The sequence below is a fragment of the Perissodus microlepis genome, chromosome 16, assembly GCF_051167445.1.
Source record: "Perissodus microlepis isolate ML-2025 ecotype Zambia chromosome 16, ASM5116744v1, whole genome shotgun sequence".
NCBI classification, from domain to species: domain Eukaryota; kingdom Metazoa; phylum Chordata; class Actinopteri; order Cichliformes; family Cichlidae; genus Perissodus; species Perissodus microlepis.
The window spans coordinates 31,504,040-31,576,128 of NC_140476.1; the positions used below are offsets into that span (position 1 = coordinate 31,504,040).

General features: G+C 40.2%; 1 long non-coding RNA gene across 3 annotated transcripts; it reads right to left on the reverse strand.

Annotated features, from left to right (window-relative positions):
- Positions 1–11,569: 11,569 nt before the first annotated feature.
- On the reverse strand, positions 11,570–44,961 carry LOC146371227 (uncharacterized). 3 transcript variants are annotated; one of them, XR_014797211.1, is made up of 3 exons: positions 44,436–44,960; positions 16,587–42,862; positions 11,570–16,484 (listed from the first exon to the last, which is right to left on the reverse strand). It is a non-coding gene; the product is annotated as an uncharacterized LOC146371227 (long non-coding RNA). The 3 variants fall into 3 exon arrangements; XR_014797210.1 differs by having other exon boundaries at positions 11,570–13,320; positions 13,423–42,862; XR_014797209.1 differs by having other exon boundaries at positions 11,570–42,862; positions 44,436–44,961.
- Between the last annotated feature and the right edge of the window lie 27,128 nt (positions 44,962–72,089).

A 72,089-nucleotide genomic window follows, 5' to 3' on the forward strand; every position in this document is an offset into this window, starting at 1 on the left:
TGTTGGAAAGACTCTTTCTTGTACTGAGGTCTGCTTATTGTAAATATCTTGTACTTGTTTTTACACCTTTTAATGTCAAAGTTGGCCTTTGTGCTTTTTCAGTGTTGGAAAGACTCTTTCTTGCACTTAGGTCTTAAGCACAGAGGCAGAGGCGGAGCCAGACATTTGAAACACCCGGGGCTTAGCCCTAAAGGGTAGTATGCATGTGGGATTTTTTTTATTTTTTATCTTTGGAGGGGGGGGGGGGGGTTAGAAATGACTGAAAGATTGTTTTGAGTTTTGTTCAAAAAAGAACTTCATATATGGAAAAATATATATCACATGTGCAGGACACCTTAAACTAGTTTTTTAATTAAGCAGCAAGGCAGAACAAAGTCGGGGCTGTATCAAGACACGAGGACTAAACCCCAATTCAACCAGACCCAGAACTGATCCGGAATTAAAACAGGACTACAACAGTTCAAAATCAGGACTACTTAGGATTTAACCAAGACAGAACCAGAATCAGAACTAGATGATAGTAGCACTAAAAATCATCATATACCTGCACTACACTTATTTTTTTAATTCTGCCAAAGTACACTATTTAGATTGAGAAAAGTTTATATAATTATTTAGCCTTCTTGTGCAAACAAGCCTGCATAACTTAATAAATGTAGAATTTGAAAAATAGTAAACCTAAAAAGAAACACTAGGTACGAGATACATGAGTACCTGTGATACGGTGATACTTTTGGTAAACAACCATTTGACTAACATGTGTGTCTCACCTGCTCTTGTTCCATCTCTGTTCTGTCCTCATTCGCCATCTCCCTCTCTGTTCCTCTCTCTCCCTCTTTGTGCTGACAATCATCAAATATACAGTTGAAACCAGATATTTACACACTCTTCAGATCAAAACACAAACACTTTTTTAATTGTAACATCAAATCAGACTAAATGTTTATTTTTTTTTAGATTGATAAATATATTATTTATCAATAACATATTTGTTAACTTTAAGAGTAAAGAGAGAAACTATCTGTATTTCTTAATTGTAAATGGCACCAAATTGTATTCATACTTGAGCCACACATATGGAGCTCCACAGTTCTTTTTCTGGTGTTTTGGTTGATATCTCTTAATTTTCCCATTTCAAAGAAACAGACTCTGTGTTTTGCCTTATATGCATCCACAGGTGTGCCACCAATTTACTCACATGGACTCTACTAACCTATCAGAAGCTTCTTCAGCTCAGAATGGAATCGTCTGGAGTTTCTTATTAATTAACAATAAACTTAGTGTATATGTACTCCTAAATTTGATCAAAGTGATAAAAAATAGACAGCTCTGTCTCTCTTTATTCTGACATTTAACTAATTCAAAAGATATTTCAATATTTATTTATCCAAAACAAAACAAGTTTACTCTAAATTGATGTTGTACAGTAAAAAAATGTTCTTGTGTTTTCCATAAAGTGTATGTAAATATCTGGTTTCAACTGTGAATATACTGCTGTGTATTGAAGTTCCTCTTGTTTTGCATAGAAATATACTGAACAACATACAAAGCATAATATATAAAATACTACCAGAGTTTTTTCTTTGAAAGAAGCTCCTTATGTCCATTCTTGTATATCAGTGCATTACTGAAACCGATTTATTTAGCCGTGGAGGGAAACAACTGAAAATATGAAATAAACACACATGTAAGCTAAGACTCTCTAAAGAAACAGCATTGTTGTTGTTCGGCTTTTCATTTCGCCATTTGTTGATTCACTTGAAGAGCAAGTAACGTAATATTGGTCAAGTGATCAGTTTGATATCAATCTTTCGTGATACACCGTCATATTTACATTATTTGTACGGTACGAATGATTTGCTTTGGTACCTGGTCAAACTTAAGCTCTCCTTAGTATGGCTGGCTCCGTTTCTCCAACAGCGCACTCATAGGCAGCAGCTGCCCCGCCCTCTCGCTCAGTCGCTTAGTGCCTGAGCTCGGATCATACCAATATCAGGGGGGATTCACGCACAGTCGTAAATTCCCACAGTGTGCACTATGTGCTTCGAATATTGTGTGTACTTTTTGTTTTATACAGTTGTCAGCCAGGCATCTAACTATGAAAAAATTACGCTCCAAAAGACCCCGGGCTTCTGACAAAACAACCCGGGCTTAAGCCCAGTAAGCCACCCCCACGCTCCGCCCCTGCACAGAGGCCAACGTTGACATGAAAAGGTGTAAAAACAAGTACAAGATATTTACAATAAGCAGACCTCAGTGCAAGAAAGAGTCTTTACAACACTGAAGAAGCACAGAGGCCAACTTTGACATTAAAAGAAGTACAAGATATTTACAATAAGCAGACCTCAGTGCAAGAAAGACTCTTTACAACACCGAAAAAGCACAGAGGCCAACTTTGACAGGAAAAGGTGTAAAAACAAGTACAAGATATTTACAATAAGCAGACCTCAGTGCAAGAAAGAGACTTTCCAACACTGAAAAAGTACAGAGGCCAACTTTGACATTAAAAGGTGTGAAAACAAGTACAAGATATTTACAATAAGCAGACCTCAGTGCAAGAAAGAGTCTTTCCAACACTGAAAAAGCACAGAGGCCAACTTTGACATGAAAAGGTGTGAAAACAAGTACAAGATATTTACAATAAGCAGACCTCAGTGCAAGAAAGAGTCTTTCCAACACTGAAAAAGCACAGAGGCCAACTTTGACATGAAAAGGTGTGAAAACAAGTACAAGATATTTACAATAAGCAGACCTCAGTGCAAGAAAGAGACTTTCCAACACTGAAAAAGCACAGAGGCCAACTTTGACATTAAAACAAGTACAAGATATTTACAATAAGCAGACCTCAGTGCAAGAAAGAGACTTTCCAACACTGAAAAAGCACAGAGGCCAACTTTGACATTAAAAGGTGTGAAAACAAGTACAAGATATTTACAATAAGCAGACCTCGGTGCAAGAAAGAGTCTTTCCAACACTGAAAAAGCACAGAGGCCAACTTTGACATGAAAAGGTGTAAAAACAAGTACAAGATATTTACAATAAGCAGACCTCAGTGCAAGAAAGAGTCTTTACAACACTGAAAAAGGACAGAGGCCAACTTTGACATGAAAAGGTGTAAAAACAAGTACAAGATATTTACAATAAGCAGACCTCAGTGCAAGAAAGAGTCTTTCCAACACTGAAAAAGCACAGAGGCCAACTTTGACATGAAAAGGTGTAAAAACAAGTACAAGATATTTACAATAAGCAGACCTCAGTGCAAGAAAGAGTCTTTCCAACACTGAAAAAGCACAGAGGCCAACTTTGACATGAAAAGGTGTTTAAACAAGTACAAGATATTTACAATAAGCAGACCTCAGTGCAAGAAAGAGTCTTTCCACCACTGAAAAAGCACAGAGGCCAACTTTGACATTAAAACAGGTACAAGATATTTACAATAAGCAGACCTCAGTGCAAGAAAGAGTCTTTCCACCACTGAAAAAGCACAGAGGCCAACTTTGACATTAAAAGGTGTGAAAACAAGTACAAGATATTTACAATAAGCAGACCTCAGTGCAAGAAAGAGTCTTTCCACCACTGAAAAAGCACAGAGGCCAACTTTGACATTAAAAGGTGTTTAAACAAGTACAAGATATTTACAATAAGCAGACCTCAGTGCAAGAAAGAGTCTTTCCACCACTGAAAAAGCACAGAGGCCAACTTTGACATTAAAACAGGTACAAGATATTTACAATAAGCAGACCTCAGTGCAAGAAAGAGTCTTTCCACCACTGAAAAAGCACAGAGGCCAACTTTGACATTAAAAGGTGTAAAAACAAGTACAAGATATTTACAATAAGCAGACCTCAGTGCAAGAAAGAGACTTTCCACCACTGAAAAAGCACAGAGGCCAACTTTGACATTAAAACAAGTACAAGATATTTACAATAAGCAGACCTCAGTGCAAGAAAGAGTCTTTCCAACACTGAAGAAGCACAGAGGCCAACTTTGACATTAAAACAAGTACAAGATATTTAAAATAAGCAGACCTCAGTGCAAGAAAGAGACTTTACAACACTGAAAAAGCACAGAGGCCAACTTTGACATTAAAACAAGTACAAGATATTTACAATAAGCAGACCTCAGTGCAAGAAAGAGTCTTTCCAACACTGAAAAAGTACAAAGGCCAACTTTGACATTAAAACAAGTACAAGATATTTACAATAAGCAGACCTCAGTGCAAGAAAGAGTCTTTCCAACACTGAAGAAGCACAGAGGCCAACTTTGACATTAAAACAGGTACAAGATATTTACAATAAGCAGACCTCAGTGCAAGAAAGAGTCTTTCCACCACTGAAAAAGCACAGAGGCCAACTTTGACATTAAAAGGTGTAAAAACAAGTACAAGATATTTACAATAAGCAGACCTCAGTGCAAGAAAGAGACTTTCCACCACTGAAAAAGCACAGAGGCCAACTTTGACATTAAAACAAGTACAAGATATTTACAATAAGCAGACCTCAGTGCAAGAAAGAGTCTTTCCAACACTGAAGAAGCACAGAGGCCAACTTTGACATTAAAACAAGTACAAGATATTTAAAATAAGCAGACCTCAGTGCAAGAAAGAGACTTTACAACACTGAAAAAGCACAGAGGCCAACTTTGACATTAAAACAAGTACAAGATATTTACAATAAGCAGACCTCAGTGCAAGAAAGAGTCTTTCCAACACTGAAGAAGCACAGAGGCCAACTTTGACATTAAAACAAGTACAAGATATTTAAAATAAGCAGACCTCAGTGCAAGAAAGAGACTTTACAACACTGAAAAAGCACAGAGGCCAACTTTGACATTAAAACAAGTACAAGATATTTACAATAAGCAGACCTCAGTGCAAGAAAGAGTCTTTCCAACACTGAAAAAGCACAGAGGCCAACTTTGACATGAAAAGGTGTTCAAACAAGTACAAGATATTTACAATAAGCAGACCTCAGTGCAAGAAAGTGTCTTTACAACACTGAAAAAGTACAGAGGCCAACTTTGACATTAAAAGGTGTGAAAACAAGTACAAGATATTTACAATAAGCAGACCTCAGTGCAAGAAAGAGTCTTTCCAACACTGAAAAAGCACAGAGGCCAACTTTGACATTAAAACAAGTACAAGATATTTACAATAAGCAGACCTCAGTGCAAGAAAGAGACTTTCCACCACTGAAAAAGCACAGAGGCCAACTTTGACATGAAAACGTGTAAAAACAAGTACAAGATATTTACAATAAGCAGACCTCAGTGCAAGAAAGAGACTTTCCAACACTGAAAAAGCACAGAGGCCAACTTTGACATTAAAAGGTGTGAAAACAAGTACAAGATATTTACAATAAGCAGACCTCAGTGCAAGAAAGTGTCTTTCCACCACTGAAAAAGCACAGAGGCCAACTTTGACATTAAAACAAGTACAAGATATTTACAATAAGCAGACCTCAGTGCAAGAAAGAGACTTTCCACCACTGAAAAAGCACAGAGGCCAACTTTGACATTAAAACAAGTACAAGATATTTACAATAAGCAGACCTCAGTGCAAGAAAGAGACTTTCCACCACTGAAAAAGCACAGAGGCCAACTTTGACATTAAAACAAGTACAAGATATTTACAATAAGCAGACCTCAGTGCAAGAAAGAGTCTTTCCACCACTGAAAAAGTACAGAGGCCAACTTTGACATGAAAAGGTGTAAAAACAAGTACAAGATATTTACAATAAGCAGACCTCAGTGCAAGAAAGAGACTTTCCAACACTGAAGAAGCACAGAGGCCAACTTTGACATTAAAACAAGTACAAGATATTTACAATAAGCAGACCTCAGTGCAAGAAAGAGTCTTTCCACCACTGAAAAAGCACAGAGGCCAACTTTGACATTAAAACAAGTACAAGATATTTACAATAAGCAGACCTCAGTGCAAGAAAGAGACTTTCCACCACTGAAAAAGCACAGAGGCCAACTTTGACATTAAAACAAGTACAAGATATTTACAATAAGCAGACCTCAGTGCAAGAAAGAGTCTTTCCACCACTGAAAAAGTACAGAGGCCAACTTTGACATGAAAAGGTGTAAAAACAAGTACAAGATATTTACAATAAGCAGACCTCAGTGCAAGAAAGAGACTTTCCAACACTGAAGAAGCACAGAGGCCAACTTTGACATTAAAACAAGTACAAGATATTTACAATAAGCAGACCTCAGTGCAAGAAAGTGTCTTTACAACACTGAAAAAGTACAGAGGCCAACTTTGACATGAAAAGGTGTGAAAACAAGTACAAGATATTTACAATAAGCAGACCTCAGTGCAAGAAAGAGTCTTTCCAACACTGAAGAAGCACAGAGGCCAACTTTGACATGAAAAGGTGTTCAAACAAGTACAAGATATTTACAATAAGCAGACCTCAGTGCAAGAAAGAGTCTTTCCAACACTGAAGAAGCACAGAGGCCAACTTTGACATGAAAAGGTGTGAAAACAAGTACAAGATATTTACAATAAGCAGACCTCAGTGCAAGAAAGAGACTTTCCAACACTGAAGAAGCACAGAGGCCAACTTTGACATGAAAAGGTGTGAAAACAAGTACAAGATATTTACAATAAGCAGACCTCAGTGCAAGAAAGAGTCTTTCCAACACTGAAGAAGCACAGAGGCCAACTTTGACATGAAAAGGTGTGAAAACAAGTACAAGATATTTACAATAAGCAGACCTCAGTGCAAGAAAGAGTCTTTCCAACACTGAAAAAGTACAGAGGCCAACTTTGACATTAAAACAAGTACAAGATATTTACAATAAGCAGACCTCAGTGCAAGAAAGAGACTTTCCAACACTGAAGAAGCACAGAGGCCAACTTTGACATGAAAAGGTGTTCAAACAAGTACAAGATATTTACAATAAGCAGACCTCAGTGCAAGAAAGAGACTTTCCAACACTGAAAAAGCAAAGAGGCCAACTTTGACATTAAAAGGTGTTCAAACAAGTACAAGATATTTACAATAAGCAGACCTCAGTGCAAGAAAGTGTCTTTACAACACTGAAAAAGCACAGAGGCCAACTTTGACATTAAAAGGTGTGAAAACAAGTACAAGATATTTACAATAAGCAGACCTCAGTGCAAGAAAGAGACTTTCCAACACTGAAAAAGCAAAGAGGCCAACTTTGACATTAAAAGGTGTTCAAACAAGTACAAGATATTTACAATAAGCAGACCTCAGTGCAAGAAAGTGTCTTTACAACACTGAAAAAGCACAGAGGCCAACTTTGACATTAAAAGGTGTGAAAACAAGTACAAGATATTTACAATAAGCAGACCTCAGTGCAAGAAAGAGTCTTTCCAACACTGAAGAAGCACAGAGGCCAACTTTGACATTAAAAGGTGTGAAAACAAGTACAAGATATTTAAAATAAGCAGACCTCAGTGCAAGAAAGAGACTTTCCACCACTGAAAAAGCACAAAGGCCAACTTTGACATTAAAACAAGTACAAGATATTTACAATAAGCAGACCTCAGTGCAAGAAAGAGACTTTCCAACACTGAAGAAGCACAGAGGCCAACTTTGACATTAAAACAAGTACAAGATATTTACAATAAGCAGACCTCGGTGCAAGAAAGAGTCTTTCCAACACTGAAGAAGCACAGAGGCCAACTTTGACATGAAAAGGTGTTCAAACAAGTACAAGATATTTACAATAAGCAGACCTCAGTGCAAGAAAGAGACTTTCCAACACTGAAGAAGCACAGAGGCCAACTTTGACATGAAAAGGTGTTCAAACAAGTACAAGATATTTACAATAAGCAGACCTCAGTGCAAGAAAGAGACTTTCCAACACTGAAGAAGCACAGAGGCCAACTTTGACATGAAAAGGTGTTCAAACAAGTACAAGATATTTACAATAAGCAGACCTCAGTGCAAGAAAGAGACTTTCCAACACTGAAAAAGCAAAGAGGCCAACTTTGACATTAAAAGGTGTGAAAACAAGTACAAGATATTTACAATAAGCAGACCTCAGTGCAAGAAAGAGTCTTTCCACCACTGAAAAAGCACAGAGGCCAACTTTGACATTAAAACAAGTACAAGATATTTACAATAAGCAGACCTCAGTGCAAGAAAGAGTCTTTCCACCACTGAAAAAGCACAGAGGCCAACTTTGACATTAAAACAAGTACAAGATATTTACAATAAGCAGACCTCAGTGCAAGAAAGAGTCTTTCCACCACTGAAAAAGCACAGAGGCCAACTTTGACATTAAAACAAGTACAAGATATTTACAATAAGCAGACCTCAGTGCAAGAAAGAGTCTTTCCACCACTGAAAAAGCACAGAGGCCAACTTTGACATTAAAACAAGTACAAGATATTTACAATAAGCAGACCTCAGTGCAAGAAAGAGTCTTTCCACCACTGAAAAAGCACAGAGGCCAACTTTGACATTAAAACAAGTACAAGATATTTACAATAAGCAGACCTCAGTGCAAGAAAGAGACTTTCCAACACTGAAGAAGCACAGAGGCCAACTTTGACATGAAAAGGTGTTCAAACAAGTACAAGATATTTACAATAAGCAGACCTCAGTGCAAGAAAGAGACTTTCCAACACTGAAAAAGCAAAGAGGCCAACTTTGACATGAAAAGGTGTAAAAACAAGTACAAGATATTTACAATAAGCAGACCTCAGTGCAAGAAAGAGTCTTTCCACCACTGAAAAAGCACAGAGGCCAACTTTGACATTAAAACAAGTACAAGATATTTACAATAAACAGACCTCAGTGCAAGAAAGAGTCTTTCCACCACTGAAAAAGTACAGAGGCCAACTTTGACATTAAAACAAGTACAAGATATTTACAATAAGCAGACCTCAGTGCAAGAAAGAGTCTTTCCACCACTGAAAAAGTACAGAGGCCAACTTTGACATTAAAACAAGTACAAGATATTTACAATAAACAGACCTCAGTGCAAGAAAGAGTCTTTCCACCACTGAAAAAGCACAGAGGCCAACTTTGACATTAAAACAAGTACAAGATATTTACAATAAGCAGACCTCAGTGCAAGAAAGAGTCTTTCCACCACTGAAAAAGCACAGAGGCCAACTTTGACATGAAAAGGTGTAAAAACAAGTACAAGATATTTACAATAAGCAGACCTCAGTGCAAGAAAGAGTCTTTCCACCACTGAAAAAGCACAGAGGCCAACTTTGACATTAAAACAAGTACAAGATATTTACAATAAACAGACCTCAGTGCAAGAAAGAGTCTTTCCACCACTGAAAAAGCACAGAGGCCAACTTTGACATGAAAAGGTGTAAAAACAAGTACAAGATATTTACAATAAGCAGACCTCAGTGCAAGAAAGAGTCTTTCCACCACTGAAAAAGCACAGAGGCCAACTTTGACATTAAAACAAGTACAAGATATTTACAATAAGCAGACCTCAGTGCAAGAAAGAGTCTTTCCACCACTGAAAAAGCACAGAGGCCAACTTTGACATTAAAACAAGTACAAGATATTTACAATAAGCAGACCTCAGTGCAAGAAAGAGACTTTCCACCACTGAAAAAGCACAGAGGCCAACTTTGACATTAAAAGGTGTGAAAACAAGTACAAGATATTTACAATAAGCAGACCTCAGTGCAAGAAAGAGACTTTCCACCACTGAAAAAGCACAGAGGCCAACTTTGACATTAAAACAAGTACAAGATATTTACAATAAACAGACCTCAGTGCAAGAAAGAGTCTTTACAACACTGAAAAAGCACAGAGGCCAACTTTGACATTAAAACAAGTACAAGATATTTACAATAAACAGACCTCAGTGCAAGAAAGAGTCTTTACAACACTGAAAAAGCACAGAGGCCAACTTTGACATTAAAACAAGTACAAGATATTTACAATAAACAGACCTCAGTGCAAGAAAGAGTCTTTACAACACTGAAAAAGCACAGAGGCCAACTTTGACATTAAAACGTGTGAAAACAAGTACAAGATATTTACAATAAGCAGACCTCAGTGCAAGAAAGACTCTTTCCACCACTGAAAAAGCACAGAGGCCAACTTTGACATTAAAAGGTGTTCAAACAAGTACAAGATATTTACAATAAGCAGACCTCAGTGCAAGAAAGAGACTTTCCACCACTGAAAAAGCACAGAGGCCAACTTTGACATTAAAACAAGTACAAGATATTTACAATAAGCAGACCTCAGTGCAAGAAAGAGACTTTCCACCACTGAAAAAGCACAGAGGCCAACTTTGACATTAAAAGGTGTGAAAACAAGTACAAGATATTTACAATAAGCAGACCTCAGTGCAAGAAAGAATCTTTCCACCACTGAAAAAGCACAGAGGCCAACTTTGACATTAAAACAAGTACAAGATATTTACAATAAGCAGACCTCAGTGCAAGAAAGAGACTTTCCACCACTGAAAAAGCACAGAGGCCAACTTTGACATGAAAAGGTGTAAAAACAAGTACAAGATATTTACAATAAGCAGACCTCAGTGCAAGAAAGAGACTTTCCACCACTGAAAAAGCACAGAGGCCAACTTTGACATGAAAAGGTGTAAAAACAAGTACAAGATATTTACAATAAGCAGACCTCAGTGCAAGAAGGAGACTTTCCACCACTGAAAAAGCACAGAGGCCAACTTTGACATTAAAACAAGTACAAGATATTTACAATAAACAGACCTCAGTGCAAGAAAGAGTCTTTACAACACTGAAAAAGCACAGAGGCCAACTTTGACATTAAAACAAGTACAAGATATTTACAATAAACAGACCTCAGTGCAAGAAAGAGTCTTTACAACACTGAAAAAGCACAGAGGCCAACTTTGACATTAAAACAAGTACAAGATATTTACAATAAACAGACCTCAGTGCAAGAAAGAGTCTTTACAACACTGAAAAAGCACAGAGGCCAACTTTGACATTAAAAGGTGTGAAAACAAGTACAAGATATTTACAATAAGCAGACCTCAGTGCAAGAAAGAGTCTTTACAACACTGAAAAAGCACAGAGGCCAACTTTGACATTAAAAGGTGTGAAAACAAGTACAAGATATTTACAATAAGCAGACCTCAGTGCAAGAAAGAGTCTTTCCACCACTGAAAAAGCACAGAGGCCAACTTTGACATTAAAAGGTGTGTAAACAAGTACAAGATATTTACAATAAGCAGACCTCAGTGCAAGAAAGAGACTTTCCACCACTGAAAAAGCACAGAGGCCAACTTTGACATTAAAAGGTGTGAAAACAAGTACAAGATATTTACAATAAGCAGACCTCAGTGCAAGAAAGAGACTTTCCACCACTGAAAAAGCACAGAGGCCAACTTTGACATGAAAAGGTGTTCAAACAAGTACAAGATATTTACAATAAGCAGACCTCAGTGCAAGAAAGAGTCTTTACAACACTGAAAAAGCACAGAGGCCAAATTTGACATTAAAACAAGTACAAGATATTTACAATAAGCAGACCTCAGTGCAAGAAAGAGTCTTTCCAACACTGAAAAAGCACAGAGGCCAACTTTGACATTAAAACAAGTACAAGATGTTTACAATAAGCAGACCTCAGTGCAAGAAAGAGTCTTTCCAACACTGAAAAAGCACAGAGGCCAAATTTGACATTAAAACAAGTACAAGATATTTACAATAAGCAGACCTCAGTGCAAGAAAGAGTCTTTCCAACACTGAAAAAGCACAGAGGCCAACTTTGACATTAAAACAAGTACAAGATATTTACAATAAGCAGACCTCAGTGCAAGAAAGAGTCTTTCCAACACTGAAAAAGCACAGAGGCCAACTTTGACATTAAAACAAGTACAAGATGTTTACAATAAGCAGACCTCAGTGCAAGAAAGAGACTTTCCACCACTGAAAAAGCACAGAGGCCAACTTTGACATGAAAAGGTGTAAAAACAAGTACAAGATATTTACAATAAGCAGACCTCAGTGCAAGAAGGAGACTTTCCACCACTGAAAAAGCACAGAGGCCAACTTTGACATTAAAACAAGTACAAGATATTTACAATAAACAGACCTCAGTGCAAGAAAGAGTCTTTACAACACTGAAAAAGCACAGAGGCCAACTTTGACATTAAAACAAGTACAAGATATTTACAATAAACAGACCTCAGTGCAAGAAAGAGTCTTTACAACACTGAAAAAGCACAGAGGCCAACTTTGACATGAAAAGGTGTAAAAACAAGTACAAGATATTTACAATAAGCAGACCTCAGTGCAAGAAAGAGACTTTCCACCACTGAAAAAGCACAGAGGCCAACTTTGACATGAAAAGGTGTAAAAACAAGTACAAGATATTTACAATAAGCAGACCTCAGTGCAAGAAAGAGACTTTCCACCACTGAAAAAGCACAGAGGCCAACTTTGACATTAAAACAAGTACAAGATATTTACAATAAACAGACCTCAGTGCAAGAAAGAGTCTTTACAACACTGAAAAAGCACAGAGGCCAACTTTGACATTAAAACAAGTACAAGATATTTACAATAAACAGACCTCAGTGCAAGAAAGAGTCTTTACAACACTGAAAAAGCACAGAGGCCAACTTTGACATTAAAAGGTGTGAAAACAAGTACAAGATATTTACAATAAGCAGACCTCAGTGCAAGAAAGAGTCTTTACAACACTGAAAAAGCACAGAGGCCAACTTTGACATTAAAAGGTGTGAAAACAAGTACAAGATATTTACAATAAGCAGACCTCAGTGCAAGAAAGACTCTTTCCACCACTGAAAAAGCACAGAGGCCAACTTTGACATTAAAAGGTGTTAAAACAAGTACAAGATATTTACAATAAGCAGACCTCAGTGCAAGAAAGAGACTTTCCACCACTGAAAAAGCACAGAGGCCAACTTTGACATTAAAACAAGTACAAGATATTTACAATAAGCAGACCTCAGTGCAAGAAAGAGACTTTCCACCACTGAAAAAGCACAGAGGCCAACTTTGACATTAAAAGGTGTGAAAACAAGTACAAGATATTTACAATAAGCAGACCTCAGTGCAAGAAAGAGTCTTTCCACCACTGAAAAAGCACAGAGGCCAACTTTGACATTAAAAGGTGTGTAAACAAGTACAAGATATTTACAATAAGCAGACCTCAGTGCAAGAAAGAGACTTTCCACCACTGAAAAAGCACAGAGGCCAACTTTGACATTAAAACAAGTACAAGATATTTACAATAAGCAGACCTCAGTGCAAGAAAGAGACTTTCCACCACTGAAAAAGCACAGAGGCCAACTTTGACATTAAAAGGTGTGAAAACAAGTACAAGATATTTACAATAAGCAGACCTCAGTGCAAGAAAGAGACTTTCCACCACTGAAAAAGCACAGAGGCCAACTTTGACATGAAAAGGTGTTCAAACAAGTACAAGATATTTACAATAAGCAGACCTCAGTGCAAGAAAGAGTCTTTACAACACTGAAAAAGCACAGAGGCCAACTTTGACATTAAAACAAGTACAAGATATTTACAATAAGCAGACCTCAGTGCAAGAAAGAGTCTTTCCAACACTGAAGAAGCACAGAGGCCAACTTTGACATTAAAAGGTGTTCAAACAAGTACAAGATATTTACAATAAGCAGACCTCAGTGCAAGAAAGACTCTTTCCACCACTGAAAAAGCACAGAGGCCAACTTTGACATTAAAAGGTGTTCAAACAAGTACAAGATATTTACAATAAGCAGACCTCAGTGCAAGAAAGAGTCTTTCCAACACTGAAAAAGCACAGAGGCCAACTTTGACATGAAAAGGTGTGAAAACAAGTACAAGATATTTACAATAAGCAGACCTCAGTGCAAGAAAGAGTCTTTCCAACACTGAAAAAGCACAGAGGCCAACTTTGACATTAAAACAAGTACAAGATGTTTACAATAAGCAGACCTCAGTGCAAGAAAGAATCTTTCCAACACCGAAAAAGCACAAAGGCCAACTTTGACATTAAAAGGTGTTCAAACAAGTACAAGATATTTACAATAAGCAGACCTCAGTGCAAGAAAGAGACTTTCCAACACTGAAAAAGCACAGAGGCCAACTTTGACATGAAAAGGTGTGAAAACAAGTACAAGATATTTACAATAAGCAGACCTCAGTGCAAGAAAGAGTCTTTCCAACACTGAAAAAGCACAGAGGCCAACTTTGACATTAAAACAAGTACAAGATATTTACAATAAGCAGACCTCAGTGCAAGAAAGAGTCTTTCCAACACTGAAAAAGCACAGAGGCCAACTTTGACATTAAAACAAGTACAAGATGTTTACAATAAGCAGACCTCAGTGCAAGAAAGAATCTTTCCAACACCGAAAAAGCACAAAGGCCAACTTTGACATTAAAAGGTGTTCAAACAAGTACAAGATATTTACAATAAGCAGACCTCAGTGCAAGAAAGAGACTTTCCAACACTGAAAAAGCACAGAGGCCAACTTTGACATGAAAAGGTGTGAAAACAAGTACAAGATATTTACAATAAGCAGACCTCAGTGCAAGAAAGAATCTTTCCAACACCGAAAAAGCACAGAGGCCAACTTTGACATTAAAACAAGTACAAGATATTTACAATAAGCAGACCTCAGTGCAAGAAAGAGTCTTTCCACCACTGAAAAAGCACAGAGGCCAACTTTGACATTAAAACAAGTACAAGATATTTACAATAAGCAGACCTCAGTGCAAGAAAGAGACTTTCCACCACTGAAAAAGCACAGAGGCCAACTTTGACATTAAAAGGTGTGAAAACAAGTACAAGATATTTACAATAAACAGACCTCAGTGCAAGAAAGAGTCTTTACAACACTGAAAAAGCACAGAGGCCAACTTTGACATTAAAACGTGTGAAAACAAGTACAAGATATTTACAATAAGCAGACCTCAGTGCAAGAAAGACTCTTTCCACCACTGAAAAAGCACAGAGGCCAACTTTGACATTAAAAGGTGTTCAAACAAGTACAAGATATTTACAATAAGCAGACCTCAGTGCAAGAAAGAGACTTTCCACCACTGAAAAAGCACAGAGGCCAACTTTGACATTAAAACAAGTACAAGATATTTACAATAAGCAGACCTCAGTGCAAGAAAGAGTCTTTCCAACACTGAAAAAGCACAGAGGCCAACTTTGACATTAAAACAAGTACAAGATATTTACAATAAGCAGACCTCAGTGCAAGAAAGAGACTTTCCACCACTGAAAAAGCACAGACGCCAACTTTGACATTAAAAGGTGTGAAAACAAGTACAAGATATTTACAATAAGCAGACCTCAGTGCAAGAAAGAGTCTTTACAACACTGAAAAAGCACAGAGGCCAACTTTGACATTAAAAGGTGTGAAAACAAGTACAAGATATTTACAATAAGCAGACCTCAGTGCAAGAAAGAGTCTTTCCACCACTGAAAAAGCACAGAGGCCAACTTTGACATTAAAACAAGTACAAGATATTTACAATAAGCAGACCTCAGTGCAAGAAAGAGACTTTCCACCACTGAAAAAGCACAGAGGCCAACTTTGACATTAAAAGGTGTGAAAACAAGTACAAGATATTTACAATAAGCAGACCTCAGTGCAAGAAAGAGTCTTTACAACACTGAAAAAGCACAGAGGCCAACTTTGACATTAAAAGGTGTGAAAACAAGTACAAGATATTTACAATAAGCAGACCTCAGTGCAAGAAAGAGTCTTTACAACACTGAAAAAGCACAGAGGCCAACTTTGACATTAAAAGGTGTGTAAACAAGTACAAGATATTTACAATAAGCAGACCTCAGTGCAAGAAAGAGACTTTCCACCACTGAAAAAGCACAGAGGCCAACTTTGACATTAAAAGGTGTGTAAACAAGTACAAGATATTTACAATAAGCAGACCTCAGTGCAAGAAAGAGACTTTCCACCACTGAAAAAGCACAGAGGCCAACTTTGACATTAAAAGGTGTTAAAACAAGTACAAGATATTTACAATAAGCAGACCTCAGTGCAAGAAAGAGACTTTCCACCACTGAAAAAGCACAGAGGCCAACTTTGACATTAAAAGGTGTAAAAACAAGTACAAGATATTTACAATAAGCAGACCTCAGTGCAAGAAAGTGTCTTTACAACACTGAAAAAGCACAGAGGCCAACTTTGACATTAAAAGGTGTGTAAACAAGTACAAGATATTTACAATAAGCAGACCTCAGTGCAAGAAAGAGACTTTCCACCACTGAAAAAGCACAGAGGCCAACTTTGACATTAAAAGGTGTTAAAACAAGTACAAGATATTTACAATAAGCAGACCTCAGTGCAAGAAAGAGACTTTCCACCACTGAAAAAGCACAGAGGCCAACTTTGACATTAAAACAAGTACAAGATATTTACAATAAGCAGACCTCAGTGCAAGAAAGAGACTTTCCACCACTGAAAAAGCACAGAGGCCAACTTTGACATTAAAAGGTGTGAAAACAAGTACAAGATATTTACAATAAGCAGACCTCAGTGCAAGAAAGAGACTTTCCACCACTGAAAAAGCACAGAGGCCAACTTTGACATGAAAAGGTGTTCAAACAAGTACAAGATATTTACAATAAGCAGACCTCAGTGCAAGAAAGAGTCTTTACAACACTGAAAAAGCACAGAGGCCAACTTTGACATTAAAACAAGTACAAGATATTTACAATAAGCAGACCTCAGTGCAAGAAAGAGTCTTTCCAACACTGAAGAAGCACAGAGGCCAACTTTGACATGAAAAGGTGTTCAAACAAGTACAAGATATTTACAATAAGCAGACCTCAGTGCAAGAAAGACTCTTTCCACCACTGAAAAAGCACAGAGGCCAACTTTGACATTAAAAGGTGTTCAAACAAGTACAAGATATTTACAATAAGCAGACCTCAGTGCAAGAAAGACTCTTTCCACCACTGAAAAAGCACAGAGGCCAACTTTGACATTAAAAGGTGTTCAAACAAGTACAAGATATTTACAATAAGCAGACCTCAGTGCAAGAAAGAGTCTTTCCAACACTGAAAAAGCACAGAGGCCAACTTTGACATTAAAAGGTGTTCAAACAAGTACAAGATATTTACAATAAGCAGACCTCAGTGCAAGAAAGAGTCTTTCCAACACTGAAAAAGCACAGAGGCCAACTTTGACATGAAAAGGTGTGAAAACAAGTACAAGATATTTACAATAAGCAGACCTCAGTGCAAGAAAGAGTCTTTCCAACACTGAAAAAGCACAGAGGCCAACTTTGACATTAAAAGGTGTTCAAACAAGTACAAGATATTTACAATAAACAGACCTCAGTGCAAGAAAGAGTCTTTCCAACACTGAAGAAGCACAGAGGCCAACTTTGACATGAAAAGGTGTTCAAACAAGTACAAGATATTTACAATAAGCAGACCTCAGTGCAAGAAAGACTCTTTCCACCACTGAAAAAGCACAGAGGCCAACTTTGACATTAAAAGGTGTTCAAACAAGTACAAGATATTTACAATAAGCAGACCTCAGTGCAAGAAAGAGTCTTTCCAACACTGAAAAAGCACAAAGGCCAACTTTGACATGAAAAGGTGTGAAAACAAGTACAAGATATTTACAATAAGCAGACCTCAGTGCAAGAAAGAGTCTTTCCAACACTGAAAAAGCACAGAGGCCAACTTTGACATGAAAAGGTGTGAAAACAAGTACAAGATATTTACAATAAGCAGACCTCAGTGCAAGAAAGAGTCTTTCCAACACTGAAAAAGCACAGAGGCCAACTTTGACATTAAAACAAGTACAAGATGTTTACAATAAGCAGACCTCAGTGCAAGAAAGAATCTTTCCAACACCGAAAAAGCACAAAGGCCAACTTTGACATTAAAAGGTGTTCAAACAAGTACAAGATATTTACAATAAGCAGACCTCAGTGCAAGAAAGAGACTTTCCAACACTGAAAAAGCACAGAGGCCAACTTTGACATGAAAAGGTGTGAAAACAAGTACAAGATATTTACAATAAGCAGACCTCAGTGCAAGAAAGAGTCTTTCCAACACTGAAAAAGCACAGAGGCCAACTTTGACATTAAAACAAGTACAAGATATTTACAATAAGCAGACCTCAGTGCAAGAAAGAGTCTTTCCACCACTGAAAAAGCACAGAGGCCAACTTTGACATTAAAACAAGTACAAGATATTTACAATAAGCAGACCTCAGTGCAAGAAAGAGTCTTTCCACCACTGAAAAAGCACAGAGGCCAACTTTGACATTAAAACAAGTACAAGATATTTACAATAAGCAGACCTCAGTGCAAGAAAGAGTCTTTCCACCACTGAAAAAGCACAGAGGCCAACTTTGACATTAAAACAAGTACAAGATATTTACAATAAGCAGACCTCAGTGCAAGAAAGAGACTTTCCACCACTGAAAAAGCACAGAGGCCAACTTTGACATTAAAACAAGTACAAGATATTTACAATAAGCAGACCTCAGTGCAAGAAAGAGACTTTCCACCACTGAAAAAGCACAGAGGCCAACTTTGACATTAAAACAAGTACAAGATATTTACAATAAGCAGACCTCAGTGCAAGAAAGAGTCTTTCCAACACTGAAAAAGTACAGAGGCCAACTTTGACATTAAAACAAGTACAAGATATTTACAATAAGCAGACCTCAGTGCAAGAAAGAGTCTTTCCACCACTGAAAAAGCACAGAGGCCAACTTTGACATGAAAAGGTGTGAAAACAAGTACAAGATATTTACAATAAGCAGACCTCAGTGCAAGAAAGAGTCTTTACAACACTGAAAAAGCACAGAGGCCAACTTTGACATTAAAACAAGTACAAGATATTTACAATAAGCAGACCTCAGTGCAAGAAAGTGTCTTTACAACACTGAAAAAGCACAGAGGCCAACTTTGACATTAAAAGGTGTGAAAACAAGTACAAGATATTTACAATAAGCAGACCTCAGTGCAAGAAAGAGACTTTCCACCACTGAAAAAGCACAGAGGCCAACTTTGACATTAAAACAAGTACAGGATATTTACAATAAGCAGACCTCAGTGCAAGAAAGAGTCTTTCCACCACTGAAAAAGTACAGAGGCCAACTTTGACATGAAAAGGTGTTCAAACAAGTACAAGATATTTACAATAAGCAGACCTCAGTGCAAGAAAGAGACTTTCCACCACTGAAAAAGCACAGAGGCCAACTTTGACATTAAAACAAGTACAGGATATTTACAATAAGCAGACCTCAGTGCAAGAAAGAGTCTTTCCACCACTGAAAAAGTACAGAGGCCAACTTTGACATGAAAAGGTGTTCAAACAAGTACAAGATATTTACAATAAGCAGACCTCAGTGCAAGAAAGAGTCTTTCCACCACTGAAAAAGTACAGAGGCCAACTTTGACATGAAAAGGTGTTCAAACAAGTACAAGATATTTACAATAAGCAGACCTCAGTGCAAGAAAGAGTCTTTCCACCACTGAAAAAGTACAGAGGCCAACTTTGACATGAAAAGGTGTTCAAACAAGTACAGGATATTTACAATAAGCAGACCTCAGTGCAAGAAAGACTCTTTCCACCACTGAAAAAGCACAGAGGCCAACTTTGACATTAAAAGGTGTTCAAACAAGTACAAGATATTTACAATAAGCAGACCTCAGTGCAAGAAAGACTCTTTCCAACACTGAAAAAGCACAGAGGCCAACTTTGACATGAAAAGGTGTGAAAACAAGTACAAGATATTTACAATAAGCAGACCTCAGTGCAAGAAAGAATCTTTCCAACACTGAAAAAGCACAGAGGCCAACTTTGACATTAAAAGGTGTTCAAACAAGTACAAGATATTTACAATAAGCAGACCTCAGTGCAAGAAAGACTCTTTCCAACACTGAAAAAGCACAGAGGCCAACTTTGACATGAAAAGGTGTGAAAACAAGTACAAGATATTTACAATAAGCAGACCTCAGTGCAAGAAAGAGTCTTTCCAACACTGAAAAAGCACAGAGGCCAACTTTGACATGAAAAGGTGTGAAAACAAGTACAAGATATTTACAATAAGCAGACCTCAGTGCAAGAAAGAGTCTTTCCAACACCGAAAAAGCACAGAGGCCAACTTTGACATTAAAAGGTGTTCAAACAAGTACAAGATATTTACAATAAGCAGACCTCATTGCAAGAAAGAGTCTTTCCAACACCGAAAAAGCACAGAGGCCAACTTTGACATTAAAAGGTGTTCAAACAAGTACAAGATATTTACAATAAGCAGACCTCAGTGCAAGAAAGACTCTTTCCACCACTGAAAAAGCACAGAGGCCAACTTTGACATTAAAAGGTGTTCAAAGAAGTACAAGATATTTACAATAAGCAGACCTCAGTGCAAGAAAGAGTCTTTCCAACACTGAAAAAGCACAGAGGCCAACTTTGACATGAAAAGGTGTGAAAACAAGTACAAGATATTTACAATAAACAGACCTCAGTGCAAGAAAGAGTCTTTCCAACACTGAAAAAGCACAGAGGCCAACTTTGACATGAAAAGGTGTGAAAACAAGTACAAGATATTTACAATAAACAGACCTCAGTGCAAGAAAGAGTCTTTCCAACACTGAAAAAGCACAGAGGCCAACTTTGACATTAAAAGGTGTTCAAACAAGTACGAGATATTTACAATAAACAGACCTCAGTGCAAGAAAGAGTCTTTACAACACTGAAAAAGCACAGAGGCCAACTTTGACATTAAAAGGTGTTCAAACAAGTACAAGATATTTACAATAAACAGACCTCAGTGCAAGAAAGAGTCTTTACAACACTGAAAAAGCACAGAGGCCAACTTTGACATTAAAACAAGTACAAGATATTTACAATAAGCAGACCTCAGTGCAAGAAAGAGTCTTTCCAACACTGAAAAAGCACAGAGGCCAACTTTGACATGAAAAGGTGTGAAAACAAGTACAAGATATTTACAATAAGCAGACCTCAGTGCAAGAAAGAGTCTTTCCAACACTGAAAAAGCACAGAGGCCAACTTTGACATTAAAACAAGTACAAGATGTTTACAATAAGCAGACCTCAGTGCAAGAAAGAATCTTTCCAACACCGAAAAAGCACAAAGGCCAACTTTGACATTAAAAGGTGTTCAAACAAGTACAAGATATTTACAATAAGCAGACCTCAGTGCAAGAAAGAGACTTTCCAACACTGAAAAAGCACAGAGGCCAACTTTGACATGAAAAGGTGTGAAAACAAGTACAAGATATTTACAATAAGCAGACCTCAGTGCAAGAAAGAGTCTTTCCAACACTGAAAAAGCACAGAGGCCAACTTTGACATTAAAACAAGTACAAGATATTTACAATAAGCAGACCTCAGTGCAAGAAAGAGTCTTTCCACCACTGAAAAAGCACAGAGGCCAACTTTGACATTAAAACAAGTACAAGATATTTACAATAAGCAGACCTCAGTGCAAGAAAGAGTCTTTCCACCACTGAAAAAGCACAGAGGCCAACTTTGACATTAAAACAAGTACAAGATATTTACAATAAGCAGACCTCAGTGCAAGAAAGAGTCTTTCCACCACTGAAAAAGCACAGAGGCCAACTTTGACATTAAAACAAGTACAAGATATTTACAATAAGCAGACCTCAGTGCAAGAAAGAGACTTTCCACCACTGAAAAAGCACAGAGGCCAACTTTGACATTAAAACAAGTACAAGATATTTACAATAAGCAGACCTCAGTGCAAGAAAGAGACTTTCCACCACTGAAAAAGCACAGAGGCCAACTTTGACATTAAAACAAGTACAAGATATTTACAATAAGCAGACCTCAGTGCAAGAAAGAGACTTTCCACCACTGAAAAAGCACAGAGGCCAACTTTGACATGAAAAGGTGTAAAAACAAGTACAAGATATTTACAATAAGCAGACCTCAGTGCAAGAAAGAGTCTTTCCAACACTGAAAAAGCACAGAGGCCAACTTTGACATGAAAAGGTGTGAAAACAAGTACAAGATATTTACAATAAGCAGACCTCAGTGCAAGAAAGAGTCTTTCCACCACTGAAAAAGCACAGAGGCCAACTTTGACATGAAAAGGTGTGAAAACAAGTACAAGATATTTACAATAAGCAGACCTCAGTGCAAGAAAGAGTCTTTCCAACACTGAAAAAGCACAGAGGCCAACTTTGACATTAAAACAAGTACAAGATATTTACAATAAGCAGACCTCAGTGCAAGAAAGAGTCTTTCCACCACTGAAAAAGCACAGAGGCCAACTTTGACATGAAAAGGTGTGAAAACAAGTACAAGATATTTACAATAAGCAGACCTCAGTGCAAGAAAGAGTCTTTACAACACTGAAAAAGCACAGAGGCCAACTTTGACATTAAAACAAGTACAAGATATTTACAATAAGCAGACCTCAGTGCAAGAAAGTGTCTTTACAACACTGAAAAAGCACAGAGGCCAACTTTGACATTAAAAGGTGTGAAAACAAGTACAAGATATTTACAATAAGCAGACCTCAGTGCAAGAAAGAGACTTTCCACCACTGAAAAAGCACAGAGGCCAACTTTGACATTAAAACAAGTACAGGATATTTACAATAAGCAGACCTCAGTGCAAGAAAGAGTCTTTCCACCACTGAAAAAGTACAGAGGCCAACTTTGACATGAAAAGGTGTTCAAACAAGTACAAGATATTTACAATAAGCAGACCTCAGTGCAAGAAAGAGTCTTTCCACCACTGAAAAAGTACAGAGGCCAACTTTGACATGAAAAGGTGTTCAAACAAGTACAGGATATTTACAATAAGCAGACCTCAGTGCAAGAAAGACTCTTTCCACCACTGAAAAAGCACAGAGGCCAACTTTGACATGAAAAGGTGTTCAAACAAGTACAAGATATTTACAATAAGCAGACCTCAGTGCAAGAAAGACTCTTTCCAACACTGAAAAAGCACAGAGGCCAACTTTGACATTAAAAGGTGTTCAAACAAGTACAAGATATTTACAATAAGCAGACCTCAGTGCAAGAAAGACTCTTTCCAACACTGAAAAAGCACAGAGGCCAACTTTGACATGAAAAGGTGTGAAAACAAGTACAAGATATTTACAATAAGCAGACCTCAGTGCAAGAAAGAATCTTTCCAACACCGAAAAAGCACAGAGGCCAACTTTGACATGAAAAGGTGTGAAAACAAGTACAAGATATTTACAATAAGCAGACCTCAGTGCAAGAAAGAGTCTTTCCAACACCGAAAAAGCACAGAGGCCAACTTTGACATTAAAAGGTGTTCAAACAAGTACAAGATATTTACAATAAGCAGACCTCAGTGCAAGAAAGAATCTTTCCAACACCGAAAAAGCACAGAGGCCAACTTTGACATGAAAAGGTGTGAAAACAAGTACAAGATATTTACAATAAGCAGACCTCAGTGCAAGAAAGAGTCTTTCCAACACTGAAAAAGCACAGAGGCCAACTTTGACATTAAAAGGTGTTCAAACAAGTACAAGATATTTACAATAAGCAGACCTCAGTGCAAGAAAGAATCTTTCCAACACCGAAAAAGCACAGAGGCCAACTTTGACATTAAAAGGTGTTCAAACAAGTACAAGATATTTACAATAAGCAGACCTCAGTGCAAGAAAGAGACTTTCCAACACTGAAAAAGCACAGAGGCCAACTTTGACATTAAAAGGTGTTCAAACAAGTACAAGATATTTACAATAAGCAGACCTCAGTGCAAGAAAGAGACTTTCCAACACCGAAAAAGCACAGAGGCCAACTTTGACATTAAAACAAGTACAAGATATTTACAATAAGCAGACCTCAGTGCAAGAAAGAATCTTTCCAACACCGAAAAAGCACAGAGGCCAACTTTGACATTAAAACAAGTACAAGATATTTACAATAAGCAGACCTCAGTGCAAGAAAGAATCTTTCCAACACTGAAGAAGCACAGAGGCCAACTTTGACATTAAAACAAGTACAAGATATTTACAATAAGCAGACCTCAGTGCAAGAAAGAATCTTTCCAACACCGAAAAAGCACAGAGGCCAACTTTGACATTAAAACAAGTACAAGATATTTACAATAAGCAGACCTCAGTGCAAGAAAGAGTCTTTCCAACACTGAAGAAGCACAGAGGCCAACTTTGACATTAAAACAAGTACAAGATATTTACAATAAGCAGACCTCAGTGCAAGAAAGAGTCTTTCCAACACTGAAGAAGCACAGAGGCCAACTTTGACATTAAAACAAGTACAAGATATTTACAATAAGCAGACCTCAGTGCAAGAAAGAATCTTTCCAACACCGAAAAAGCACAGAGGCCAACTTTGACATGAAAAGGTGTAAAAACAAGTACAAGATATTTACAATAAACAGACCTCAGTGCAAGAAAGAGTCTTTCCAACACTGAAAAAGCACAGAGGCCAACTTTGACATGAAAAGGTGTAAAAACAAGTACAAGATATTTACAATAAACAGACCTCAGTGCAAGAAAGAGTCTTTCCACCACTGAAAAAGCACAGAGGCCAACTTTGACATTAAAAGGTGTGAAAACAAGTACAAGATATTTACAATAAACAGACCTCAGTGCAAGAAAGAGTCTTTCCAACACTGAAAAAGCACAGAGGCCAACTTTGACATTAAAAGGTGTGAAAACAAGTACAAGATATTTACAATAAACAGACCTCAGTGCAAGAAAGAGTCTTTCCACCACTGAAAAAGCACAGAGGCCAACTTTGACATTAAAAGGTGTGAAAACAAGTACAAGATATTTACAATAAACAGACCTCAGTGCAAGAAAGAGTCTTTCCAACACTGAAAAAGCACAGAGGCCAACTTTGACATTAAAAGGTGTGAAAACAAGTACAAGATATTTACAATAAACAGACCTCAGTGCAAGAAAGAGTCTTTCCACCACTGAAAAAGCACAGAGGCCAACTTTGACATTAAAAGGTGTGAAAACAAGTACAAGATATTTACAATAAACAGACCTCAGTGCAAGAAAGAGTCTTTCCAACACTGAAAAAGCACAGAGGCCAACTTTGACATGAAAAGGTGTGAAAACAAGTACAAGATATTTACAATAAACAGACCTCAGTGCAAGAAAGAGTCTTTCCAACACTGAAAAAGCACAGAGGCCAACTTTGACATGAAAAGGTGTAAAAACAAGTACAAGATATTTACAATAAACAGACCTCAGTGCAAGAAAGAGTCTTTCCAACACTGAAAAAGCACAGAGGCCAACTTTGACATGAAAAGGTGTGAAAACAAGTACAAGATATTTACAATAAACAGACCTCAGTGCAAGAAAGAGTCTTTCCAACACTGAAAAAGCACAGAGGCCAACTTTGACATGAAAAGGTGTGAAAACAAGTACAAGATATTTACAATAAACAGACCTCAGTGCAAGAAAGAGTCTTTCCAACACTGAAAAAGCACAGAGGCCAACTTTGACATGAAAAGGTGTGAAAACAAGTACAAGATATTTACAATAAACAGACCTCAGTGCAAGAAAGAGTCTTTCCACCACTGAAAAAGCACAGAGGCCAACTTTGACATTAAAAGGTGTGAAAACAAGTACAAGATATTTAAAATAAACAGACCTCAGTGCAAGAAAGTGTCTTTCCACCACTGAAAAAGCACAGAGGCCAACTTTGACATTAAAAGGTGTGAAAACAAGTACAAGATATTTACAATAAGCAGACCTCAGTGCAAGAAAGAGTCTTTCCACCACTGAAAAAGCACAGAGGCCAACTTTGACATTAAAAGGTGTGAAAACAAGTACAAGATATTTACAATAAGCAGACCTCAGTGCAAGAAAGAGTCTTTCCAACACCGAAAAAGCACAGAGGCCAACTTTGACATTAAAAGGTGTGAAAACAAGTACAAGATATTTACAATAAGCAGACCTCAGTGCAAGAAAGAGTCTTTCCACCACTGAAAAAGCACAGAGGCCAACTTTGACATTAAAAGGTGTGAAAACAAGTACAAGATATTTACAATAAGCAGACCTCAGTGCAAGAAAGAGTCTTTCCAACACCGAAAAAGCACAGAGGCCAACTTTGACATTAAAACAAGTACAAGATATTTACAATAAGCAGACCTCAGTGCAAGAAAGAGTCTTTCCAACACCGAAAAAGCACAGAGGCCAACTTTGACATTAAAAGGTGTGAAAACAAGTACAAGATATTTACAATAAGCAGACCTCAGTGCAAGAAAGAGTCTTTCCACCACTGAAAAAGCACAGAGGCCAACTTTGACATTAAAAGGTGTGAAAACAAGTACAAGATATTTACAATAAGCAGACCTCAGTGCAAGAAAGAGACTTTCCAACACCGAAAAAGCACAGAGGCCAACTTTGACATTAAAACAAGTACAAGATATTTACAATAAGCAGACCTCAGTGCAAGAAAGAATCTTTCCAACACCGAAAAAGCACAGAGGCCAACTTTGACATTAAAACAAGTACAAGATATTTACAATAAGCAGACCTCAGTGCAAGAAAGAATCTTTCCAACACCGAAAAAGCACAGAGGCCAACTTTGACATTAAAACAAGTACAAGATATTTACAATAAGCAGACCTCAGTGCAAGAAAGAGTCTTTCCAACACCGAAAAAGCACAGAGGCCAACTTTGACATTAAAAGGTGTGAAAACAAGTACAAGATATTTACAATAAGCAGACCTCAGTGCAAGAAAGAGTCTTTACAACACTGAAAAAGCACAGAGGCCAACTTTGACATGAAAAGGTGTGAAAACAAGTACAAGATATTTACAATAAGCAGACCTCAGTGCAAGAAAGAGTCTTTCCAACACTGAAAAAGCACAGAGGCCAACTTTGACATTAAAAGGTGTGAAAACAAGTACAAGATATTTACAATAAGCAGACCTCAGTGCAAGAAAGAGTCTTTCCACCACTGAAAAAGCACAGAGGCCAACTTTGACATTAAAAGGTGTGAAAACAAGTACAAGATATTTACAATAAGCAGACCTCAGTGCAAGAAAGAGACTTTCCAACACCGAAAAAGCACAGAGGCCAACTTTGACATTAAAACAAGTACAAGATATTTACAATAAGCAGACCTCAGTGCAAGAAAGAATCTTTCCAACACCGAAAAAGCACAGAGGCCAACTTTGACATTAAAACAAGTACAAGATATTTACAATAAGCAGACATCAGTGCAAGAAAGAATCTTTCCAACACCGAAAAAGCACAGAGGCCAACTTTGACATTAAAACAAGTACAAGATATTTACAATAAGCAGACCTCAGTGCAAGAAAGAATCTTTCCAACACCGAAAAAGCACAGAGGCCAACTTTGACATTAAAACAAGTACAAGATATTTACAATAAGCAGACCTCAGTGCAAGAAAGAATCTTTCCAACACCGAAAAAGCACAGAGGCCAACTTTGACATTAAAACAAGTACAAGATATTTACAATAAGCAGACCTCAGTGCAAGAAAGAATCTTTCCAACACTGAAAAAGCACAGAGGCCAACTTTGACATTAAAACAAGTACAAGATATTTACAATAAGCAGACATCAGTGCAAGAAAGAGTCTTTCCAACACCGAAAAAGCACAGAGGCCAACTTTGACATGAAAAGGTGTGAAAACAAGTACAAGATATTTACAATAAGCAGACATCAGTGCAAGAAAGAGTCTTTCCAACACTGAAGAAGCACAGAGGCCAACTTTGACATTAAAACAAGTACAAGATATTTACAATAAGCAGACCTCAGTGCAAGAAAGAATCTTTCCAACACCGAAAAAGCACAGAGGCCAACTTTGACATGAAAAGGTGTGAAAACAAGTACAAGATATTTACAATAAGCAGACCTCAGTGCAAGAAAGAGTCTTTCCAACACCGAAAAAGCACAGAGGCCAACTTTGACATTAAAACAAGTACAAGATATTTACAATAAGCAGACCTCAGTGCAAGAAAGTGTCTTTCCAACACCGAAAAAGCACAGAGGCCAACTTTGACATTAAAACAAGTACAAGATATTTACAATAAGCAGACCTCAGTGCAAGAAAGAGTCTTTCCAACACCGAAAAAGCACAGAGGCCAACTTTGACATTAAAAGGTGTGAAAACAAGTACAAGATATTTACAATAAGCAGACCTCAGTGCAAGAAAGAGTCTTTCCACCACTGAAAAAGCACAGAGGCCAACTTTGACATTAAAAGGTGTGAAAACAAGTACAAGATATTTACAATAAGCAGACCTCAGTGCAAGAAAGAGTCTTTCCAACACCGAAAAAGCACAGAGGCCAACTTTGACATTAAAACAAGTACAAGATATTTACAATAAGCAGACATCAGTGCAAGAAAGAATCTTTCCAACACCGAAAAAGCACAGAGGCCAACTTTGACATTAAAACAAGTACAAGATATTTACAATAAGCAGACATCAGTGCAAGAAAGAATCTTTCCAACACCGAAAAAGCACAGAGGCCAACTTTGACATTAAAACAAGTACAAGATATTTACAATAAGCAGACCTCAGTGCAAGAAAGAGTCTTTCCAACACCGAAAAAGCACAGAGGCCAACTTTGACATGAAAAGGTGTGAAAACAAGTACAAGATATTTACAATAAGCAGACCTCAGTGCAAGAAAGAATCTTTCCACCACTGAAAAAGCACAGAGGCCAACTTTGACATGAAAAGGTGTAAAAACAAGTACAAGATATTTACAATAAACAGACCTCAGTGCAAGAAAGAGTCTTTCCAACACTGAAAAAGCACAGAGGCCAACTTTGACATTAAAAGGTGTGAAAACAAGTACAAGATATTTACAATAAGCAGACATCAGTGCAAGAAAGAGTCTTTCCAACACCGAAAAAGCACAGAGGCCAACTTTGACATTAAAAGGTGTGAAAACAAGTACAAGATATTTACAATAAACAGACCTCAGTGCAAGAAAGAGTCTTTCCAACACTGAAAAAGCACAGAGGCCAACTTTGACATGAAAAGGTGTGAAAACAAGTACAAGATATTTACAATAAGCAGACATCAGTGCAAGAAAGAGTCTTTCCAACACTGAAAAAGCACAGAGGCCAACTTTGACATGAAAAGGTGTGAAAACAAGTACAAGATATTTACAATAAGCAGACATCAGTGCAAGAAAGAGTCTTTCCAACACTGAAAAAGCACAGAGGCCAACTTTGACATTAAAAGGTGTGAAAACAAGTACAAGATATTTACAATAAGCAGACCTCAGTGCAAGAAAGAATCTTTCCAACACCGAAAAAGCACAGAGGCCAACTTTGACATGAAAAGGTGTGAAAACAAGTACAAGATATTTACAATAAGCAGACATCAGTGCAAGAAAGAGTCTTTCCAACACTGAAGAAGCACAGAGGCCAACTTTGACATTAAAACAAGTACAAGATATTTACAATAAGCAGACCTCAGTGCAAGAAAGAGTCTTTCCACCACTGAAAAAGCACAGAGGCCAACTTTGACATTAAAACAAGTACAAGATATTTACAATAAGCAGACCTCAGTGCAAGAAAGAGTCTTTCCACCACTGAAAAAGCACAGAGGCCAACTTTGACATGAAAAGGTGTGAAAACAAGTACAAGATATTTACAATAAGCAGACATCAGTGCAAGAAAGAGTCTTTCCAACACTGAAGAAGCACAGAGGCCAACTTTGACATTAAAACAAGTACAAGATATTTACAATAAGCAGACCTCAGTGCAAGAAAGAATCTTTCCACCACTGAAAAAGCACAGAGGCCAACTTTGACATTAAAACAAGTACAAGATATTTACAATAAGCAGACCTCAGTGCAAGAAAGAGTCTTTCCAACACTGAAGAAGCACAGAGGCCAACTTTGACATTAAAACAAGTACAAGATATTTACAATAAGCAGACCTCAGTGCAAGAAAGAGTCTTTCCAACACTGAAAAAGCACAGAGGCCAACTTTGACATTAAAACAAGTACAAGATATTTACAATAAGCAGACCTCAGTGCAAGAAAGAGTCTTTCCAACACTGAAGAAGCACAGAGGCCAACTTTGACATTAAAACAAGTACAAGATATTTACAATAAGCAGACCTCAGTGCAAGAAAGAGTCTTTCCAACACTGAAGAAGCACAGAGGCCAACTTTGACATTAAAACAAGTACAAGATATTTACAATAAGCAGACATCAGTGCAAGAAAGAGTCTTTCCAACACCGAAAAAGCACAGAGGCCAACTTTGACATTAAAAGGTGTGAAAACAAGTACAAGATATTTACAATAAGCAGACATCAGTGCAAGAAAGAGTCCTTCCAACACTGAAGAAGCACAGAGGCCAACTTTGACATTAAAACAAGTACAAGATATTTACAATAAGCAGACCTCAGTGCAAGAAAGAGTCTTTCCAACACCGAAAAAGCACAGAGGCCAACTTTGACATTAAAAGGTGTGAAAACAAGTACAAGATATTTACAATAAGCAGACCTCAGTGCAAGAAAGAGACTTTCCACCACTGAAAAAGTACAGAGGCCAACTTTGACATTAAAAGGTGTGAAAACAAGTACAAGATATTTACAATAAGCAGACATCAGTGCAAGAAAGAGTCCTTCCAACACTGAAGAAGCACAGAGGCCAACTTTGACATTAAAACAAGTACAAGATATTTACAATAAGCAGACCTCAGTGCAAGAAAGAGTCTTTCCAACACCGAAAAAGCACAGAGGCCAACTTTGACATTAAAAGGTGTAAAAACAAGTACAAGATATTTACAATAAGCAGACCTCAGTGCAAGAAAGAGTCTTTCCAACACTGAAAAAGCACAGAGGCCAACTTTGACATTAAAACAAGTACAAGATATTTACAATAAGCAGACCTCAGTGCAAGAAAGAGTCTTTCCAACACTGAAGAAGCACAGAGGCCAACTTTGACATTAAAACAAGTACAAGATATTTACAATAAGCAGACCTCAGTGCAAGAAAGAGTCTTTCCAACACTGAAGAAGCACAGAGGCCAACTTTGACATTAAAACAAGTACAAGATATTTACAATAAGCAGACCTCAGTGCAAGAAAGAGACTTTCCACCACTGAAAAAGTACAGAGGCCAACTTTGACATTAAAAGGTGTGAAAACAAGTACAAGATATTTACAATAAGCAGACATCAGTGCAAGAAAGAGTCCTTCCAACACTGAAGAAGCACAGAGGCCAACTTTGACATTAAAACAAGTACAAGATATTTACAATAAGCAGACCTCAGTGCAAGAAAGAGTCTTTCCAACACCGAAAAAGCACAGAGGCCAACTTTGACATTAAAAGGTGTAAAAACAAGTACAAGATATTTACAATAAGCAGACCTCAGTGCAAGAAAGAGTCTTTCCAACACTGAAAAAGCACAGAGGCCAACTTTGACATTAAAACAAGTACAAGATATTTACAATAAGCAGACCTCAGTGCAAGAAAGAATCTTTCCACCACTGAAAAAGCACAGAGGCCAACTTTGACATTAAAACAAGTACAAGATATTTACAATAAGCAGACCTCAGTGCAAGAAAGAATCTTTCCACCACTGAAAAAGCACAAAGGCCAACTTTGACATGAAAAGGTGTGAAAACAAGTACAAGATATTTACAATAAGCAGACCTCAGTGCAAGAAAGAGTCTTTCCAACACTGAAAAAGCACAGAGGCCAACTTTGACATTAAAACAAGTACAAGATATTTACAATAAGCAGACCTCAGTGCAAGAAAGAATCTTTCCACCACTGAAAAAGCACAAAGGCCAACTTTGACATGAAAAGGTGTGAAAACAAGTACAAGATATTTACAATAAGCAGACCTCAGTGCAAGAAAGAGTCTTTCCAACACTGAAGAAGCACAGAGGCCAACTTTGACATTAAAACAAGTACAAGATATTTACAATAAGCAGACCTCAGTGCAAGAAAGAGTCTTTCCAACACCGAAAAAGCACAGAGGCCAACTTTGACATTAAAAGGTGTAAAAACAAGTACAAGATATTTACAATAAGCAGACCTCAGTGCAAGAAAGAGTCTTTCCAACACCGAAAAAGCACAGAGGCCAACTTTGACATTAAAAGGTGTAAAAACAAGTACAAGATATTTACAATAAGCAGACATCAGTGCAAGAAAGAGTCTTTCCAACACTGAAGAAGCACAGAGGCCAACTTTGACATTAAAACAAGTACAAGATATTTACAATAAGCAGACCTCAGTGCAAGAAAGAGTCTTTCCAACACCGAAAAAGCACAGAGGCCAACTTTGACATGAAAAGGTGTAAAAACAAGTACAAGATATGTACAATAAGCAGACCTCAGTGCAAGAAAGAATCTTTCCAACACCGAAAAAGCACAGAGGCCAACTTTGACATTAAAAGGTGTAAAAACAAGTACAAGATATTTACAATAAGCAGACCTCAGTACAAGAAAGAGTCTTTCCAACACTAAAAAAGCACAGAGGCCAACTTTGACATGAAAAGGTGTGAAAACAAGTACAAGATATTTACAATAAGCAGACCTCAGTGCAAGAAAGAATCTTTCCAACACCGAAAAAGCACAGAGGCCAACTTTGACATGAAAACAAGTACAAGATATTTACAATAAGCAGACCTCAGTGCAAGAAAGAATCTTTCCAACACCGAAAAAGCACAGAGGCCAACTTTGACATGAAAACAAGTACAAGATATTTACAATAAGCAGACCTCAGTGCAAGAAAGAGTCTTTCCACCACTGAAAAAGTACAGAGGCCAACTTTGACATTAAAACAAGTACAAGATATTTACAATAAACAGACCTCAGTGCAAGAAAGAGTCTTTCCACCACTAAAAAAGCACAGAGGCCAACTTTGACATGAAAAGGTGTGAAAACAAGTACAAGATATTTACAATAAGCAGACCTCAGTGCAAGAAAGTGTCTTTCCACCACTGAAAAAGTACAGAGGCCAACTTTGACATTAAAAGGTGTGAAAACAAGTACAAGATATTTACAATAAGCAGACATCAGTGCAAGAAAGAGTCTTTCCACCACTGAAAAAGTACAGAGGCCAACTTTGACATTAAAAGGTGTTCAAACAAGTACAAGATATTTACAATAAACAGACCTCAGTGCAAGAAAGAGTCTTTCCACCACTGAAAAAGTACAGAGGCCAACTTTGACATGAAAAGGTGTAAAAACAAGTACAAGATATTTACAATAAGCAGACCTCAGTGCAAGAAAGAGTCTTTCCACCACTGAAAAAGCACAGAGGCCAACTTTGACATGAAAAGGTGTAAAAACAAGTACAAGATATTTACAATAAGCAGACCTCAGTGCAAGAAAGAGTCTTTCCACCACTGAAAAAGTACAGAGGCCAACTTTGACATGAAAACAAGTACAAGATATTTACAATAAGCAGACCTCAGTGCAAGAAAGTGTCTTTCCACCACTGAAAAAGTACAGAGGCCAACTTTGACATGAAAACAAGTACAAGATATTTACAATAAGCAGACCTCAGTGCAAGAAAGTGTCTTTCCACCACTGAAAAAGTACAGAGGCCAACTTTGACATTAAAAGGTGTGAAAACAAGTACAAGATATTTACAATAAGCAGACATCAGTGCAAGAAAGAGTCTTTCCACCACTGAAAAAGTACAGAGGCCAACTTTGACATTAAAAGGTGTTCAAACAAGTACAAGATATTTACAATAAGCAGACCTCAGTGCAAGAAAGTGTCTTTCCACCACTGAAAAAGCACAGAGGCCAACTTTGACATGAAAAGGTGTAAAAACAAGTACAAGATATTTACAATAAGCAGACCTCAGTGCAAGAAAGAGTCTTTCCACCACTGAAAAAGTACAGAGGCCAACTTTGACATTAAAACAAGTACAAGATATTTACAATAAGCAGACCTCAGTGCAAGAAAGAGTCTTTCCACCACTGAAAAAGTACAGAGGCCAACTTTGACATTAAAAGGTGTAAAAACAAGTACAAGATATTTACAATAAACAGACCTCAGTGCAAGAAAGAGTCTTTCCACCACTGAAAAAGCACAGAGGCCAACTTTGACATGAAAAGGTGTAAAAACAAGTACAAGATATTTACAATAAACAGACCTCAGTGCAAGAAAGAGTCTTTCCACCACTGAAAAAGCACAGAGGCCAACTTTGACATGAAAAGGTGTAAAAACAAGTACAAGATATTTACAATAAACAGACCTCAGTGCAAGAAAGAGTCTTTCCACCACTGAAAAAGTACAGAGGCCAACTTTGACATTAAAACAAGTACAAGATATTTACAATAAGCAGACCTCAGTGCAAGAAAGAGTCTTTCCAACACTGAAAAAGCACAGAGGCCAACTTTGACATTAAAACAAGTACAAGATATTTACAATAAGCAGACCTCAGTGCAAGAAAGAGTCTTTCCACCACTGAAAAAGTACAGAGGCCAACTTTGACATTAAAACAAGTACAAGATATTTACAATAAGCAGACCTCAGTGCAAGAAAAAGTCTTTCCACCACTGAAAAAGTACAGAGGCCAACTTTGACATTAAAAGGTGTAAAAACAAGTACAAGATATTTACAATAAACAGACCTCAGTGCAAGAAAGAGTCTTTCCACCACTGAAAAAGTACAGAGGCCAACTTTGACATTAAAAGGTGTAAAAACAAGTACAAGATATTTACAATAAACAGACCTCAGTGCAAGAAAGAGTCTTTCCAACACTAAAAAAGCACAGAGGCCAACTTTGACATGAAAAGGTGTAAAAACAAGTACAAGATATTTACAATAAACAGACCTCAGTGCAAGAAAGAGTCTTTCCAACACTAAAAAAGCACAGAGGCCAACTTTGACATGAAAAGGTGTAAAAACAAGTACAAGATATTAACAATAAACAGACCTCAGTGCAAGAAAGAGTCTTTCCACCACTGAAAAAGTACAGAGGCCAACTTTGACATTAAAACAAGTACAAGATATTTACAATAAGCAGACCTCAGTGCAAGAAAGAGTCTTTCCAACACTGAAAAAGCACAGAGGCCAACTTTGACATTAAAACAAGTACAAGATATTTACAATAAGCAGACCTCAGTGCAAGAAAGAGTCTTTACAACACTGAAAAAGCACAGAGGCCAACTTTGACATTAAAACAAGTACAAGATATTTACAATAAGCAGACCTCAGTGCAAGAAAGAGTCTTTCCAACACTGAAAAAGCACAGAGGCCAACTTTGACATTAAAACAAGTACAAGATATTTACAATAAGCAGACCTCAGTGCAAGAAAGAGTCTTTACAACACTGAAAAAGCACAGAGGCCAACTTTGACATTAAAACAAGTACAAGATATTTACAATAAGCAGACCTCAGTGCAAGAAAGAGTCTTTCCAACACTGAAAAAGCACAGAGGCCAACTTTGACATTAAAACAAGTACAAGATATTTACAATAAGCAGACATCAGTGCAAGAAAGAGTCTTTCCAACACTGAAGAAGCACAGAGGCCAACTTTGACATTAAAACAAGTACAAGATATTTACAATAAGCAGACATCAGTGCAAGAAAGAGTCTTTCCAACACTGAAGAAGCACAGAGGCCAACTTTGACATTAAAACAAGTACAAGATATTTACAATAAGCAGACCTCAGTGCAAGAAAGAATCTTTCCAACACCGAAAAAGCACAGAGGCCAACTTTGACATGAAAAGGTGTAAAAACAAGTACAAGATATTTACAATAAACAGACCTCAGTGCAAGAAAGAGTCTTTCCAACACTAAAAAAGCACAGAGGCCAACTTTGACATGAAAAGGTGTGAAAACAAGTACAAGATATTTACAATAAACAGACCTCAGTGCAAGAAAGAATCTTTCCAACACTGAAAAAGCACAGAGGCCAACTTTGACATGAAAAGGTGTAAAAACAAGTACAAGATATTTACAATAAACAGACCTCAGTGCAAGAAAGAGTCTTTCCAACACTAAAAAAGCACAGAGGCCAACTTTGACATGAAAAGGTGTGAAAACAAGTACAAGATATTTACAATAAACAGACCTCAGTGCAAGAAAGAGTCTTTCCAACACTGAAAAAGTACAGAGGCCAACTTTGACATGAAAAGGTGTGAAAACAAGTACAAGATATTTACAATAAGCAGACCTCAGTGCAAGAAAGACTCTTTCCAACACTGAAGAAGCACAGAGGCCAACTTTGACATTAAAACAAGTACAAGATATTTACAATAAACAGACCTCAGTGCAAGAAAGAGTCTTTCCACCACTGAAGAAGCACAGAGGCCAACTTTGACATTAAAACAAGTACAAGATATTTACAATAAACAGACCTCAGTGCAAGAAAGAGTCTTTCCACCACTGAAAAAGTACAGAGGCCAACTTTGACATTAAAACAAGTACAAGATATTTACAATAAGCAGACCTCAGTGCAAGAAAGAGTCTTTCCACCACTGAAGAAGCACAGAGGCCAACTTTGACATTAAAAGGTGTGAAAACAAGTACAAGATATTTACAATAAGCAGACATCAGTGCAAGAAAGAGACTTTCCAACACTGAAGAAGCACAGAGGCCAACTTTGACATTAAAACAGGTACAAGATATTTACAATAAGCAGACCTCAGTGCAAGAAAGTGTCTTTCCAACACTGAAAAAGCACAGAGGCCAACTTTGACATGAAAAGGTGTAAAAACAAGTACAAGATATTTACAATAAGCAGACCTCAGTGCAAGAAAGAGTCTTTCCACCACTGAAAAAGCACAGAGGCCAACTTTGACATGAAAAGGTGTAAAAACAAGTACAAGATATTTACAATAAGCAGACCTCAGTGCAAGAAAGAGACTTTCCACCACTGAAAAAGCACAGAGGCCAACTTTGACATTAAAACAGGTACAAGATATTTACAATAAGCAGACCTCAGTGCAAGAAAGAGACTTTCCAACACTGAAAAAGCACAGAGGCCAACTTTGACATTAAAAGGTGTTCAAACAAGTACAAGATATTTACAATAAGCAGACCTCAGTGCAAGAAAGAGTCGTTCCACCACTGAAAAAGCACAGAGGCCAACTTTGACATTAAAAGGTGTGAAAACAAGTACAAGATATTTACAATAAGCAGACCTCAGTGCAAGAAAGAGTCGTTCCACCACTGAAAAAGCACAGAGGCCAACTTTGACATTAAAAGGTGTAAAAACAAGTACAAGATATTTACAATAAGCAGACCTCAGTGCAAGAAAGAGACTTTCCAACACTGAAAAAGCACAGAGGCCAACTTTGACATTAAAAGGTGTAAAAACAAGTACAAGATATTTACAATAAGCAGACCTCAGTGCAAGAAAGAGTCGTTCCACCACTGAAAAAGCACAGAGGCCAACTTTGACATTAAAAGGTGTGAAAACAAGTACAAGATATTTACAATAAGCAGACCTCAGTGCAAGAAAGAGTCTTTCCACCACTGAAAAAGCACAGAGGCCAACTTTGACATGAAAAGGTGTGAAAACAAGTACAAGATATTTACAATAAGCAGACCTCAGTGCAAGAAAGAGTCTTTCCACCACTGAAAAAGCACAGAGGCCAACTTTGACATTAAAAGGTGTGAAAACAAGTACAAGATATTTACAATAAGCAGACCTCAGTGCAAGAAAGAGTCTTTACAACACTGAAAAAGCACAGAGGCCAACTTTGACATTAAAACAAGTACAAGATATTTACAATAAGCAGACCTCAGTGCAAGAAAGTGTCTTTACAACACTGAAAAAGCACAGAGGCCAACTTTGACATGAAAAGGTGTAAAAACAAGTACAAGATATTTACAATAAGCAGACCTCAGTGCAAGAAAGAGTCGTTCCAACACTGAAAAAGCACAGAGGCCAACTTTGACATTAAAAGGTGTGAAAACAAGTACAAGATATTTACAATAAGCAGACCTCAGTGCAAGAAAGAGTCGTTCCACCACTGAAAAAGCAAAGAGGCCAACTTTGACATTAAAAGGTGTAAAAACAAGTACAAGATATTTACAATAAGCAGACCTCAGTGCAAGAAAGAGTCTTTACAACACTGAAAAAGCACAAAGGCCAACTTTGACATTAAAAGGTGTGAAAACAAGTACAAGATATTTACAATAAGCAGACCTCAGTGCAAGAAAGAGTCGTTCCACCACTGAAAAAGCACAGAGGCCAACTTTGACATTAAAAGGTGTAAAAACAAGTACAAGATATTTACAATAAGCAGACCTCAGTGCAAGAAAGAGTCGTTCCACCACTGAAAAAGCACAGAGGCCAACTTTGACATTAAAAGGTGTAAAAACAAGTACAAGATATTTACAATAAGCAGACCTCAGTGCAAGAAAGAGTCGTTCCACCACTGAAAAAGCACAGAGGCCAACTTTGACATTAAAAGGTGTAAAAACAAGTACAAGATATTTACAATAAGCAGACCTCAGTGCAAGAAAGAGTCTTTACAACACTGAAAAAGCACAAAGGCCAACTTTGACATTAAAAGGTGTGAAAACAAGTACAAGATATTTACAATAAGCAGACCTCAGTGCAAGAAAGAGTCGTTCCACCACTGAAAAAGCACAGAGGCCAACTTTGACATTAAAAGGTGTAAAAACAAGTACAAGATATTTACAATAAGCAGACCTCAGTGCAAGAAAGAGTCTTTCCACCACTGAAAAAGCACAGAGGCCAACTTTGACATTAAAAGGTGTAAAAACAAGTACAAGATATTTACAATAAGCAGACCTCAGTGCAAGAAAGAGACTTTCCAACACTGAAAAAGCACAGAGGCCAACTTTGACATTAAAAGGTGTAAAAACAAGTACAAGATATTTACAATAAGCAGACCTCAGTGCAAGAAAGAGTCGTTCCACCACTGAAAAAGCACAGAGGCCAACTTTGACATTAAAAGGTGTGAAAACAAGTACAAGATATTTACAATAAGCAGACCTCAGTGCAAGAAAGAGTCTTTCCACCACTGAAAAAGCACAGAGGCCAACTTTGACATTAAAAGGTGTGAAAACAAGTACAAGATATTTACAATAAGCAGACCTCAGTGCAAGAAAGAGACTTTCCAACACTGAAAAAGCACAGAGGCCAACTTTGACATTAAAACAAGTACAAGATATTTACAATAAGCAGACCTCAGTGCAAGAAAGTGTCTTTACAACACTGAAAAAGCACAGAGGCCAACTTTGACATGAAAAGGTGTAAAAACAAGTACAAGATATTTACAATAAGCAGACCTCAGTGCAAGAAAGAGACTTTCCAACACTGAAAAAGCACAGAGGCCAACTTTGACATGAAAAGGTGTAAAAACAAGTACAAGATATTTACAATAAGCAGACCTCAGTGCAAGAAAGAGACTTTCCAACACTGAAAAAGCACAGAGGCCAACTTTGACATGAAAAGGTGTAAAAACAAGTACAAGATATTTACAATAAGCAGACCTCAGTGCAAGAAAGAGACTTTCCAACACTGAAAAAGCACAGAGGCCAACTTTGACATGAAAAGGTGTAAAAACAAGTACAAGATATTTACAATAAGCAGACCTCAGTGCAAGAAAGTGTCTTTACAACACTGAAAAAGCACAGAGGCCAACTTTGACATGAAAAGGTGTAAAAACAAGTACAAGATATTTACAATAAGCAGACCTCAGTGCAAGAAAGAGTCTTTCCAACACTGAAAAAGCACAGAGGCCAACTTTGACATGAAAAGGTGTAAAAACAAGTACAAGATATTTACAATAAGCAGACCTCAGTGCAAGAAAGAGACTTTCCAACACTGAAAAAGCACAGAGGCCAACTATGACATTAAAAGGTGTTCAAACACGTAAAAGATATTTACAATAAGGAGACCTCATTGCAAGAAAGAGTCTTTCCAACACTGAAAAAGCACAGAGGCCAACTTTGACATGAAAAGGTGTTCAAACAAGTACAAGATATTTACAATAAGCAGACCTCAGTGCAAGAAAGAGACTTTCCAACACTGAAAAAGCACAGAAGCCAACTTTGACATTAAAAGGTGTTCAAACACGTAAAAGATATTTACAATAAGCAGACCTCAGTGCAAGAAAGTGTCTTTACAACACTGAAAAAGCACAGAGGCCAACTTTGACATGAAAAGGTGTAAAAACAAGTACAAGATATTTACAATAAGCAGACCTCAGTGCAAGAAAGAGTCTTTCCAACACTGAAAAAGCACAGAGGCCAACTTTGACATGAAAAGGTGTAAAAACAAGTACAAGATATTTACAATAAGCAGACCTCAGTGCAAGAAAGAGACTTTCCACCACTGAAAAAGCACAGAGGCCAACTATGACATTAAAAGGTGTTCAAACACGTAAAAGATATTTACAATAAGGAGACCTCATTGCAAGAAAGAGTCTTTCCAACACTGAAAAAGCACAGAGGCCAACTTTGACATGAAAAGGTGTTCAAACAAGTACAAGATATTTACAATAAGCAGACCTCAGTGCAAGAAAGAGACTTTCCAACACTGAAAAAGCACAGAGGCCAACTTTGACATTAAAAGGTGTTCAAACACGTAAAAGATATTTACAATAAGCAGACCTCATTGCAAGAAAGAGTCTTTCCAACACTGAAAAAGCACAGAGGCCAACTTTGACATGAAAAGGTGTTCAAACAAGTACAAGATATTTACAATAAGCAGACCTCAGTGCAAGAAAGAGTCTTTCCAACACTGAAAAAGCACAGAGGCCAACTTTGACATGAAAAGGTGTTCAAACAAGTACAAGATATTTACAATAAGCAGACCTCAGTGCAAGAAAGAGACTTTCCAACACTGAAAAAGCACAGAGGCCAACTTTGACATTAAAAGGTGTAAAAACACGTACAAGATATTTAAAATAAGCAGACCTCAGTGCAAGAAAGAGACTTTCCAACACTGAAAAAGCACAGAGGCCAACTTCGACACTAAAAAAAGTACAAGATATTTACAATAAGCAGACCTCAGTGCAAGAAAGAGACTTTCCAACACTGAAAAAGCACAGAGGCCAACTTCGACACTAAAAAAAGTACAAGATATTTACAATAAGCAGACCTCAGTGCAAGAAAGAGACTTTCCACCACTGAAAAAGCACAGAGGCCAACTTTGACATTAAAAGGTGTTCAAACACGTAAAAGATATTTACAATAAGCAGACCTCATTGCAAGAAAGAGTCTTTCCAACACTGAAAAAGCACAGAGGCCAACTTTGACATGAAAAGGTGTAAAAACAAGTACAAGATATTTACAATAAGCAGACCTCAGTGCAAGAAAGAGTCTTTCCAACACTGAAAAAGCACAGAGGCCAACTTTGACATGAAAAGGTGTTCAAACAAGTACAAGATATTTACAATAAGCAGACCTCAGTGCAAGAAAGAGACTTTCCAACACTGAAAAAGCACAGAGGCCAACTTTGACATTAAAAGGTGTAAAAACACGTAAAAGATATTTACAATAAGCAGACCTCAGTGCAAGAAAGAGTCTTTCCAACACTGAAAAAGCACAGAGGCCAACTTTGACATGAAAAGGTGTTCAAACAAGTACAAGATATTTACAATAAGCAGACCTCAGTGCAAGAAAGAGACTTTCCAACACTGAAAAAGTACAGAGGCCAACTTTGACATTAAAAGGTGTAAAAACACGTAAAAGATATTTACAATAAGCAGACCTCAGTGCAAGAAAGAGTCTTTCCAACACTGAAAAAGCACAGAGGCCAACTTTGACATGAAAAGGTGTTCAAACAAGTACAAGATATTTACAATAAGCAGACCTCAGTGCAAGAAAGTGTCTTTCCACCACTGAAAAAGCACAGAGGCCAACTTTGACATGAAAAGGTGTTCAAACAAGTACAAGATATTTACAATAAGCAGACCTCAGTGCAAGAAAGAGACTTTCCAACACTGAAAAAGCACAGAGGCCAACTTTGACATTAAAAGGTGTTCAAACAAGTACAAGATATTTACAATAAGCAGACCTCAGTGCAAGAAAGAGTCTTTCCAACACTGAAAAAGCACAGAGGCCAACTTTGACATGAAAAGGTGTTCAAACAAGTACAAGATATTTACAATAAGCAGACCTCAGTGCAAGAAAGTGTCTTTCCACCACTGAAAAAGCACAGAGGCCAACTTTGACATGAAAAGGTGTTCAAACAAGTACAAGATATTTACAATAAGCAGACCTCAGTGCAAGAAAGAGACTTTCCAACACTGAAAAAGCACAGAGGCCAACTTTGACATTAAAAGGTGTAAAAACAAGTACAAGATATTTACAATAAGCAGACCTCAGTGCAAGAAAGAGTCTTTCCAACACTGAAAAAGCACAGAGGCCAACTTTGACATTAAAAGGTGTTCAAACAAGTACAAGATATTTAAAATAAGCAGACCTCAGTGCAAGAAAGAGTCTTTCCACCACTGAAAAAGCACAGAGGCCAACTTTGACATGAAAAGGTGTTCAAACAAGTACAAGATATTTACAATAAGCAGACCTCAGTGCAAGAAAGAGTCTTTCCAACACTGAAAAAGCACAGAGGCCAACTTTGACATGAAAAGGTGTTCAAACAAGTACAAGATATTTACAATAAGCAGACCTCAGTGCAAGAAAGAGTCTTTCCACCACTGAAAAAGCACAGAGGCCAACTTTGACATGAAAAGGTGTAAAAACAAGTACAAGATATTTACAATAAGCAGACCTCATTGTGAGAAAGCGAGGTGGGGAGGGGGCACTCACCTTCCACGTCACTGACACGCATCAGCATCCAGTTCTTCATGAGAAGAGGGGGAGGATGAGAGGGCGATGTACTCACCTTTACTGACACGCTCGGTATCAGTGTCCCACGCTTCATCAGAAGAGATGGCGCTCAGGAGACTGTCATCAAGGATCCTGATGACTTCAGAAAGGTCTCGTTCTTGGGACGTTCAACAATGTAGTCAAGACAGCCTGTAAGGAAATAAAGTTTAAAATAACAGTAGGAATGTAGTAAACACCCAGTGCTAAAGCTACAGGCTACATTCATATCAGACTGAATGACACTTTACTTGTTCTTGTGAGAAGAAAACAAGATTTCAACTATGTCCACAATCATTAAGTGAAGCATCCAAATCTCTGCCAAGGCAGCTCACTCTGTGCACACTACACTTTTAAGGTAACAGTATTGTATTTTGTACACATTCATTTTGTTTATTTGTTCTTTTTAAACCTTTATGCAAACACTACGTTGGAGTAGGTAATGGATAATAGGTACTGATGTGATGAAAGATTTTTAATTTTGTGATTATTGTTTAGTTGTAGCTTCATTTAAAATAAGGAGAGCTTGTGAATTAGAACCACCACAGGAAAGGAAAGTGGAACCAGATGTGTAGAGGAATGCGGTGACATACGATACTACCTCCTGTGTTAACAGATAAGTTAACGGTCTCTCTCTCTCTCTCTCCTTTTATGGACATGTTTTGAGATCTATACATACCAAGCTATCTCCTGTTTCAACAGACAAGCTAAAGGTCTCTCCTTTTAAGGCAGTTCCATACATGCCACTCCTACTGCTGTGGAAACTTGCTTGAAGTATAAATAAAGAGTGTGCTAAGAGCCCTGGGCAGTTTTCCTCTGGGTCACATCTGTTCTGCACACAGTTGGTGCAGAGCAGATCGGACCGTGACGGGGGATCGCCCATGTATATGTACATGTAAATAGATATCTGAGTCTAAGTATCTTTGCCTTCTAACAATTTTCTCTTCACATGATGTGTAAAGAACTGGACATGAATAGCATACTACAGTAAATTCATAAATAACTTCGCAGCTCATTCCCGTACTTTTTTTTATTCTTTCATTAACGATGTAAAATATAAAGCAACATTTAATCTCCCCATGTACCAATTCCATGTCCTAAATATTGCTAATACAAAAAAGGCAGTAGAACTCCACGCACAATTTTAAAAATAAAACACATTTTTGTAACAGTTTGACTTCATGATTATTTTTGACTATGATTGATGTTTTCAATATTCTTTTTTATATTATTTCTTTTTTTTTTTTTTTTTATCATCACATATGTAGCTGGGAAAAAGTTATAGTTTATTTAAATGAAGCCTTTGATCCAGAGAAGAAAATGATGTCAGGACCTACAGGGGATCTGGTGTGTTTACTCCTATATGTTCTACCATTGTGAGGAGATGCTGTTACCATAGAAACCGATATACACATATACATATGTATATTTGGGGGAGGGGGGCATTTTACGAATTTTAAGCTAATTTTAACCATTTCATTGGAAAAAAAGTGTCAAATTTGAGGGCTTCAAATCAAAGTAAAACCTTTTTTCACATTCATACACCAGTCGTAATAAATTCTACACCTCTCCTGGAAAATTTAAAGCATAAAAGCAATTTGCCAGGAAAAGTCTTGGAACACACTTATTTTGATCACATTAAAACGTGATATTCACACTGGAACCTGTAAAATTATTATAGTCATCTAGTGACTCTTGAAATAATTGAAGAAATTTTGAAATGTACCAGGTGTCTGTCGACGAGTCGGGGTCCACGATCTTCAAGCTTTGCTGTTATGATGAAACACAAGTACAAAAGATCCAAAGATGCAGTAGTTGTTGTCGCTTTGTAGTAAAATCCGCTTTCTGTAGAAATATTCTCCAAACGTTATCTTTCCACAAGCTGAGCTTGGAGCAGGTCAAGACAAGTCCAAGAGCAAGTGTAAAGGAACGGCTGGAACCTTGTGCAGCATTCATATACCAACAGCCTGCGTGGTTACGGTTGCTAACATGCATGTGCACGTGATAGAACTATATGAACTGAGCCCATCAGTGTAATTTACAGTAAAGTTATGGTCATTTATAGTTACTGCCTTTGTCACCCTTTATGTGGGATGTCTAATAACCATGTAGGTATATCCAGAAATAAACACAGATATTAGAAAGCAGTAAGTCAGTACCTGAGATGTTTGTTTTGAGTGAATAACATTAGCATAGCTCATGCTAATATTACAGCTTCACATTCTTCTTTTCAAAGGTAACAAAAACTTAGCGTTCTCGCTACTTACCATGCTGTAATACAGGTATATGCTAGCAATGACAACATTTAACAAATGTTTTTTAAAATGCTAGCCGTGCTAATTAGCCTTAGGATTGCTTGAGGCAGTGTTGCCAACTTAGCGACTTTTTTTCTAAAAAGCGACTAGCGACAAATCTGGCGACTTTTTCTGGTATTATTGGAGACTTATTTATGACGACTTTTTGACGTGAAAACGCGTATCGCTCTTACTCTCAACAAGCAACAAGCCTTGGGCACCTCACCCGTGCCAAAGCGCTCACGGGCGGAGGATAGTCCTCCCCCAGCTGCTATCAGGGCAGGAGACGTTCACACCTGTGCGTCCAAACGGCAAATGAATCGCGCATGAGCGAAGCCGCTGCTCCCGCACTGACTGTAACGCAGTCAGTTCTTCCTTTACTGTTATGCTGTTTTGTGGATCACAAGGTTTAAAACTACTTATAAACACACACTCTCACACACAGTAACTCCACCAGAGTGCCAATTTCGGGTCACTTTTGCCGGTCCAGGCCTGGATAAAGGAGCAGGGTTGGAATTGTGACATTAAAAAACAATAATTGCTAAAAAAAATTTAATTTGTAGTTCTAAATAAATTCTAACTGCATTTAGGACGTTTTTTACTCACTTTATGTCTCTTCCACGATGTTATTTCTCTCTCCCACAGCGTAGGTTACAATAACATTAGCATGACCAATTATGCAAATTAGGCGATGACGTCATTTGGCGACTTCTAGCGACTTTTAGGACAGCCAATAGTGATTTTCCTTACTGAGGAGTTGGCAACACTGGCTTGAGGTCTTGTTTCCAGCTCTAGTTGTCATAAGGGAACTTAGGCCTGTGCGAGCCTTTGGCACGAAAATGAGTCTCGTAAAGCTCACTATTAAACTGACAAAAAGCCTTAGAACCTAGAAACTATTATTCTTACAACTGTGCTGTGTTTATGTTATAACATATATAGCAAGAACCTATACCGATAATTGACATTTGACCTCACTGTATGATTATAGCAGCTGTGTCATGGCATGTTTTAAAAATGGCACCTGAAATTTAGGAGGTGGGTTCTTGAGAGTTTTGTACTTTCATCTGATAACGCATACTGTTTATGTATATTTAACACAACAGGCAAGGGGTTGTGGTATAATTATAATTAACACAGATTGTGTAGTCTTTAAATAGACGAGCATTTTTAAAAGCACACATATTATTTGAACACTTCCGTAACTTATTTTTAGTTTTGCTGCACATAAGTTGAATGCAATTAAATCTCATTACCTTTTATTATCCTTGAACTTATTTCTAATTCAACACGTAATATAAACACTGCTTATTTAAAAAATAATAATTAAAACACTCCTTGTAATGCGTTAAAATCAGCCCAACTTTTATTTTCAAATTTAAAGCATTTCAGCCAACATACTGGACACTGTTCTGCTGAACAACACACATATTTCCAATATTGTAGCTGGTGTTACTTAATAATTTATTATTTTATTTGTCACACACTTTAAAACTTTAATAACTTTTCAATAAAACAAAGTCTCAGATTTAATTATTCTGAAACTAAGTTTAAGCTTCCCATAACTCTTTATTGCAAGTTACATTACTAATATAATAAATATAAAATGTTTTTATTGTTCATCCACAAGTGCAGTCTCTGGCCCAAACAACACAGAAGCTTGGTATGTTTGTTTGTCAGTCGAGGCATTACTGCTTGAGTGGCTGTCATGAATTTAGCTCATCCAAATGCAGTTGTCTGAAGAAAGTCTTTAACATTGTCCCAACTTCCCTTAAGTACAGTGGCAGTAGATGTGGGCTTGAGATGCAATGACCTTGAACCTGCAGGTGACCACACCATCTGTGATGGAGGGCTCATCTCTCCTGGTGTCCTGCAAGGAAACAACAATATTCTTTAGAACACCAAGTTATATTTGATCTACTTATTTCACTTATCTGTGGCCGGGTTGTGGGGGCAGCAGCCTAAGCAGAGAACTCCAGACCTCCTTTTCCACATCCACCTCCTCCAGCTTATCTAGGGGAACTCCATCATGTCTTGGGTCTGATTCAGGGCCTCCTCCTGGTGGGAGCTCGGCCAGTACACCTCACCTGGGAGACGCCCAGGAGGAATCCTTGTCAGATGCCAGAACCACTTTAACCTGCTCCTTTTGATGTGGATGAGAGAAAAATACAGAAAAAACCCAATAATCATATGATTTCTAATGAGCATGCGCTTTGGCAACAGTGGGAAGGAAAAACTCCATTTTAAAAGAAAGAATCCTCCAGTAGCACCAGGCTGAGGAAGGGACAGCCATCTGCCACAACCTGTTGGGATGAGCAGAGGAAGACAGGACAAAAGATAAGCTGTGCAGGAGAGCCAGAGATTGATGATAAGTAATGATTCAATGCAGAGAGGTGTATAAACACATAGTGAGTTAGAAAGGTGACTGAAGAAGAAATACTCAGTGTATCATGGGAATCCGCCACCAGCCTACGCCTATTGCAGTATAACTAAGGGAGAATTCAGAGTCACCTGGTCCAGCCCTAACTATGTGCTTTAGCAAAAAGGAAAGTTTGAAGCCTCAGCTGCAAAACCTGTTTGCCCAGCACGGGGATATTGAATTCTATAAGATAAAGCCATAAATATGTGTGTCTGAGTCTTCTACCGATATCATGCACATGATTGTATTGCTAGATGAGGCCATCCACATTATAACAGGGCCTGTGCGACTGGCTGAGGCGAACTACAATTCACCAGGGCTTGTCATGCCTTCTGAGGCCATCTACATTTCACCAGAGCCTGCTTTGCCTGCTGATACCATCCACATTACACCAGGGCCTGTGCTACTGGCTGAGGCCAGCTAAATTTCACCAGGGCGTATGTTGCTGGCTGAGGCCATCTACATTTCACCAGGGCCTGTGTTGCTGGCTGTTGCCATCCACAATGAACAAGGGCCTCTGCTAGTTGCTGATGCCATCCACATTTCACCACGGCCAGTGCTCCCTGTGAGGCCATCTTCACCACACCAGGGCTTGTGCTGCTGGCTAATGCCATCTTCAACAGACCAGGGTCTGTGCTGCTGGCTGATGCCATCCACATTACACCAGGGCCAGTGATTCCTGTGAGGCCATCTTCACCACACCAGGGCCTGTGCTGTTGTTGGGGCCATCCACATTACACCAGGGCCTGTGCTGCCGGCTTCTACGATCCACATTACACCAGGGACAGTGCTTCCTGTGAGGCCATCTTCACCCCACCAGGGCCTCTGCTGCTCGTTGATGCCATCCACATTACACCAGGGCCTGCGTTGCTGGCTCATGCCATCCACATTTCACCAGGGCCACTGTTGTTGGCTGAGGCCATACACATTACACCAGGGAGAGTGCTTCCTGTGAGGCGATCTTCACCACACAAGGGCCTTTGCTGTTGGCTAAGGCCATTCACATTACACCAGGGTGTGTGGTGCTGGCTGAGGCCATCCACATTACACCAGGGCCTGTGCTACTCGTTGATACCATCCACAATACACAAGGGCCTGTGCTACTGGCTGAGGCCATCCACATTACACCAGGGCCTTTGGTGCTTGCCAATACCATCTACATTTCACCAGGGCCACTGTTGTTGGCTGAGGCCATACACATTACATCAGGGAGAGTGCATCCTGTGAGGCAATCTTCACCACACAAGGGCCTTTGCTGTTGGCTGAGGCCATCCACATTACACCAGGGCCTGTGATGCCGGCTTCTACCATCCACATTACACCAGGGCCAGTGCTTTCTGTGAGGCCATCTTCACCCCACCAGGGCCTCTGCTGCTCGTTGATGCCATCCACATTACAACTGGGCATGTGGTGCTGACCGATATCATGCACATTTCACCAGGGCCAGTGGTGTTGGCTGAGGCCATTCACATTACACCAGGGTGTGTGGTGCTGACCAATACCATCCATATTTCACCAGGGCCAGTGTTGTTAGATGAGGCCTGTGCTACTGGCATAGGACATTTACATTTCACCAGGGCCTGTGGTCATGGCTGAGGCCAACTACATTTCACCAGGGCCTGTGTGGGTGGCTGATCCCATCCACAATATACAAAGGCCTGTGCTACTGGATGATACCATTGCACCAGGGCCACTGCTCCCTGTGAGGCCATATTCACCACACCAGGGCCTGTGCTGCTGGCTGATACCATCCTCATTTCACCAGGGCCTGCGTTGCTGGCTCATACCATCCACATTACACCAGGTCCTGTGCTACTGGCTGAGGCCATCCACATTTCACCAGGGCCTGTGCTACTCGTTGATGCCATCCACATTACTCCAGGGCCGGTGGTGCTGTCCTAAACCATCCACATTTCACCAGGGCTTGTGTTGCTGGCTGATGACATCCACAATACACAAGGGCCTGTGATACTGGCTGATGCCATCCACATTACACCAGGGCCAGAGTTGTTGGCTGAGGCCATCCACATTACACCACTGCCAATGCTTCCTGTGAGGCAATCATCACCACACGAGGGCCTGTGGTGCTGGCTGAGGCCATCCACATTACACCAGGGCCTGTGATGCTTGCCGATACCCAACACATTTCACCAAGGCCTGTGGTGCTTGCTGAGGCCATCCACATTTCACCAGGGCCAGTGCTCCCTGTGAGGCCATCTTCACCACACCAGGGCCTGTGCTCCCTGTGAGGCCATCTTCACCGGGTCTGTGCTACTGTCTGATGCCATCAAAATTACACCAGAGCCAGTGCCTCCTGTGAGGCCATCTTCCCCACACCAGGGCCTGTGCTTCTGGCTGATGTCATCCACATTACATCAGGGCCACTGCTTCCTGTGAGGCCATCTTCACCACACCAGGGCCTGTACACCTTCCTGAGGCCATCTAAATTTCACCAGAACCTGCGTTGCTGGCTGATGTCATCTACATTACACCAGGGCCTGTGTTGCTGGCTTAGACCAACTACATTTAATCAGAGCCCGTGTTGCTGGCTGATGCCATCCATAATACACAAGGGCCAGTGTTGCTGGCTGATGCCATCCACAAAAAAATGGGTCTGTGCTACTCGTTGATGCCATCCACATTTCATCAGGGCCAGTGCTCTCTGTGAGGCCATCTTCACAACACCAGGGCCTGTGCTTATAGCTGAGACCATCCACATTTCACCAGGCCCTGTGTTTCAGGTTTAGGCCAACTACATTTCACCAGGGCCTGTGCCATTCGTTGATGCCATGCACATTACACAAGGGCCTGTGGTTTTTGCCGTTACCATTCACATTTTTACCAGAGCCTGTGCTACTGGCTGATGCAATCCACATTGCACCAGAGCCAGTGCTCCCTGTGAGGCCATCATCACCACACCAGGGCCTGTGGTGCTGGCTGACGCCATCCACATTACACCAGGGCCTGTGCTGTGCCAATACCATCCACATTACACCACTGCCAGTGCTTCCTGTGAGGCCATCTTCACGACACCAGGGCCTGTGCTTATGGCTGAGGCCATCCACATTTCACCAGGCCCTGTGTTTCAGGTTTAGGCCAACTACATTTCAGCAGGGCCTGTGCTACTCATTGATGCCATCCACATTACACAAGGGCCTGTGGTTTTGGCCGTTACCATCCACATTTTTACCAGGGCCTGTGCTATTTGCTGATGCAATCCACATTGCACCAGGGCCAGTGCTCCCTGTGAGGCCATCTTCAACACACCAGGGCCAGTGGTGTTTGCTGAGGCCATCCACATTACACCAGGGCCTGTGCTGTGCCAATACCATCCACATTTCACCAGGGCCTGTGGTACTGGCTGAGGCCATCCACATTACACCAGGGCCTGTGATGCTGGCTGATGCAATCCACATTGCACCAGGGCCATTGCTTCCTGGGAGTCCATCTTCACCACACCAGGGCTTTTGCTGCTCGTTGATGCCATCCACATTACACCAGGTTGTGTGGTGCAGACCAATACCATCCATATTTCACCAGGGCCAGTGTTATTAGATGAGGCTCTCCACATTACAACAGGGCCTGTGCTACTGGCTGAGGCCAACTACATTTCACCAGGGTGTATGTTGCCAGCTGAGGCCATCTACATTTCCCCAGGGCCTGTGTTCATGGCTGAGGCCACCAACATTTCACCAGGGCGTGTGTTGCTGGCTGATCCCGTCCACAATACACAAATCCCCCTGCTACTGGCTGATGCCATCCACATTACACCAGGGCTTGTGTTGCTGGCTGATGACATCCACAATACACAAGGGCCAGTGTTGTTGGCTGAGGCGATCCACATTACACCACTGCCAGTGCTTCCTGTGAGGCCATCATCACCACACCAGGGCCTGTGGTGCTGGCTGAGGCCATTCACATTACACCAGGGCCTGTGATGCTTGCCGATACCAAACACATTTCACCAGGGCCTGTGTTTCTGGCTGATGCCATCCACATTTCACCAGGGCCAGTGCTCCCTGTGAGGCCATCTTCACCACACCAGGGCCTGCGTTGCTGGCTGAGGCCATCCACATTGCACCAGGGCCACTGCTCCCTGTGAGGCCATATTCACCACACCAGGGCCTGTGCTACTCGTTGATCCCATGTACATTACACCAGTTCCTGTGCTTTTGGCCGTTACCATCCACATTTCACCAGGGCCTGTGTTGCTTGCTGATGACATCCACAATACACACGGGCCTGTGATATTGGCTGATGCAATCCACATTTCAGCAGGGCCAGTGCTCCCTGTGAGGCCATCTTCACCACACCAGGGCCAGTGGTGTTGGCTGAGGCCATCCACATTTCACCAGGGCCTGTGCTGCTGGCCAATACCATCCACATTTCACCAGAGCGAGTGTTGTTGGCTGTGGCCATCAAGATTACCCCAGAGCCAGTGCTTCCTGTGAGGTACACATCACCACTCCAGGGCCTGTGATGCTGGTTGATCCCATCCACATTACACCAGGGCCAGTGCTTCCTGTGAGGCCATCTCCACCACACCAGGTCCTGTGCTTCTGGCCGAGGCAAACTACATTTCACCAGGGGCTGTGCTGCCCTCTGAAGCCATCCACATTACACCAGGGCCTGTGCTACTCGTTGATACCATCCACATTTCACCAGGGCTTGTGTTGCTGGCTAATGTGATCCACAATACACAAGGGCCCTGTGTTACTGGCTGAGGCCATCCACATTACACCAGGGCCTGTGATGCCAGCTACTACCATCCACATTACACCAGGGACAGTGCTTCCTGTGAGGCCATCTTCACCCCACCAGGGCCTCTGCTGCTCGTTGATGCCATCCACATTACAACAGGGCCTGTGCTATTGGCTGAGGACATTTACATTTCACCAGGGCCTGTGGTCATGGCTGAGGCCAACTACATTTCACAAGGGCTTGTGTTGGTGGCTGATCCCATCCACAATATACAAAGGCCTGTGCTACTGGCTGATGCCATCCATATTACTCCAGAGCCTGTACTGCTTTCTGAGGCCATCTACATTTCACCAGAACCTGTGTTGCTGGCTGATGCCAACCACAATACACCAGGGCCAGTGTTGCTGGCTGATGCCATCCACATTTCATCAGGGCCAGTGCTCTCTGTGAGGCCATCTTCACAACACCAGGGCCTGTGCTTATGGCTGAGACCATCCACATTTCACCAGGCCCTGTGTTTCTGGTTTAGGCCAACTACTTTTCACCAGGGCCTGTGTTACTTGTTGATGCCATGCACATTACACCAGGGCCTGTGGTTTTGGCCGTTACCATCCACATTTTTACCAGAGCCTGTGTTGCTGGCTGATGCCATCCACAATACACAAGGGCCTGTGCTACTGGCTGATGCAATCCACATTGCAGCAGGGCAAGTGCTCCCTGTGAGGCCATGTTCACCACACCAGTGCCTGTGCTTCTGCCTTAGGCCAACTAGATTTTAAAATGGCCTGTGTTCATGGCTGATGCCATCCACAATACACAAAGGTCTGTGCTAATGGCTGATACCATCCACATTACACCAGGGCCAGTGCTTCCTGTGAGGCCATGTTTACCACACCAGTGCCTGTGTTGCTGGCTGAGGCCAACTACATTTCACCAGGGCCTGTGTTGGTGGCTGATGCCATCCACAATACACAAAGGTCTGTGCTACTGGCTGATGCCATCCACATTACACCAGGGCCAGTGCTCCTTGTGAGGCCATCTTCACCACACCAGGGCCTGTGTTGCTGGCTGAGGCCATCCACATTACACCAGGGCCACTGCTCCCTGTGAGGCCATATTCACCACACCAGGGCCTGTTCTGCTGGCTGACACCATCTACATTTTACCAGGGCCTGCGTTGCTGGCTTATGCAATCCACATATCACCAGGGCCTGTGCTACTGGCTGAGGCCAACTACATTTCACCAGGGCCTGTGGTGCTGCTTGATGCCATCCACAATACACAAAGGCATGTGATACTGGCTGATGCCATCCACATTACACCAGGGCCAGTGCTCCCTATGAGGCCATCTTCACGACACCAGGGCCTGTGCTGCTGTCTGAGGCCATCTACATTTCACCAGGGCGTGTGTTGCTGGCTGATGCCATCCACATTACACCAGGGCCTGTGCTACTGGCTGAGGCCACCTAAATTTCACCAGGGCGTGTGTTGCTGGCTGAGGCCATCTACAATACACAAGGGCCTCTGCTAGTTGCTGATGCCATCCATATTCCACCACGGCCAGCGCTCCCTGTGAGGCCATCTTCACCACACCAGGGCCTGTACTTTTGGCTGAGGCCATCTTCACGAGACCAGGGCCTGTGCTTCTGGCTGATACCGTCCACATTACACCAGGGCCTGTGCTACTCATTGATGCCATCCACATTATCATGCCATCCACATTGAGTGCGCATGCACCAACCAGCGTGCAGCCTGTTACAGTCGCTCATGCTTTTTCTCTTAGTTTAGCTCTGTTTTCTTACCTATTTTTTTTTCTGACTTGTATTTTCATCCGTTTATTATCTTTTGCTCAATCGTGTGGATTGAGAGTTTTTGTTCTTCTGGTGGCCGTGGAACTATTACTTTTATCAAGGAACGGGACCGCGGCACATCTCCTACACACACGGACTGTTTACTCCAGAGATCAGCTGATCGCCCTGATGCCGGCCGGCTCGCTGGCCAGACCCGCAGAAGTACCAGCTGAAATTTGGAGGAAAACACATCGGGGATGCAGAGGTCAAGGACAGAAGAGAAGAAAGAAGGAGACGGTGAGACAGCGGAGGCTCGAAGCGAGGAGGAGGTATAAACCGTGTCTGCCGTCTATCGTAATGGGAAATGTGCGATCGTTATCGAATAAAATCGACGAGCTCTCAGCACTGGTACGGAGTCAGAGGGAATACCGAGAGTGTAGCCTGATGTGTTTCACCAAATCATGGATGCACCAGGACATTCCCGATGAGAATGCTTCCGTGGAAGGCTTCCACACTGTTCGGGCGCACAGGGACAGCATCGCTAGCGGTAAGCGGAAAGGAGGTGGGCTTGCTGTTTTAGTTAACAACCGGTGGTGTAACCCTGCCAACATAACAATCAAAGAAAGGATTTGTTGCCCGGACATTGAACTGTGTGCTGTTGGACTCAGGCCGTATTATTTACCCGGGGAATTCTCTCACGTCATCTTGGTGGCTGTTTATGTTCCTCCCTCTGCTAACCCCACAGCTGCATGTGACACTATCCACTCTGCCATAGCCCGGTTACAGACTCAGCACCCGAGTGCCTTTATTGTAATCAATATGTGATTACATATGTGGACTGTCTGACCAGGGGAGAAAAAATTCTAGACCTACTGTATGCTAATGTCAAGGATGCATACAGCTCCTCCTCCCTCCCCCCACTTGGTAGGTCAGATCATAACCCGATTCACCTCACCCCCCGCTATGTGCCGATTGTGAGGAGGGAACCTGTGACCACGAGGAGTGTTAGGAGGTGGTCAGAGGAGGCCTTAGCGGAACTACAGGGCTGTTTCGAGGTGACCAACTGGGAAACACTCTGTGAGCCTCACGCCGAGGACATCAATGGGCTTACTGAGTGTATCACAGACTACATAACTTTCTGCACCGACTCCATTGTTCCAGCTCAGACTGTTCATTGTTACCCAAATAACAAGCCGTGGGTGACTAAGGACATCAAAGCCCTCCTCAACAACAAGAGAAGCAAGAAGAGGGCTTTCAGAGGGGGCAATAAAGAGGAGGTGAGGAAGGTCCAGGTGTTACTAAAGGACAAGATCAGAGAGGCTAAGGACAATTACAGGAGGAAGCTGGAGTGGAAACTCCAGCAGAACAGCATGAGAGAGGTGTGGAGGGGCATGAAGACCATCACTGGATTCAGGCCAACCAACAGCAGGGGAGCTGAGGGAGGTGAGAACAGAGCTAACGAGTTCAATCTGTTTTTCAATAGATTCGACACCACAGTGTCTGCTCACACCCCCACAACCTCACCTGTAGTCAGCCTGGAATCCAGAGCCACACCACTGTGCCAGCTTCTCTCTTCACATGGCGCTGTTGCCTCCTGTGAGATTCCTGACACCCCTCCCCCACCCATCACCTTTACTCAATACCAGGTTGAGATGCAAATGAGGAGACTTCACTCAGGCAAGTCTGCTGGACCAGACGGAGTGAGTCCCCTCATCCTCAAGACCTGTGCCCCCCAGCTGTGTGGAGTCTTTCATAAACTGTTTATGCTGAGTCTGAGTCTGCAGAGGGTACCAGTGATGTGGAAGACATCATGCCTCGTCCCTGTACCAAAGACACCACGTCCCAGTGGCCCCCAGGATTACAGGCCCGTGGCACTGACCTCCCACATCATAAAGACCCTGGAAAGGCTCATCCTGGACCAGCTGCGACCCATAGTAAGACCACATCTGGATCCCCTTCAGTTCGCTTATCAGCCTCGTCTCGGAACTGAGGACGCCATCATCTACCTGCTCAATCGTGTCTACACCCATCTGGACCAGCCGGCGAGCACTGTGAGGGTCATGTTTTTTGACTTTTCTAGTGCTTTCAATACCATCAGGCCGACCCTCCTGGGTGATAAGTTAGCAGCGATGCAGGTGGATGCTTCTCTGGTGTCCTGGATTGTTGATTACCTGACAGGAAGACCACAATATGTACGTCTCCCACAGTGTGTGTCTGACAAGGTAATCAGCAACACAGGGGCACCACAGGGGACTGTCCTCTCCCCCTTCCTCTTCACCCTCTACACCACAGACTTCAGCCACTGCACAGAGACCTCCATCTTCAGAAGTTTTCTGATGACTCTGCGGTGGTTGGATGCATCAGCAGGGATGATGAGACAGAGTACCGGGCTGTGGTCGACTCCTTTGTCACGTGGTGTGAGCAGAATCATCTGCAGCTCAACGTGGCAAAGACCAAGGAATTGATAGTGGACTTCAGGAAGACCAGGAAACACTTGACCCCTGTTTCAATCCAGGGGGTCAGTGTTGACATTGTGGAGGACTATAAATACCTTGGAGTACACATTGACAATAAACTGGACTGGGCTAAAAACACCACAGCACTTTACAGGAAGGGCCAGAGTCGTCTCTATTTTTTGAGGCGACTGAGGTCCTTCAACATCTGCCAGAAAATGCTGAGGATTTTCTACGAGTCTGTTGTGGCCAGTGCGATCCTCTATGCTGTTGCATGCTGGGGGAGCAGGCTGAGGGTAGCAGATGCCAACAGACTCAATAAACTAATCCGTAAAGCCAGTAATGTTGTGGGGATGGAGCTGGACTCCCTCAAGGTGGTGTCGGAGAGGCGGATGTTGTCCAAAATAAAGACAATGTTGGATAACACCTCCCACCCACTCCATGACATGCTAGTCAGTCACAGGAGCTCGTTCAGTGAGAGATGGAGATTACCGAAAAGCACCACTGAACGACACAGGAAATCTTTCCTGCCTGTGGCCATCTCCCTGTACAACGCATCCACTTAACACACTGGTTACTGCTACAACTACGCATGTTTCTTTTCCAGCTATTTATTAATAAGTGACTTGTGTATATATATATATATATATATATATATATATATATATATATATATATATATATATATATATATATATATATATATATATATATATATATATATTGTACTATTCTTAGTTAGCGTATTGTCTGTCTTGTTAATGTTGGTTTATAATGGAGCACTGTAACAAAAAAATAATTTCCCCCAGGGATCAATAAAGTATTCTGATTCTGATTAAGCCAGGGCTTGTGGCCGAAAACATCCACATTTCACCAGGGCTTGTGTTGCTGGCTGATGCAATCCACAATACACAATGGAGTGTGTTGCTGGCTGTTGCAATCCACAATACACAAGGGCCTCTGCTAGTTGCTGATGCCATCCACATTTCACCACGGCCAGTGCTCCCTGTAAAGTCATCTTCACCACACCAGGGCTTGTGCTGCTGGCTGATGCCATCTTCACCAGACCAGAGTCTGTGCTACTGGGTGATACCATCCACATTACACCAGGGCCTGTGCTACTCGTTGATACCATCCACATTTCACCAGGGCATGTGGTGCTGGCCAATACCATCCACATTTCAACAGGGCCACTGTTGTTGGCTGAGGCAATACACATTACACCAGGGACAGTGCTTCCTGTGAGGCCATCTTCACCAGACCAGGGTCTTTGCTACTGGCAGATGCCATCCACATTACACCAGAGCCAGTGCTTCCTGTGAGGACATCTTCACAACACCAGGGCCTGTGCTTTTGGCTGAGACCATCTTCACCAGACCAGGGTCTGTGCTACTGGCTGATGCCATCAACACCAGAGCCAGTGCTTCCTTTGAGGCCATCTTCACCACACCAGGGCCTGTACTGCTGTCTGAGGCCATCTACATTTCACCAGAACCTGCGTTGCTGTCTGATGTCATCCACATTACACCAGGGCCAGTGCTTCCTGTGAGGATATCTCCACCACACCAGGTCCTGTGCTTCTGGATTGGGCCAACTAGATTTCAAAAGGGCCTGTGTTCATGGCTGAGAACAACTACATTTCACAAGGGCCTTTGTTGTTGGCTGATGCCAAACACAATACACAAATGGCTGAGCTACTGGCTGATGCCATCCACATTACACCAGGGCCAGCGCTCCTTGTAAGGCCATATTCACCACACCAGGGCCTGTTCTGCTGGCTGATGCCATCCACAATACACAAGGGCTTGTGCTACTGGCTGATTCCATCCACATTACACCACGGCCAGTGCTTCCTGTGAGGCCATCATCTCCACACCAGGGCCTGTGGTGCTGGCTGAGGCCATCCACATTACAAAAGAGCCCGTGCTACTGGCTGAGGCCAACTACATTTCACCAGGGCTTTTGCTGCTCGTTCATGCCATGCACATTACACCAGGTTGTGTGGTGCTGACCAATACCATCCATATTTCACCAGGGCCAGTGTTGTTAGATGAGGCCATCCACATTACAACAGGGCCTGTGTTCATGGCTTAGGCCAACAACATTTCACCAGGGCGTGTGTTGCTGGCTGATCCCATCCACAATACACCAGGGCTGGTGGTGCTGTCCGAAACCATCCACATTTCACCAGGGCTTGTGTTGCTGGCTGATGACATCCACAGTACACAAGGGCCTGTGATACTGGCTGAGGCCATCCACATTACACCACTGCCAGTGCTTCCTGTGAGTACATGTTCACCAAACCAGTGCCTGCGTTGCTGGCTGATGCCATCCACAATACACAAGGGCTTGTGCTACTGGCTGATTCCATCCACATTACACCACGGCCAGTGCTTCCTGTGAGGCCATCATCTCCACACCAGGGCCTGTGGTGCTGGCTGAGGCCATCCACATTGCACGAGGGCCTGTGATGCTGGGATATACCATCCACATTACAAAAGAGCCTGTGCTACTGGCTGAGGCCAACTACATTTCACCAGGGTGTATGTTGCCAGCTGAGGCTATCTACATTTCACCAGGGCTTTTGCTGCTCGTTCATGCCATCCACATTACACCAGGTTGTGTGGTGCTGACCAATACCATCCATATTTCACCAGGGCCAGTGTTGTTAGATGAGGCCATCCACATTACAACAGGGCCTGTGCTACTGGCTGAGGCCAACTACATTTCACCAGGGTGTATGTTGCCAGCTGAGGCTATCTACATTTCACCAGGGCCTGTGTTCATGGCTGAGGCCACCAACATTTCACCAGGGCGTGTGTTGCTGGCTGATCCCATCCACAATACACCAGGGCTGGTGGTGCTGTCCGAAACCATCCACATTTCACCAGGGCTTGTGTTGCTGGCTGATGACATCCACAGTACACAAGGGACTGTGATACTGGCTGAGGCCATCCACATTACACCACTGCCAGTGCTTCCTGTGAGTCCATGTTCATCACACCAGGGCCAGTGCTTCCTGTGAGTACATGTTCACCACACCAGGGCCAGTGCTTCCTGTGAGTACATGTTCACCACACCAGGGCCAGTGCTTCCTGTGAGTACATGTTCACCACACCAGGGCCTGCGTTGCTGGCTGAGGCCATCCACATTGCACCATTGCCACTGCTCCCTGTGAGGCCATATTCACCACACCAGGGCCTGTGCTGCTGGCTGATACCATCCACATTTGACCAGGGCCTGCGTTGCTGGCTCAGTGCCATCCACATTACACCAGGGCCAGTGCTTCCTGTGAGGCAATGTTCACCAAACCAGTGCCTGCGTTGCTGGCTGAGGCCATCCACAGAACACAAAGGTCTGTGCTACTGGCTGATGCCATCCACATTACACCAGGGCCAGCGCTCCTTGTGAGGCCATCTTCACCACACAAAGGCTTGTGTTGCTGGCTGAGGCAATCCACATTGCAACAGGGCCTGTGTTGCTGCCTGAGGCCAACTACAATACACAAGGGCCTCTGCTAGTTGCTGATGTCATCCATATTTCACCACGGCCAGTGCTCCCTGTGATTCCATCTTCACCACACCAGGGCCTGTGCTGCTGGCTGATTCCATCCACATTACACCAGGGCCTGTGGTGCTGTTCGAAAACATCCACATTTCAGCAGGGCCTGTATTGCTGGCTGAGGCCATCCACATTACACCAGGTCCTGTGCTGCTGGCCAATACCATCCACAATTCACCAGGGCCTGTGCTGCTGGCCAATACCATCCACATTTCACCAGGGCCAGTGTTGTTGGCTGTGGCCATCCAGATTACACCAGAGCCAGTGCTTCCTGTGAGGTCATCATCACCACACCAGGGCCTGTGTTGGTGGCTGGGGCCATCCACATTACACCAGGGCCAGTGATGCTGGCTGGGGCCATCCACATTACACCAGGGCCAGTGCTTCCTGTGAGGCCATCTCCACCACACCAGGTCCTGTGCTTCTGGCCGAGGCAAAGTAGATTTCAAAAGGGCCTGTATTCATGGCTGAGAACAACTACATTTCACCAGGGCCTTTGTTGGTGGCTGATGCCATCCACAATACACAAATGTCTGAGCTACTGGCTGATGCCAAACACATTACACCAGGGCCAGCGGTCCTTGTGAGGCCATCTTCAGCACACCAAGGGCCTGTGGTGCTGGCTGAGGCCATCCACATCACACCAGGGCCAGTGATTCCTGTGAGGCCATCTTCTCCACACCAGGGCCTGTGCTGCTGGGTGATACCATCCACAATACACAAGGGCCGGTGGTGCTTTCCGAAACCATCCACATTTCACCAGGACCTGTGCTGCCGGCTTCTACCATACATATTACACCAGGGACAGTGCTTCCTGTGAGGCCATCTTCACCCCACCAGGGCCTCTGCTGCTCGTTGATGCCATCCACATTACACCTGGGCCTGTGGTGCTGACCGATATCATGCACATTTTACCAGGGCTAGTGGTGTTGGCTAAGGCCATTCACATTACACCAGGGTGTGTGGTGCTGACCAATACCATCCATATTTCACCAGGGCCAGTGTTGTTAGCTGAGGCCATCCACATTAGAAAAGGGCCTGTGCTACTGGCTGAGGCCAACTACATTTCACCAGGGTGTATGTTGCCAGCTGAGGCCAACAAAATTTCACCAGGGCCTTTCTTGCTGGCTGACACCATTCACATTTTACCAGGGCCTGCGTTGCTGGCTGACTCCATCAACATTACACCCCGGCCAGTGCTTTTCTAGCACTAAAAAAAGAGTATAGGTTTTCATACCTATACTCACAGGCGCCGGACACAGGCCCGGTGGCGCCTCTGTCCGGCAGCCTTGCCTCTGTCAGTGCGCCCCAGGGCAGCTGTGGCTACAATGTAGCTTGCTATCGCCAGTGTGTGAATGTGTGTGTGAATGGGTGAATGACTGAATGTAGTGTAAAGCGCTTTGGGGTCCTTAAGGACTAGAAAAGCGCTATACAAATGCAGGCCATTTTATTTCATTATGTGAAAAACTTGAAAATCTTAGCTCAAACAGCTGTAAATATGTATGTCTGCGTCTTCTATCAAAAGTTATACCTATTTATATGAAGTTGTACAAAAACGCTTTCTTTCGTCAAGACAGTGCGTTTCTTACATTACATGCATTTGAATGGGGAACTCGCCGGAAACAAAGTATAGATTTTCATTATGTGAATAACTCGAAAATCTTAGCTCAAACAGCTGCAAAACCTGTTTGCCCAGCACGGGGATATTGAATTCTATAAGATAAAGCCATAAATATGTGTGTCTGAGTCTTCTATCAAAAGTTACAGCTATTTATATGAAGTTGTACAAAAACGCTTTATTTCGCCAAGACAGTGCGTTTCTGACTATTACATGCATTTGAATGGAGTTCTCGCACGAAACAAAGTATAGGTTTTCATTTCGTGAATAACTTGAAAATCTTAGCTCAAACAGCTGCAAAACCTGTTTGCTCAACACGGGGATATTGAATTCTATAAGATAAAGCCATAAATAAGTATATCTGAGTCTTCTATCAAAAGTTACATGTAACTTCATGAAGTTGTACAAAAAGCCTTTATTTCGCCGAGACAGTGCGTTTCTGACTATTACATGCATTTGAATGGAGTTCTCATACGACACAAAGTATAGGTTTTCATGTTGTGAATAACTGGAAGATCTTAGCTCAAACAGCTTTAAAACCTGTTTGCTCAACACGGGGATATAGAATTCTATAAGATAAAACCATAAATATGTGTGTCTGAGCCTTCTATCAAAAGTTACATGTAACTTCATGAAGCTGTACAAAAACACTTTATTTCGCCGAGACAGTGCGTTTCTGACTATTACATGCATTTGAATGGAGTTCTCGCACGAAACAAAGTATAGGTTTTCATTTCGTGAATAACTTGAAAATCTTAGCTCATACAGCTGCAAAACCTATTTCCCCAGCACGGAGATGCTGAATTCTATAAGATAAAGCCATGAATATGTCTGTCTGAGTCTTCTATCAAAAGTTACAGCTGTCTCTATGAAGTTGATGAAAAACACTTTATTTCGCCAAGACAGTGCGTTTCTGACTGTTACATGCATTTGAAAGGAGTTCTCGCACGAAACAAAGTATAGGTTTTCATTATGTGAATAACTTGAAAATCTTAGCTCAAACAGCTGCAAAACCTGTCTGCTCAACACGGGGATATTGAAATCTATAAGATAAAGCCATAAATAAGTATATCTGAGCCTTCTATCAAAAGTTACAGCTGTCTCTATGAAGTTGATGAAAAACACTTTATTTCGCCAAGACAGTGCGTTTCTGACTATTACATGCATTTGAATGGAGTTCTCGCACGAAACAAAGTATAGGTTTTCACTATGTGAATAACTTGAAAATCTTAGCTCAAACAGCTTTAAAACCTGTCTGCTCAACACGGGGATATAGAATTCTATGAGATAAAACCATAAATACGTATATCTGAGCCTTCTATCAAAAGTTACATGTAACTTCATGAAGTTGAACAAAAAGGCTTTATTTTTCCGAGACAGTGCGATTCTGACTATTACATGCATTTGAAAGGAGTTCTCGCACGAAACAAAGTATAGGTTTTCATTATGTGAATAACTTGAAAATCTTAGCTCAAACAGCTGCAACACCTATTTCCCCAGCACGGAGATGCTGAATTCTATAAGATAAAGCCACAAAGAAGTATATCTGAGCCTTCTATCAAAAGTTACAGCTAACTTCATGAAGTTGTGCAAAAAGGCTTTATTTCGCCGAGACAGTGCGATTCTGACTATTACATGCATTTGAATGGAGTTCTCGCACGAAACAAAGTATAGGATTTCATTTCGTGAATAACTTGAAAATCTTAGCTCAAACAGCTGCAAAACCTATTTCCCCAGCACGGAGATGCTGAATTCTATAAGATAAAACCATAAATATGTCTGTCTGAACCTTCTATCAAAAGTTACAGCTGTCTCTATGAAGTTGATGAAAAACACTTTATTTCGCCAAGACAGTGCGTTTCTGACTGTTACATGCATTTGAATGGAGTTCTCGCACGAAACAAAGTATAGGTTTTCATTTCGTGAATAACTTGAAAATCTTAGCTCAAACAGCTGCAAAACCTATTTCCCCAGCACGGAGATGCTGAATTCTATAAGATAAAACCATAAATATGTCTGTCTGAACCTTCTATCAAAAGTTACAGCTAACTTCATGAAGTTGTACAAAAACACTTTATTTCGCCGAGACAGTGCGTTTCTGACTATTACATGCATTTGAATGGAGTTCTCGCACGAAACAAAGTATAGGTTTTCATTTCGTGAATAACTTGAAAATCTTAGCTCAAACAGCTGCAAAACCTATTTCCCCAGCACGGAGATGCTGAATTCTATAAGATAAAGCCATGAATATGTGTGTCTGAGTCTTCTATCAAAAGTTACAGCTGTCTCTATGAAGTTGATGAAAAACACTTTATTTCGCCAAGACAGTGCGTTTCTGACTGTTACATGCATTTGAATGGAGTTCTCGCACGAAACAAAGTATAGGTTTTCATTTCGTGAATAACTTGAAAATCTTAGCTCAAACAGCTTTAAAACCTGTCTGCTCAACACGGGGATATTGAATTCTATAAGATAAAGCCATAAATAAGTATTTCTGAGCCTTCTATCAAAAGTTACAGCTAACTTCATGAAGTTGTACAAAAAGGCTTTATTTCGCCAAGACAGTGCGTTTCTGACTGTTACATGCATTTGAATGGAGTTCTCGCACGAAACAAAGTATAGGTTTTCATTATGTGAATAACTTGAAAATCTTAGCTCAAACAGCTGCAAAACCGGTCTGCTCAACACGGGGATATTGAATTCTATAAGATAAAGCCATAAATAAGTATATCTGAGCCTTCTATCAAAAGTTACAGCTGTCTCTATGAAGTTGATGAAAAACACTTTATTTCGCCGAGACAGTGCGTTTCTGACTATTACATGCATTTGAATGGAGTTCTCGCACGAAACAAAGTATAGGTTTTCATTTCGTGAATAACTTGAAAATCTTAGCTCAAACAGCTTTAAAACCTGTCTGCTCAACACGGGGATATTGAATTCTATAAGATAAAGCCATAAATAAGTATTTCTGAGCCTTCTATCAAAAGTTACATGTAACTTCATGAAGTTGATGAAAAACACTTTATTTCGCCGAGACAGTGCGATTCTGACTATTACATGCATTTGAATGGAGTTCTCGCACGAAACAAAGTATAGGTTTTCATCTTGTGAATAACTCGAAAATCTTAGCTCAAACAGCTTTAAAACCTGTCTGCTCAACACGGGGATATTGAATTCTATAAGATAAAGCCATAAATAAGTATTTCTGAGCCTTCTATCAAAAGTTACAGCTGTCTCTATGAAGTTGATGAAAAACACTTTATTTCGCCAAGACAGTGCGTTTCTGACTATTACATGCATTTGAATGGAGTTCTCGCACGAAACAAAGTATAGGTTTTCATCTTGTGAATAACTCGAAAATCTTAGCTCAAACAGCTGCAAAACCTGTCTGCTCAACACGGGGATATTGAATTCTATAAGATAAAGCCATAAATAAGTATATCTGAGCCTTCTATCAAAAGTTACAGCTGTCTCTATGAAGTTGATGAAAAACACTTTATTTCGCCGAGACAGTGCGTTTCTGACTGTTACATGCATTTGAATGGAGTTCTCGCACGAAACAAAGTATAGGTTTTCATTTCGTGAATAACTTGAAAATCTTAGCTCAAACAGCTTTAAAACCAGTCTGCTCAACACGGGGATATTGAATTCTATAAGATAAAGCCATAAATAAGTATTTCTGAGCCTTCTATCAAAAGTTACAGCTAACTTCATGAAGTTGTGCAAAAAGGCTTTATTTCGCCGAGACAGTGCGATTCTGACTATTACATGCATTTGAATGGAGTTCTCGCACGAAACAAAGTATAGGTTTTCATTTCGTGAATAACTTGAAAATCTTAGCTCAAACAGCTTTAAAACCTCTCTGCTCAACACGGGGATATTGAATTCTATAAGATAAAGCCATAAATAAGTATATCTGAGCCTTCTATCAAAAGTTACAGCTGTCTCTATGAAGTTGATGAAAAACACTTTATTTCGCCAAGACAGTGCGTTTCTGACTATTACATGCATTTGAATGGAGTTCTCGCACGAAACAAAGTATAGGTTTTCATTTCGTGAATAACTTGAAAATCTTAGCTCAAACAGCTTTAAAACCTCTCTGCTCAACACGGGGATATTGAATTCTATAAGATAAAGCCATAAATAAGTATATCTGAGCCTTCTATCAAAAGTTACAGCTGTCTCTATGAAGTTGATGAAAAACACTTTATTTCGCCAAGACAGTGCGTTTCTGACTGTTACATGCATTTGAATGGAGTTCTCGCACGAAACAAAGTATAGGTTTTCATTTCGTGAATAACTTGAAAATCTTAGCTCAAACAGCTTTAAAACCTGTCTGCTCAACACGGGGATATTGAATTCTATAAGATAAAGCCATAAATAAGTATTTCTGAGCCTTCTATCAAAAGTTACAGCTAACTTCATGAAGTTGTACAAAAAGGCTTTATTTCGCCAAGACAGTGCGTTTCTGACTGTTACATGCATTTGAATGGAGTTCTCGCACGAAACAAAGTATAGGTTTTCATTATGTGAATAACTTGAAAATCTTAGCTCAAACAGCTGCAAAACCGGTCTGCTCAACACGGGGATATTGAATTCTATAAGATAAAGCCATAAATAAGTATATCTGAGCCTTCTATCAAAAGTTACAGCTAACTTCATGAAGTTGTACAAAAACACTTTATTTCGCCGAGACAGTGCGTTTCTGACTATTACATGCATTTGAATGGAGTTCTCGCACGAAACAAAGTATAGGTTTTCATCTTGTGAATAACTCGAAAATCTTAGCTCAAACAGCTTTAAAACCTGTCTGCTCAACACGGGGATATTGAATTCTATAAGATAAAGCCATAAATAAGTATTTCTGAGCCTTCTATCAAAAGTTACATGTAACTTCATGAAGTTGTGCAAAAAGGCTTTATTTCGCCGAGACAGTGCGATTCTGACTATTACATGCATTTGAATGGAGTTCTCGCACGAAACAAAGTATAGGTTTTCATTATGTGAATAACTTGAAAATCTTAGCTCAAACAGCTGCAAAACCTATTTCCCCAGCACGGAGATGCTGAATTCTATAAGATAAAACCATAAATATGTCTGTCTGAACCTTCTATCAAAAGTTACAGCTAACTTCATGAAGTTGTACAAAAACACTTTATTTCGCCGAGACAGTGCGTTTCTGACTATTACATGCATTTGAATGGAGTTCTCGCACGAAACAAAGTATAGGTTTTCATTTCGTGAATAACTTGAAAATCTTAGCTCAAACAGCTGCAAAACCTGTCTGCTCAACACGGGGATATAGAATTCTATAAGATAAAGCCATAAATAAGTATATCTGAGCCTTCTATCAAAAGTTACAGCTAACTTCATGAAGTTGTACAAAAACACTTTATTTCGCCGAGACAGTGCGATTCTGACTATTACATGCATTTGAATGGAGTTCTCGCACGAAACAAAGTATAGGTTTTCATTTCGTGAATAACTTGAAAATCTTAGCTCAAACAGCTGCAAAACCTATTTCCCCAGCACGGAGATGCTGAATTCTATAAGATAAAGCCATGAATATGTGTGTCTGAGTCTTCCATCAAAAGTTACAGCTGTCTCTATGAAGTTGATGAAAAACACTTTATTTCGCCAAGACAGTGCGTTTCTGACTGTTACATGCATTTGAATGGAGTTCTCGCACGAAACAAAGTATAGGTTTTCATTTCGTGAATAACTTGAAAATCTTAGCTCAAACAGCTTTAAAACCTGTCTGCTCAACACGGGGATATTGAATTCTATAAGATAAAGCCATAAATAAGTATTTCTGAGCCTTCTATCAAAAGTTACAGCTAACTTCATGAAGTTGTACAAAAAGGCTTTATTTCGCCAAGACAGTGCGTTTCTGACTGTTACATGCATTTGAATGGAGTTCTCGCACGAAACAAAGTATAGGTTTTCATTATGTGAATAACTTGAAAATCTTAGCTCAAACAGCTGCAAAACCGGTCTGCTCAACACGGGGATATTGAATTCTATAAGATAAAGCCATAAATAAGTATATCTGAGCCTTCTATCAAAAGTTACAGCTGTCTCTATGAAGTTGATGAAAAACACTTTATTTCGCCGAGACAGTGCGTTTCTGACTATTACATGCATTTGAATGGAGTTCTCGCACGAAACAAAGTATAGGTTTTCATTTCGTGAATAACTTGAAAATCTTAGCTCACACAGCTTTAAAACCTGTCTGCTCAACACGGGGATATTGAATTCTATAAGATAAAGCCATAAATAAGTATTTCTGAGCCTTCTATCAAAAGTTACAGCTAACTTCATGAAGTTGTGCAAAAAGGCTTTATTTCGCCGAGACAGTGCGATTCTGACTATTACATGCATTTGAATGGAGTTCTCGCACGAAACAAAGTATAGGTTTTCATCTTGTGAATAACTCGAAAATCTTAGCTCAAACAGCTGCAAAACCTGTCTGCTCAACACGGGGATATTGAATTCTATAAGATAAAGCCATAAATAAGTATATCTGAGCCTTCTATCAAAAGTTACATGTAACTTCATGAAGTTGTACAAAAACACTTTATTTCGCCGAGACAGTGCGTTTCTGACTATTACATGCATTTGAATGGAGTTCTCGCACGAAACAAAGTATAGGTTTTCATTTCGTGAATAACTTGAAAATCTTAGCTCAAACAGCTTTAAAACCTGTCTGCTCAACACGGGGATATTGAATTCTATAAGATAAAGCCATAAATAAGTATTTCTGAGCCTTCTATCAAAAGTTACATGTAACTTCATGAAGTTGTGCAAAAAGGCTTTATTTCGCCGAGACAGTGCGATTCTGACTATTACATGCATTTGAATGGAGTTCTCGCACGAAACAAAGTATAGGTTTTCATCTTGTGAATAACTCGAAAATCTTAGCTCAAACAGCTTTAAAACCTGTCTGCTCAACACGGGGATATTGAATTCTATAAGATAAAGCCATAAATAAGTATATCTGAGCCTTCTATCAAAAGTTACAGCTGTCTCTATGAAGTTGATGAAAAACACTTTATTTCGCCGAGACAGTGCGTTTCTGACTGTTACATGCATTTGAATGGAGTTCTCGCACGAAACAAAGTATAGGTTTTCATTTCGTGAATAACTTGAAAATCTTAGCTCAAACAGCTTTAAAACCTGTCTGCTCAACACGGGGATATTGAATTCTATAAGATAAAGCCATAAATAAGTATTTCTGAGCCTTCTATCAAAAGTTACAGCTAACTTCATGAAGTTGTGCAAAAAGGCTTTATTTCGCCGAGACAGTGCGATTCTGACTATTACATGCATTTGAATGGAGTTCTCGCACGAAACAAAGTATAGGTTTTCATTTCGTGAATAACTTGAAAATCTTAGCTCAAACAGCTTTAAAACCTCTCTGCTCAACACGGGGATATTGAATTCTATAAGATAAAGCCATAAATAAGTATATCTGAGCCTTCTATCAAAAGTTACAGCTGTCTCTATGAAGTTGATGAAAAACACTTTATTTCGCCGAGACAGTGCGTTTCTGACTGTTACATGCATTTGAATGGAGTTCTCGCACGAAACAAAGTATAGGTTTTCATTTCGTGAATAACTCGAAAATCTTAGCTCAAACAGCTTTAAAACCTGTCTGCTCAACACGGGGATATTGAATTCTATAAGATAAAGCCATAAATAAGTATATCTGAGCCTTCTATCAAAAGTTACAGCTGTCTCTATGAAGTTGATGAAAAACACTTTATTTCGCCGAGACAGTGCGTTTCTGACTATTACATGCATTTGAATGGAGTTCTCGCACGAAACAAAGTATAGGTTTTCATCTTGTGAATAACTCGAAAATCTTAGCTCAAACAGCTGCAAAACCTGTCTGCTCAACACGGGGATATTGAATTCTATAAGATAAAGCCATAAATAAGTATTTCTGAGCCTTCTATCAAAAGTTACATGTAACTTCATGAAGTTGTGCAAAAAGGCTTTATTTCGCCGAGACAGTGCGATTCTGACTATTACATGCATTTGAATGGAGTTCTCGCACGAAACAAAGTATAGGTTTTCATCTTGTGAATAACTCGAAAATCTTAGCTCAAACAGCTTTAAAACCTGTCTGCTCAACACGGGGATATTGAATTCTATAAGATAAAGCCATAAATAAGTATATCTGAGCCTTCTATCAAAAGTTACAGCTGTCTCTATGAAGTTGATGAAAAACACTTTATTTCGCCGAGACAGTGCGTTTCTGACTGTTACATGCATTTGAATGGAGTTCTCGCACGAAACAAAGTATAGGTTTTCATTTCGTGAATAACTTGAAAATCTTAGCTCAAACAGCTTTAAAACCTGTCTGCTCAACACGGGGATATTGAATTCTATAAGATAAAGCCATAAATAAGTATTTCTGAGCCTTCTATCAAAAGTTACAGCTAACTTCATGAAGTTGTGCAAAAAGGCTTTATTTCGCCGAGACAGTGCGATTCTGACTATTACATGCATTTGAATGGAGTTCTCGCACGAAACAAAGTATAGGTTTTCATCTTGTGAATAACTCGAAAATCTTAGCTCAAACAGCTTTAAAACCTGTCTGCTCAACACGGGGATATTGAATTCTATAAGATAAAGCCATGAATATGTGTGTCTGAGTCTTCTATCAAAAGTTACAGCTGTCTCTATGAAGTTGATGAAAAACACTTTATTTCGCCAAGACAGTGCGTTTCTGACTATTACATGCATTTGAATGGAGTTCTCGCACGAAACAAAGTATAGGTTTTCATTTCGTGAATAACTTGAAAATCTTAGCTCAAACAGCTTTAAAACCTCTCTGCTCAACACGGGGATATTGAATTCTATGAGATAAAACCATAAATACGTATATCTGAGCCTTCTATCAAAAGTTACATGTAACTTCATGAAGTTGTACAAAAAGGCTTTATTTCGCCGAGACAGTGCGTTTCTGACTATTACATGCATTTGAATGGAGTTCTCGCACGAAACAAAGTATAGGTTTTCATTTCGTGAATAACTTGAAAATCTTAGCTCAAACAGCTGCAAAACCTATTTCCCCAGCACGGAGATGCTGAATTTTATAAGATAAAGCCATGAATATGTGTGTCTGAGCCTTCTATCAAAAGTTACAGCTAACTTCATGAAGTTGTGCAAAAAGGCTTTATTTCGCCGAGACAGTGCGTTTCTGACTATTACATGCATTTGAATGGAGTTCTCGCACGAAACAAAGTATAGGTTTTCATCTTGTGAATAACTCGAAAATCTTAGCTCAAACAGCTTTAAAACCTGTCTGCTCAACACGGGGATATTGAATTCTATAAGATAAAGCCATAAATAAGTATATCTGAGCCTTCTATCAAAAGTTACAGCTGTCTCTATGAAGTTGATGAAAAACACTTTATTTCGCCAAGACAGTGCGTTTCTGACTGTTACATGCATTTGAATGGAGTTCTCGCACGAAACAAAGTATAGGTTTTCATTATGTGAATAACTTGAAAATCTTAGCTCAAACAGCTTTAAAACCTGTCTGCTCAACACGGGGATATTGAATTCTATGAGATAAAACCATAAATACGTATATCTGAGCCTTCTATCAAAAGTTACATGTAACTTCATGAAGTTGTACAAAAAGGCTTTATTTCGCCGAGACAGTGCGTTTCTGACTGTTACATGCATTTGAATGGAGTTCTCGCACGAAACAAAGTATAGGTTTTCATTTCGTGAATAACTTGAAAATCTTAGCTCAAACAGCTTTAAAACCTGTCTGCTCAACACGGGGATATTGAATTCTATAAGATAAAGCCATAAATAAGTATTTCTGAGCCTTCTATCAAAAGTTACAGCTAACTTCATGAAGTTGTGCAAAAAGGCTTTATTTCGCCGAGACAGTGCGATTCTGACTATTACATGCATTTGAATGGAGTTCTCGCACGAAACAAAGTATAGGTTTTCATTTCGTGAATAACTTGAAAATCTTAGCTCAAACAGCTTTAAAACCTCTCTGCTCAACACGGGGATATTGAATTCTATAAGATAAAGCCATAAATAAGTATTTCTGAGCCTTCTATCAAAAGTTACAGCTAACTTCATGAAGTTGTACAAAAAGGCTTTATTTCGCCAAGACAGTGCGTTTCTGACTATTACATGCATTTGAATGGAGTTCTCGCACGAAACAAAGTATAGGTTTTCATTATGTGAATAACTTGAAAATCTTAGCTCAAACAGCTTTAAAACCTGTCTGCTCAACACGGGGATATTGAATTCTATAAGATAAAGCCATAAATAAGTATATCTGAGCCTTCTATCAAAAGTTACAGCTGTCTCTATGAAGTTGATGAAAAACACTTTATTTCGCCAAGACAGTGCGTTTCTGACTATTACATGCATTTGAATGGAGTTCTCGCACGAAACAAAGTATAGGTTTTCATTTCGTGAATAACTTGAAAATCTTAGCTCAAACAGCTTTAAAACCTCTCTGCTCAACACGGGGATATTGAATTCTATAAGATAAAGCCATAAATAAG